Genomic DNA, 72,089 nt, shown 5'->3' with positions numbered 1-72,089 from the left:
CTCACCGCTGATGCATTGAGTCGCAAGGTGCGACTATCCGCACTCCAGACTTGTTCGATGTCTAGTGCGATCAGTGACTGTTGTACTTCAGGATATACTTTCAAGCATAAGAAAGGTATGCAGGGTATCTAGATGTTTGCGATATTATCTGAGCCAGCTTTGTATTCGCGGATTCGAGATGCTCAGATGTCTGATTCGAAGACACAACGTTTAGCTCGTCTAGCTAACGAGGGTAGCTCGTCTGGATTTCATTATCAGTCAGATGGATTTCTGTGTTTGTCTGGTAGGCTTGTGATTCCGCAAGATGTAGAGTTGCGAGAGGAGATTTTGTCTCAGGCGCATCGCACTAAGTTGAGTATTCATCCTGGGAGAAACAAGATGTACAAGGATCTACGTACTCGTTTCTGGTGGAAGAGAATGAAATGCAGTGTTTATCAGTTTGTTTCGAGATGTTTGGTGTGTCAACAGGTCAAGGCAGAGCACCGACGACCTGGAGGATTGCTTCACAGTCTGCCTATTCCTGAATGGAAATGGGAGTTTATCACAATGGACTTTGTGACCCATTTGCCGGTATCCCCGAGGAACTGTGATGCTATCTGGGTTGTGGTGGACCGACTCACTAAGTCAGCGTATTTCATTGCCTATATCCGGGAATACAATGTGGATCGTATGGCTCGGTTGTACATTCAGGAGATTGTTCGACTTCATGGAGTGGTTGTGAGCATTGTCATCGATCGGGATCCCAGGTTTACTTCTAGATTCTAGGGGAGTGTTCAGCGTGCAATGGGTACTACTCTCAGTTTGAGTACTGCCATTCATCCGGAGACTGATGGTCAGTCAGAGCGCACTATCCGTACTTTGGAGGATATGCTTAGAGCGTGCGTCATGGATTTTGGTTCAACCTGGCAGGAACATTTGTCATTGATCGAGTTCGCGTACAACAACAGCTATCATACTAGCATTGGGATGACACCTTTTGAGGCGTTGTACGGGCTACGTTGTCGTACTCCACTCTTCTGGGAAGAAGTGGGGGAAAGACAGGCTGAGGGACCGGAGTTTATCCAGCAGGCGGTAGACATTGTTGATCAGATCAAGAAACAGATTAAGACTGCACAGGATCGTCAGGCCAGCTATGCTAACACCAAGTTTAGGCCTTTGCAGTTCGATGTCGGGGAGAAAGTGTTTCTGAGAGTGTGACCTATTCGCAAAATTCTCAGATTTGGCCTTAATGGCAAGTTGTCTCCTAGGTTTATCGGTCCGTTTGAGATCTTGGAGAGCATTGGCGATTTGGCTTATCGACTAGCTTTGCCACCGCATCTTTCCAGTATTCACGACGTGTTCCACATATCTCTGTTGCGACGATATGTGGCGGATGAGTCTCATATTCTGCAACGGTCTGAGGTTCAGGTGAGAAAAGATTTGACCTATGTTGAGAAACCTATTCGTATCCTGGATTATAAGGATAAGATTTTGCGGAACAAAGTCATTTCTCTGGTTTTAGTTCATTGGCAGCGCTGAGGCACTGAGGAAGCTACTTGGGAGCTTAAGGACAGGATGCGTGAAGACCATCCTGAGTTGTTTTGATTTCATTCTTAAGTTGTATTCAGTTGCAAACTCTGTAAACGTTTGATTTCAATAAAGAATGTTTTCTGATTTTTGTATTACATTCGGTACTTAAGATCTGATTTCGAGGACGAAATATCTTAAGTGGGGGAGAATGTAGTAGCCCGTAACCAAAATCAGTGATTAAGGAATTAATCATAATTACTTGGGAAGGGTTCGGAAGCTCCGAAGGCAGGATTGGAAGCTCCGAACAAGATCGGAAGCTCCGAAGGTGAGTTCGGAAGCTCCGAACATGATCGGAAGCTCCGATCGAATTACGTCAGGCATTACGTGTGGCAGGATCGGAAGCTCCGATCAGGCTCGAAAGTTCCGATCACCCCTATCCGAAGTCAACCAGTGAGATTTTGACACGGGGCAGATAAGCGAGATCGTAAGCTCCGATGTTGGGATCGGACGTTCCGATCGTGATCGGACGTTCTGATCGAGGAACGGAGGTTCCAATCGTCGTCTATAAATAGGGGGTGCCGAGCTCACATTTGAGCGCACCAATTCCTCTCTTCTCTCTCAATTCCTTAGCCTTCTAACTCAAATCTAGGGAATTCTAGGCGTCCCGTGGGGAATCCGGAAGTGGCATAGCGATCCAGGAATCGTAGCGGAGCTGTGGCCTAGTTTTGAGGCACTCGACATCAAAGGGATAACGACGGACGAAGGTATAGCTTTTGATTCCTATAAATATTTAGCTTAGTTAAGGCTTTTAGAGCACTATAATGATAGTAGTATCATTTGGCAGTGTAGAGCAGACTATAGGCGTGAACCTAGAGTTGGTAGAGCTTGCACTGATTTGAGGTACAAAAGTACTGTTCGAGATATCCTAACTGAGTATGCATGTATTATGTGACTGCATGTTTATATGTCATTGATTTATGCTGTATTCATTTGCATACTGAGCTATCTCCTTCGAGATGTCTGTTAGTAGGGTTTTCCCTATCTTGTTAGTGGTTGGACTTCCATCGATTTGGGTCCGGCATATCCACTGGTATTATGGTATGGGAGCCACCTCCTGAAGCGACGACACAGTGTGCTACATACCAGGGCCCGGTCTGTCTCTGTTATCTGATCCTTTACCTCGAGTTTATAGGGAGTTCACTTTGCATGCATGTATACTCATACTCTCGTACTGAGCATTTTATGCTCACGTCTCGTACTCTGCGTTTCTGGACACCCTATTCCATGGGGCAAGTTTGCGATTGGACGAGGCGGGTGGATCCAAGAGGGGCTAGGCAGTTGTTGGTCGGCTGGAGCTTTGCCTAGGTTTTATTTCTGTTGTTAATTGGATTGATACAGCTATTCGATATGGTTGTATAATATTTAGGTATTTACAGATTCCTTTACTTGGGATTGTATAATGTCTTTGGTTTCCGCAGTTTTATTCTGATATCCGTTTAATTAAGTTAGTTGCATGCCTACGTTCTGTATTAGTAGGTGATCCAGGTAAGGGTCACTACAGATGGTGCTTAAATTTCTTTAAAGAATTAGTAGCTCAAATTTTTTTTTTTTAGTTAATCATTCTTGAAATTCTTGGATTCAGTAGCTTCCAGTTCCTGTTGTCGGCGATGGTGGACTTCTGCAGTTTATTCCCAAAATTTTATTTCAAGAGCTAATTTTAGTAAGAATTGAGGAAATTAGATGAAAGGTGATTTTAGAATTTTCTAGGTGTCAAAAATCACTTTCTCTGGTTTCTAGAGCTTATTTTTAAACTTTTTCAAAAATTAGCATTTTTAAATCCGGGCGAGTTAAACCAATTTAATATTTTAATTTGGGAATTTTTGAACTTGTGTATTTTAAAAGCGCAATTAATTTATGAACCTAAGTTGCTAGGTGGACTAGCACTTTTTTTTTTAAAAAAAGAATAGCACTTTTTTTAAAAAAAACACATACACACACCTATGTATGCTTACACCTATACACATACCCACATACACACTTAAAACACAATTTATCACAAAAATAAAGACAACTTTAAACCCTAGCCCCCAACCTCATGTTTTCTTCCCCTTTCTCTCTAAAATGGATCGGCTTCTTCTTCCCTTGAGGTTCCAGCAGCCGCCGCCATCGAATCTAGTTGCTGCCAGCCATCGTCTCCAACAAAGCTTCCTAGCTAGCTGTTCGAACCTTGCTGTTCAAACTCTTGGCCGATTTCAGCTCCCTTGAGCTTCCTTCTCTCGGGTTCTCTTCAAGTTAGGCAAAGATATGGTTTTCTTTGGCCACCAAGTAGATTATTATGTCGTGTGATTGTCCCATTGTGTGTATTTCAAATTTTTCATAGATTTTTGGACATATTTCGAAATTTAGATTCATATTAGCCTTGTTCATGCTTATGTTGATTGAATGTGATTTTTTATATTGATGAAAATAAGTTGAGTAGGGAGTTTGAAAATGTTTATCTTGTTGCCCTTAATTTTCAAAAATTTCAGAAATATATGGTGCTTTGCTTGGTTCAAATTGTTGTATGTTGTTTGTGTTGCTTGGATGGTGGGTTAGGAGTTACCATGGGTGAGAATGTAGCTCACATGATAGTTCTTAGGATGAGTCAAGGTTAGCTTGTGAAGGGATTAAGAGTTCGGCTCGATTTTTTGCTTGTGCTAAGGACTGAATTTTTACGAATCAAGTTAAGCTTGTGAGGGATGATTCTTTGGTGTTTGAGATGTGTCTAAGTATTGGTCATGGTCCTAGTTTATTGGTTTGGAACATTGGGAGTTAAATGGCTAAGTTTTGGAGAAAGGTGATGAGTTAAGACTAGAGAAGAATTTTGACGATGTGTGAGCTGTCCGGAAACGTATGTTTAAAGCAGGGTTAAAATCATGATTTGGTTAAGGGCTCGGGTCTGGAATTAGTCTAAGGTGTTAGGAATATGTCGGTTCAAGCGGGAATTAATTAGGTTAAGTCTTGATTGCGTTCTAGGAATTTGAATAGATAGGTGCGGAATTTTAGAGTTCTATGCTTGCTGTCCGGAAATGAAATTTTAAAACAGGGTTAAACTTATGTTTTGGTTAAGGTCTCGGGTTTGGAAATTGTTTAGGATGTTAGGAATATGTCGGTTCAAGCGGAAATGAATTCGGTTAAGTGTTGGTCGAGTTCTAGGCTATTCATTAGATAGGTGAAGAATTTTTGATTGAATGAGGGGCTGTCCGGAAATAAATTTTCATAAAATGATTGGATATGAATAATACCCTGAGTATGACTTCTTTATTTATTTCTAAGTGTGTGGGAGTCGTGGTTTCAAGCAGAACTCTTTTTGAATAAGAACTGAGTGAGTTGTAAGCTTTACGGGTGTACCGCTCAAATTGTCCTAAGCACATGTTTATGGTTTAGGTCCCTATCCTTGGTTTGCTCCCTACATCACCATCCCGGATATCCATATTTGAGTATTTTTCATGATGATCGAGTAAATATTTACAAGTACATTACATCTACATATGCATGCTAAGTTTCTAAATCAAGGCAATAAAGTATGAAAGAAAATATTTTACGAACGAAGTGAGATGATTGTGACTATATTTATTATGGGTTTGGACGAGTTGGAAGACGTTCTGACTTCCCTTAACAAATTTATGGGTTTGGACGAGTTGGGAAAAATCCTGATTTCCCTTGCCAAGTATGGGTTTGGACGAGTTGGGAGAAATCCTGATTTCGCTTCCCAAGTATGGGTTTGGACGAGTTGGGAGAAATCCTAGTTTCCCTTACCAAGTATGGGCAAGAAGAGTTGGGGGTTATCTGACTTCCTTGCAGCCTAGTGCACTGCAACCATGATCATGATCGAAAGTACAGAGTCACAATTCAAGAATCTAAGTTCACAGTTACAGTTCAAAACATTTATGATTATGTTTCAGTACAGTTTATGCAGTTACATTGATTATGTTCGACTTAGACATGCATATGTTTCATTTATGTTCACTTTTTTATTTTAGAAAACTTTTGTTTAATTTAAGGGCACAAAGTATTTTTAGTACAAGCTATTTTTAATCTTGTGTGTGCATGTATGTATATATTACTCGTTATTTCTCCCATATTTTTGTTGGGCCTCTAGGCACACTACATCTACTTGGTGAAGGTTTAGGTTATCATTGAGATTGAGGGGCAGGACTATCGAGCGGACTGCGATGCAGGTACGACACATCCCTCTGACCATGCCAGTCTTCCACAAAAGTTTATTTTAGCACTTTAAAGTCTTTTATTTTGTTGTTCGATTTATTGTAAATTAGTGACTTGAAGAATGGATTGCTGCCATGTAAACAGTAATTGTTGAATATTTTGAACGTTTAAATTGTCGAATCATTTTCTTAAGTTCCCGTTCTTTTCTCAGTCTTTCTTATTTATCGGAGTTATTGGTTGTGTTTTTTAATTTGATGTCTGAGACATGCGGGTTTTAATCAAAACAGTTAGGTCATGCCGAAAATTTTTGAAAATCCGTATTTTATTTAATTATTAATTTGAAGTAGAGGTTAGGGTCGTTTCAAGACCTGACCATGGATAGCTTTCATCATGCAACCACTGTTGATGGAAGGCAGAAATCATTAAACAATTTAATTTTTCCTTTAACAGTCTTGATATAAATTTTGAATCATATTCAAAATAAGGGATTTTAATTTTGAAATTTATCTCATCTTTTGAACATTTCAAAAACGTGCCATGTTTGTAAAATGTTTGTCGGATTCATGCAACAGCGATCACTCAGCAATGAACACTAACTGAAAGCTTTCCTATCAGGAGAGCGAAGTAGAGGATTAAGCCCAACATATTTTGTTATCGTATAACACACATACTGATTTATTATATATATCGCATATATATCATAAATATTTAGGGTGATCGATCACCGAGAGCTATGTCGATCCTTGTTTTACCGAGACAAGGTTCTAGGTCGTATCTTAGGTAATGCAGGTATGCAATGCAATCCTATTACACTGTATCATTTATTTTACACATCTTCGGTCTTCAAACTTGATCATCAACTCCAGCCTTTGAGCTCCCACTAATTCTAATGTCGTACATTAAAATTCCATGACACATAAAGAGATACATCACAAGGAGTGGGAATTGAGCTATAGAACAAGCTCATTATGCAATTATAATTCATTATTACAAAACCGAATGATAAATAAATCCTAGCATTCACCTAGCACATTGGTCATGACTCTCGATTATCCACTGAATAATAATATCATATATTATATAATCCACCAAGTCATGTATCTTATAATTTTATTACTAACCGCCACAACTATTAAATGAATTAATAAATTAAATTAACTCCTTTATTTAATTTATAATTAATTCAATAATAATTGATTTCTTGTAAAACTCTTTTACTATAAATAATTAGAATCACATTTCAATTATTTATTTCATAAGAAAATATTCATAATTTTAAAATCGCATCGGGTCCGAAACCTTTTCGAACCTACTACTAGCACTGCCCAAAACACTTTCGGGCAGCCTGATATTTGGACTACCCGAACCATTCGGGCATCAATTAATATGGGCAGGTGAAGTATGGCCCAGTATTAATAACGAATTCCAAATTGCAATTCCAAATTTCAATTCACGTAAATGGTTGTGCCCACCATATATTTTAATATTATTATTATTAATTTAAACATATATATAATAATAATTATTATAATTCCTTATATATGTACATATATCGCATACACCTATATATATATGTGTTTAAATTTAAACACATATTTAATAATAATAATTATATATCCTTATAATATATATGTATAGCATACATATATATATATACGTTTAAATTCTGAAGAATAATAATAATAATATTAAGGCGTTGCGGTTTTTTTGAATTTTTTTATGCGGTTAGAAATAAAAAATACTCAACATGAAGTTAACCATACGATATAGAGAACCCGGCTCCGATACCACTGTTGAGATACCGGATCTATCGTGCCCAAGACGTAGCGGAAGTTTTAAAATTTTTTATTTTGACATTCAAAATATGCTTGGACACTCGTATGGTTTAAATAACCTTTGTAGGGAGTTTATGAAATTATATCTTCGGTGAACAAATTCATTGAACTCCAACTATTTCAAAAATTGAAATAGCTCTTGTAGTATATCCCTACGAACAATCAGCTGGATTTTCTCCTTTCTTTAATCTCCGAATAAAGTCCACGATCGGATTTCCTGTTCCTCTTCTAAATCGCACTTAAGAAGAAGAAGAAATTTGCGTTGAAATGAAAAATTGATCGTATCAATTCTTCAATTAATATTCTACTTGACTGGAAGAATTATTTGAGAGCGAAGAGGGAGAGATCTGATAAGCAACGAAGAACCAGAGCAGACAATGATTATGATGAAGAAGCAGCTCCTCTCCCTTTTATCAATTCAATCAATTGATTGAATCAATTAAATGTGGTGTTGGCCAAATTGGCAGAAACACATTTAATTCCCCCTTTTTTTTAATATTATAATATATTATATATATATATAACAATTATATATATATATATATATATGCATTTATATATATATATTATTGGTCCTTTAAATCCAAGTCCAACTCGAAAAATTTAATTAAACTCTTTTAATTAATTTTGCTCTCAAAATTTCTATAAGCTATTATAAACCATTTATAAGCTTATCTATCGATCTAGTCAAATTTGTTTATCATAAATTCAACTCTTTGAATTTATTATCTCAACGGGAACAGGGAAACCAGTACTTGTGTGACCCTCAATGGTTCAAGGATATAGCTAGCCGTGGGTTCACAACTCTTTGTGATTCAGGACATTTTTATTTATGTGGGCTCACCCTTATTAGACCCATTCCATACATCAACTCTTTGATCATAAGAATGTCAGAAATCATATCTGATTTGACCCATCGAATCATGATAAAAGCGTTAAGTAGCACCGCCCTATGATTCCCTAGGTATCACTGATAGTGCCTGCAAGAACCAGTTGATTATGGTTAACGTACAGTACAATCCCTTCATCTCATATATCCTGATCCAGTCAGCAGCCATTGATATATCGAGAGTTGTCTTTGATTCGATAACTATATTATATCTTCTTGGATAATGCATAGTGATATCGTATATGCAACTAGAGAAACCATTTCCCTAAAACATATATCATGTTCTGGCCAGAGACTGAATACACTATCATTTTCTCAGATCATATAGAATATCCACATTTCATAAATGTGCGGTGAATTTCTGACTACAACCACTGACTCCCATGTATGTCATAGCTACACCCAACCATGCCACTGTGGTGCTCTCCTGGAGCCAGTAAACCGATCAAAGTGCAGTATTAGTATACAGAGCCTAGTGTTGTCTCGGGTCATAAGGACTAATTGTGTACAACCATAATCAGGACTTCATCCACTCGAAAACTGATAACCACTTGGAAAGTCCTATGAGGGTAGTTCAGTGAACACATCCAATGTGTCACCACCTGTATGCTTCGAACATCTAATGTCCGTTACCAATGAAACATGATACTCCACATCACAGATGATAGTCTCAATCTCAAGCGACCCTTATCCTTCTTTTGAGCGGCTTAATCGACTATGAACTATGTTTAGAATATACAATGGAATAAAGATGTGTTTCATGACTATCATCCAATGATTTCTCATCTTTCATGCACTACAGTATATTTGTAGTAGCCCGTACCCTAATTGAGTAATTAAAGGATTAATGCTAATTAATTAAATTGGGTATCGGACGGATCGGAAGCTCCGAAGGCACGATCGGAAGCTCCGAACAGGATCGGAAGCTCCGATGAGCGATCGGAGGCACCGATGATATTACGTCAGGCATGACGTGTGGTTGGATCGGAAGCTCCGATCAGGACCGGAAGCTCCGATCACCCCTATCCGGAGTCAACAAGTTCTATTTTGACACGTGGCAGATCAGGATCTTCGGAAGCTCCGATGGCAGGATCGTACATTCCGATCGAGGTTCGGACGTTCCGATCAAGGATCGGAAGTTCCGATCGTTGCCTATAAATAGAAGGCCGAGGCTTCACTTTCATTTGCCAATTCCGAGTTCTCCTTTCCTTTCTAGTCCTTTTGGAGCTGTTCTAGTCTTCTTAGGCTTGGTCCGGAGGTCGGCGAGGCGTTCAGTAGTCGTAGCGGAGTTGTGCCCAAGTTCTGGAGGCATCGACATCAAAGGGCTAACGACGGACGAAGGTATAGCTTTTGCTTCCTATAAATATTTAGGAGTATGCAATAGCTTAGTTAAGGCTTTTAGAGCACTTTAATGATAGTAGTATCATTTGACAGTGTAGAGCAGACTATAGGCGTGGACCTAGAGTTGGTAGAGCTTGCACTGTTTTGAGGTACGAAAGTACTGTTTGAGATATCCTGACTGAGTATGCATGTATTATGTGACTGCATGATTTATATGCCATGATATTATGCTGAATTCATTTGCATCTTGCTGTATCTCTTTCGAGATGTCTGTTAGTAGGGTTGTACCCTATCCTGTTAGTGGATGGACTTCCATCGATTTGGGTCCGGCGTATCCACGGTTATCTCGGTATGGGAGCCACCTCCTGAAGCGACGGCACAGCGTGCTACATACCAGGGCCCGGTCTATCTCTGTTATCTGATCCTTGACCTCAAGTCTATAGGGAGTTCACTTTGCATGCATGTATACTCATACTCTCGCACTGAGCGTTTTATGCTCACGTCTCGTACTCTGTATTTTTTGGACACCCTATTCCATGGGGCAGGTTTGCGATTGGACGAGGAGGGTGGATCCAGGAGGGGCTAGTCAGTGGTTGGCCGGCTGGAGCTTCGCTTAGGTTTTATTACTGTTGTTTGGGTTTATACAGCTATTCGATTTGGTTGTATATTATTGGATAATTACAGATTCTTTTACTTGGGATTGTATAATTTTTATGGTTTCCGCAGTTTTATTCTGATATCTGTTTAATTAAGTTAATTGCATGCCTAAGTTCTGTTTAGTAGGTGATCCGGGTAAGGGTCACTACATTTATGGTATCAGAGCATGCAAAAGAATTCTTGGGATTTAGTCTCATCTGAGGTATTTTTGTAGATGTCAAATTGTGATGACCGGAGTTCTCATGGCAGTGTTGGTGGGCGTTGGGGTGATGCCGACCGGGAGCCTCGTCGAGAACGGCGTCATCGTCACCATGACGACGAGCATTTCACTGTGCGTCGATTCTTAGCTATGGGTCCTAAGCCCTTAGTTGGAGGTGAGTCTCCGGAGGATGCGGAGAACTGGTTAGACCGCATGTAGACGACTTTTCAGACTTTCCAATGCACCGAGGAGCAGAAGGTGGAGACCCTTGGCTATCTTCTGGATGGGCGTGCGCGCAGGTGGTGGAGGTTTACTTCTGCACCTTTTGTTGCGGCGAGAGGAGTGGCCACCTGGGCCGAGTTCCGCACAGCTTTCCTAAAGCGGTATTTTCCTCCTGCACTCCGTCAGTCGAAGGTGGGCGAGCTACTGAGTCTGCGACAGGGAGCCATGTCTATCGATGAGTATCAGCAGAGGTTCTTTGATCTGCTATCCTATTGCCCCGAGATTGCTGATAGCTCAGAGATGAAGTATAATCTGTTCCTTCAGGACCTTAACCCTGAGATCCATGACCGTGTGGCGGTTGGCGACGACATGTCCTACGAGGGTTTGGTGAGCCGTTGTCACCAGGCGGAGGACAGCATTCGGCGGAACAAGTCTTTCCCTCAGTCGAGGCCTGCTAGTTCTTTGGGTACCCGTGCCCAAACTTTCAGGAAGTCTGGATCTTCTTCTTCCTCTGGTTCTGGAGGTGTTGTCCGTTACGGTAAGAATGACAAGTGCGATCACTGTGGGAAGAACCATCCATCCGACAAGTGCCGCAGAGCTTCTGGAGCTTGTTTTCGTTGTGGAGAGACTGGTCATATCCGGAGAGATTGTCCACTGTCTGGGGGAGGCGGTTCTGGTTCTGGTTCAGGATCGGGTTCTCAGGCCACCGTTCAGCAGAGGTCGCAGGGACAGTCTGCTGGGAGTTCTCATTTGAGGCCACGAGCTTCTGGCCAGGTGTTTGCCCTGAGACATGATCAGGCTGTGGAGGAGAATGAGAAAGTCATCGCAGGTACATTTTTGCTTGATGGTATACCTGCTCTTGTACTTATTGACACTGGTGCATCTCATTCCTTCATTTCTGCACGTTTTGTTAAGAGGCATAAGTTACCATGCATTGCACTAGACGTAGTGATGTCTGTTTCTACTCCGACGGGCCAATCTGCTTTGGCTAAGCGTCTAGTGATGGGTTGCCCTTTAGAGTTCGAAGGGAACATTCTGTTAGCGAATCTCATGGTCCTGGCGATGGACGACTTTGATTGCATTCTGGGAATAGATATGTTGACTACCTATCGAGCTTCAGTGGACTGCTATCAGAGATTAGTACGCTTTCATCCGGAGGAGAGTGAGAGCTGGTTTTTCTATGGTGAGGGAGCGCGACCCCCGATGCCTTTGGTATCAGCTTTGAGAGCCTGTCGAGCTCTAGAGTCTTGTGGGGAAGGCTACCTTATCTATGCAGTTGATTTATCCGCTGAGAGTTTTGGGATAGAGAGAATTCCTGTTGTGGATGAATTTCCAGATGTATTTCCTGATGAGATTCCGGGTTTTCCTCCTGCTAGGGAAGTCGAGTTTGGCATAGAGTTGATGCCGGGTACTTCGCCTATTTCTAGAGCACCGTATCGTCTGGCTCCGTCAGAGATGCGTGAGTTGAAGAATCAGCTACAGGATCTTTTGGACAAGGGGTACATTCGTCCTAGTGTGTCTCCTTGGGGGGTTCCTGTTCTCTTCGTAAAGAAGAAGGATGGGTCGATGCGGCTGTGCATTGACTATCGGCAGCTGAATCGAGTCACTGTGAAGAACAAGTATCCGTTGCCTCATATTGATGACTTGTTCGATCAACTGCAGGGCACATCAGTTTACTCCAAGATTGACTTGAGATCTGGGTATCATCAGTTGAGAGTCCGTGATCAGGACGTAGCCAAGACTGCATTCCGTATTCGCTATGGGCATTACGAGTTCCTAGTGATGCCATTTGGTTTGACTAATGTGCCGGCTATATTCATGGATTTGATGAACCGTGTCTTCAGGGAGTACTTGGACAAGTTTGTCGTGGTCTTCATTGACGACATCTTGGTGTATTCGCGTAATACAGAAGAGCATGTTTCTCACTTGCGGTTGGTACTGCAGACTCTTCGAGATGAGCAGTTGTACGCCAAGCTGAGCAAGTGTGAGTTTTGGATGGATAGAGTGGTCTTTCTTGGCCATATCATATCCAAGGAAGGGATTTCTGTTGATCCAAGCAAGATTGAAGCGGTACTTAATTGGTCGCGTCCGACGACAGTTGCTGAGATCCATAGTTTTCTGGGTCTAGCAGGGTATTATCGTCGCTTCATTCTGAACTTCTCTCAGTTAGCTCGACCGTTGACGCAGCTTACCCACAAGGGTGTGGATTTTGAGTGGTCCTCCGAGTGTGAGGAGAATTTCTGTGAGCTTCGACGACGGTTGACTTCTGCGCCGGTGTTGGCATTACCGTCAGGATCTGGAGGGTATGTAGTTTACACGGATGCTTCTCTTCAGGGTTTAGGTTGTGTCCTGACTCAGAATGGGCATGTGATCGCATACGCTTCTAGACAGCTGAAGCTTCACGAGGACAACTACCCAGTCCATGATTTGGAATTGGCAGCCATTGTGTTCGCTTTGAAGATCTGGCGTCATTATCTCTATGACGAGAAATTTGAGATCTTCACCGACCATAAGAGTCTCAAGTATTTGTTCACACAGGCGGAGTTGAACATGAGGCAGAGACGTTGGATGGACTTGCTTAAGGACTATGATTGCGAGATTAAGTACCATCCGGGAGCTGCTAATCTCACCGCTGATGCTTTGAGTCGCAAGGTGCGACTATCCGCACTTCAGACTTGTTCGATGTCTAGTGCGATCAGTGACTGTTGTACTTCAGGTTATACCTTCAAGCATAAGAAAGGTATGCAGAGTATCCAGATGTTTGCGATATTATCTGAGTCAGCCTTGTATTCACGGATCCGAGATGCTCAGATGTCTGATTCGAAGACCCAGCGTTTAGCTCGTCTAGCTAACGAGGGTAGCTCGTCTGGATTTCATTATCAGTCAGATGGCTTTCTGTGTTTGTCTGGTAGGCTTGTGATTCCTCAGGATGAAGAGTTGCGAGAGGAGATTTTGTCTCAGGCACATCGCACTAAGTTGAGTATTATGTACAAGGATCTCCGTACTCGTTTCTGGTGGAAGGGAATGAAACGCAGTGTTTATCAGTTTGTTTTGAGATGTTTGGTGTGTCAACAGGTCAAGGCAGAGCACCGACGACCTGGAGTATTGTTTCACAGTCTGCCTATTTCTGAATGGAAATGGGAGTTTATCACAATGGACTTTGTGACCCATTTGCCGGTATCCCCGAGGAACTGTGATGCTATCTGGGTTGTGGTGGACCGACTCACCAAGTCAGCGCATTTCATTCCCTATAGCTGAGAGTACTCTGTGGATCGCATGGCACGGATGTACATTCAGGAGATCGTTCGACTTCATGGAGTGCCTGTGAGCATTGTCAGCGATCGGGACCCCATGTTTACTTCTAGATTCTGGGGGAGTGTTCAGCGTGCGATGGGTACTACTCTCAGTTTGAGTACAGCCTATCATCCGGAGACTGATGGTCAGTCAGAGCGCACTATTCGTACGTTAGAGGATATGCTTAGAGCGTGTGTCATGGATTTTGGTTCAGCCTGGCAGGATCATTTGCCGTTGATTGAGTTCGCTTACAACAACAGCTATCACACTAGTATTGGGATGGAACCTTTTGAGGCGTTGTATGGGCGACGTTGTCGTACTCCACTCTTCTGGGAAGAAGTGGGGGAGAGACAGGCTGAGGGACCGGAGTTTATCCAGCAGGCGATAGATATTGTTGATCAAATCAAGAAACGGATTAAGACTGCACAGGATCGTCAGGCCAGCTATGCTAATATCAAGCGTAGGCCTTTGCAGTTCGAGGTCGGGGAGAAAGTGTTTCTGAGAGTGTCACCTTTCCGCAAGATTCTCAGATTTGGCCTTAAGGGCAAGTTGTCTCCCAGATTTATCGGTCCGTTTGAGATCTTGGAGAGCATTGGCGATTTGGCTTATCGACTAGCTTTGCCACCGCATCTATCCAGTATTCACGATGTGTTCCACGTATCTCTGTTGCGACGGTATGTGGCAGATGAATCTCATATTCTGCAGCGGTCTGAGGTTCAGGTAGACAAGGATTTGACTTATGTGGAGAAACCTCTTCGTATCCTGGATTATAAGGATAAGGTTTTACGGAACAAAGTCATTCCTTTGGTTTTAGTTCAGTGGCAGCGCCGAGGCACTGAGGAAGCTACTTGGGAGCTTGAGGACAGGATGCGTAAAGACCATCCTGAGTTGTTTTGATTTCATTCTTTAAGTTGTATTCAGTTGCAAACTCTGTAAACGTTTGATTTGAATAAAGAATGTTTCTGATTTCTGTATTTTCATTCGGTACTTAAGATTTGATTTTGAGGACGAAATATCTTAAGTGGGGGAGAATGTAGTAGCCCGTACCCTAATTGAGTAATTAAAGGATTAATGCTAATTAATTAAATTGGGTATCGGACGGATCGGAAGCTCCGAAGGCACGATCGGAAGCTCCGAACAGGATCGTAAGCTCCGATGAGCGATCGGAGGCACCGATGATATTACGTCAGGCATGACGTGTGGTTGGATCGGAAGCTCCGATCACCCCTATCCGGAGTCAACAAGTGATATTTTGACACGTGGCAGATCAGGATCTTCGAAAGCTCCGATGGCAGGATCGAACGTTCCGATCGAGGTTCGGACGTTCCGATCAAGGATCGGAAGTTCCGATCGTTGCCTATAAATAGAAGGCCGAGGCTTCACTTTCATTTGCCAATTCCGAGTTCTCCTTTCCTTTCTAGTCCTTTTGGAGCTGTTCTAGTCTTCTTAGGCTTGTTCCGGAGGTCGGCGAGGCATTCAGTAGTCGTAGCGGAGTTGTGCCCAAGTTCTGGAGGCATCGACATCAAAGGGCTAACGACGGACGAAGGTATAGCTTTTGCTTCCTATAAATATTTAGGAGTATGCAATAGCTTAGTTAAGGCTTTTAGAGCACTTTAATGATAGTAGTATCATTTGACAGTGTAGAGCAGACTATAGGCGTGGACCTAGAGTTGGTAGAGCTTGCACTGTTTTGAGGTACGAAAGTACTGTTCGAGATATCCTGACTGAGTATGCATGTATTATGTGACTGCATGATTTATATGCCATGATATTACGCTGCATTCATTTGCATCTTGCTGTATCTCTTTTGAGATGTCTGTTAGTAGGGTTGTACCCTATCCTGTTAGTGGATGGACTTCCATCGATTTGGGTCCGGCGTATCCACGGTTATCTCGGTATGGGAGCCACCTCCTGAAGCGACGGCACAGCGTGCTACATACCAGGGCCCGGTCTGTCTCTGTTATCTGATCCTTGACCTCAAGTCTATAGGGAGTTCACTTTGCATGCATGTATACTCATACTCTCGCACTGAGCGTTTTATGCTCACGTCTCGTACTCTGTATTTTCTGGACACCCTATTCCATGGGGCAGGTTTGCGATTGGACGAGGAGGGTGGATCCAGGAGGGGCTAGTCAGTGGTTGGCCGGCTGGAGCTTCGCTTAGGTTTTATTACTGTTGTTTGGGTTTATACAGCTATTCGATTTGGTTGTATATTATTGGATAATTACAGATTCCTTTACTTGGGATTGTATAATTTTTATGGTTTCCGCAGTTTTATTCTGATATCTGTTTAATTAAGTTAATTGCATGCCTAAGTTCTGTTTAGTAGGTGATCCGGGTAAGGGTCACTACAATATTCAAGGTCTTTATCAATGCAGCTTGCATGGGTACAAAGATAAAAATTTCCATATACAGAAGATAAATTGTATTAGATAAAGATTGTTTGTACATAGAGTCAATAATGTCCTGCCAACAGTTGGCCTTATGGGCACCTACTCTAACAAGTGTCGCTAGACCCGTCGGTCTTCGGGGCCCTTGACACCAAACGTCCAAACAGGGCTAGACGACACTACTGGCTCATCTCAAAAGATGTACATGCACAATATGATATGCAAATTCCGCATAAATAATCCAGGAAATAACATGCAAAACATGGCACATATATGCAACATATAAGAATGCATACTTGCTGGCAATCTCAGTCAGTACTTACATACCTTACTAAGGCAGTCCTAGAAGTCCCGACTAGTTTCCAAGCCTACTGACCATGCTACTGCTTCTAAAATGCAAAATACTCATGCATCACTATTTAAGCTCTAAAATCCTTAACTAAGCTATATCATACTCCCGAATATTTTTAGAAAGCCAAAGCTATACATACGTCCGTCGTCTGCCCGCTGATGGTGATAGCTCCCAAAACTTAAGCACAACTCCACTACTATCCCCGTAGCGCCTTGCCACTTATGGACCTTCAGTAAGACGCCTAGAATGGCCCTAAAAGCTAAAAGACTAACTTAAAGAGGAGAAGAGAGGAAATGGTGAAATTTGGAAATGAGCTCGGCACCCCCTTAAATAGACGGAGACATTAGATCGGAGCCTTCGATCCCTAACGTCACAGGTTACGCATTATTTCAAAAATCTGGCCCTACATCTGATAAGAGCCTCCGATTTGAATTCAAAGCTTCTGAACTCAGCGGAGCTTCCAAACTTGAGGCATTGGCTCCGATCATGTTCGGACCTTCCGAACCCTGTTCGGAGCGTCCGATCTGCTCGATGATCAATCTCTTACCAACCCAATTTTGATTGTTCTGAGTTCGTTTGTCAACTACATAAAGTCATACTAAAATCCCTTAATCATGTTTTACCTTTCTTAAACACGTTTACTCGATTAATTATTATTTAATCATTAATTCTGGATATGAGTTACTACATTCCCCCTCCCCCCCCCCCCTCTTAAAAGATTTCGTCCTCTAAATCTAGGGTAAACTGAAAACGTAATAAAAGTCAAACTATTTATCTACATTGATAGATCTGATTCAAACATCTGGTCGAAGAACTTTTGAAAATTCAGAACTCGCTAAAACCTGCAATGTTCTAACCCTCGCTGAATCACATTAAGACTTTCAAAGTTGGTTTAGAACTCAATTTCTTGTTATAACTCACATGAATTTTAAATAATCTAGGCTAACAGTGAATCCTACCTCATGACAATTGTCTTACCCTTCGCAATTTCCGCTAGACTGCAAAACACCACAACTCCAAAAATCGCTGTCTCATGTCAGATTCGTCTCCCAAGTCACTTCCTCGACACCATGACAGCTCCACTGCACTTTTACAAAGGAATAAACTTGGTTCTGAGCTGCTTCTCCTTCCGATCAAGGATCTGAATCGGTCGCTCAAAGTAGCTCAGAATCTCGTCTAACTCGGCTTTGTCAGGCTGAAGAATATGAGAAGGATTTGGATGATACTTCCACAACATAGAGACGTGAAAAACGTCGTGAATACCAGATAAAGATGGAGGAAGTGCAAGTCTATAGGCAAGATCTCCTAACTTCTCGAGAATCTCGTATGGTCCGATGAATCTCGGAGATAACTTCCCTTTTTTCCCAAATATAACAGTGCCTCTGAAAGGAGAAATCTTAAGGAAGACTCGGTCTCCCTGCTCAAAACTCAGAGGTCTACGCCTTATATTCGCATAATTTGCCTGTCTATCCTGAGCTAACTTCTTTCTTGTTTGAATGATCTTTACTTGTTCTGCCATATCTCGAAGCATATCCGGTCCCAAATTAGGTGACTCGAACAAATAATCCCAAAACAACGGAGATCGGCGCTTATTACTATACAAAGCCACAAAAGGCGCAATACCGATACTCTCTTGGAAACTGTTGTTGTAAGAGAACTCGACAAGAGGCAAAGAATCCTGCCAACTAGTTCCAAAGTCTAGCACTACTGCTCGAAGCATATCCTCTAACGTCTAGATAGTCCGCTCGGGCTGTCCGTCGGTATGAGGATGATAAGCTGTACTCAGATGTAAACGAGTACCAAGTGCCTCCTGAGGACTGTGCCAAAAGTGCGAAGTGAACCTAGGGTTTCGGTCTGAAACGGTCGACTTTGGCACACCATGCAATCTCACAATGTTGCTAACATACAACTCAGCCATCTGATCAGGACGATACGTCATCCTATACGGAATAAAACATGCAGACTTCGTCAATCTGTCGATAACTACCCAAATAGCATCGCATCCTCGAACAGATTGCGGTAGCTTCGTGATGAAATCCATCAAAATGTGATCCCACTTCCATTCAGGAACAGATAAACTGTGCAATAGACCATCCGGTCGCTTCCTTTCTGCTTTCACTTGCTGATAGTTCAAACATCGCGATAAAAACCTCGCAACATTGCTCTTCATCTTCTTCCACCAAAACTTATTCTTCAGATCGTTATACATCTTCCGACCTCCAGGATGAATACTGAGCCGACTGCAATGAGCCTCTCGAAGAATACGCTGCCTTAACTCCGATATATCTGGCACAACAATACGGTTATTCACAAAAAAAACATCATCTCTAACCTAAAATTCAGACTGATGCCCAGATCTAATTTTCTCTACTGAAATCTGAGTGTTCGGATCAGACTTCTGTGCTTCTTTGATTGCAATAAACAACTCTGGCTCGGCTTGAATAAAAAACACTCTAATAGTCCTCCTATATGTTTCAAACTCCAAACCAGAAGTGCAACAATCATCGATCAACTGAGAAACACCGATAGTAGAAAGTGATAAAGAACAAAGCTTTCGGCTCAAGGCATCTGCAACTGCATTCGACTTTCTCGGGTAATACTTGATTTCACAATCGAAATCCTTCAACAGATCTAACCATCTTCTCTGTCTCATATTCATCTATGCCTGTGAGAACAAATACTTAAGGCTTTTATGATCAGAAAAGATCTCGAAAGACTCACCATACAGATAGTGACGCCAGATCTTCAAGGAAAAAACAATCGCAACGAGTTCAAGATCATGAACCAGATAACGAGTCTCATGCGGCTTCAGCTGTCTCGATTCATACACTATCACATGCTTATGTTGCATAAAAACACATTCCAAGACTCAGTTAAAAGCATCACAGTACATGGTGAAACTTCCAGTACCTTTTGGAATGGAAAGAATCAGAGCACTGGTCAGTCTCCTCTTCAGATCAACGAAACTAGACTCACATTCTGTAGTCCAGATAAAGGCGCATTCTTTTGTGTTAGCTGGGTAATCATCTTGGCAATAGATGAGAATCCCTCGATGAATCGGCGATAATAACCAGCTAGACCCATAAAGCTTCGGATCTCAGGTACTGATGTCGGTCTAGACCAATTCATAACCGCTTCAATCTTGTTGGGATCGACAGAAATCCCATCTCCTGAAATGATGTGACCGAGAAAGACAACTCGATCTAACCAGAACTCACACTTAGATAGCTTGACAAACAACTGTTCAACTCGCAAAATCTGCAAGACGATCCTCAAATGCTCTGCATGGTCAGTACGGTTCTTCGAGTAGATAAGAATATCATCGATGAAGATAATAAAAAACTCATCTAAATAGCGCTGAAATATACGGTTCATCAAACCCATAAAAACCGCTGGAGCATTAGTCAAACCGAACGGCATGACTATAAACTCAAAATGACCATACCTCGTTCTTAATGCGGTATTAGGAACATCTTCCTCACGCACTCTCAGCTAATGATAACCTGACCTCAGATCAATCTTTGAATAGACAGAAGAACCCTGCAGATGATCAAAAAGGTCATCTATTTGGGGTAAAGGATACATGTTCTTTACTGTAGCCTGATTCAGTTGACGGTAATCAATACAAAGCCGCAAAGAACAATCCTTCTTCCGGACAAACAAAACAGGAGCACCCTAAGGCGACACACTAGGTCTGATGTATCCCTTGGCAATCAAATCCTCAAGTTGCTCCTTCAATTCTCTCAATTCGACTGGTGCCATACGATACGGAGCTTTGGAAATAGGTTGAGTACCTAACACTAAATCGATGTTAAATTTGATCTCTCGAATAGGCGGCAATCCAGGAATTTCTTCCGGACACACATCATCAAATTCTCTAACCACGGGTATATCCACCAATTCAGAGCTAGATTTCAGTACATCAACTGCATAAACCAAAAATCCCTCTGCACCTCTCTGCAACAAACTAGTCATAGCTAACACTGAAATCAAAGGAATTCTAGATCGAGAACCCTTACCAAAGAATTTCCACTCGTCTGCCATTTTAGGTCTAAATCTGACAACCTTCAGAAAACAATCGATGGTTGCCCTGTACTTGGTTAAAGCATCTATACCAATAATACAGTCAAAATCTGATAGCCCAAGTACAATACAGTCGAACTCTAACAAATTTCCCTCAAAAAAAAGTTCACAGTTCCTGACTAATCTGACAGAAACAATTCCTACACCCAAAGGTAATGTAACTGCTACTATAGTAAGCAGCAACTCAGTAGACAAAGCATGCATCAATACAAATTTTTCAGAGATAAAGGAATGAGAAGCACCTGTATCTATCAATACATGAGCAGAATAACTAATATTCGAATAGTTACCTGCTATAACATCGTCAGGTGCTTCTTGAGCCTGATCCTCTGTCAGAGCAAAGACTCATGTTTGCTGTCTCGGAGGCTGGTTTGCAATCGGGTTACCTCTCTATCTGTTCTGCTGTTGAGGCTGGAAGGAGTGAACCGCAGAAGACTGCCTCTCAGGCTGGGCTGTAGGTCTAGATGAACTCCCACTCTGAGCTCGATCTCTACCTTGCTGAGGGCACACCTTAGCAAAGTGTCCCGGTTGCTGATAGACATTGCAGTTCCCAAAGACTCCTACACACTGATCCGGAGAGTGTCTACCTCCACACTTGTTGCAGAACAAAGTTGAAGATCCAAAACTCTGTCCTGAACCAAACTGCTTGGAACCACTGCAACTAGAAGATTTGTTACCCTGCTTCTTTAACTGTTTTCCTCTTGCTTTGTAATGATCCTTTCTGCTGTCGCTACTGTTTCCTCCTTCAGACCTCTGTGATTGGTTCTGATACTGCGGTGGCTGATTCTAATACAGAGACGGTTGTGCCTGAAACTATCTCTGCTGTTGCTGAGGTGCAAACTGATTCCCTCTCTGCCTCATCAGTCCTGCTTCAGCACCCTTGTCCTGATCCATAGCATCCGCAAAATTATTGGGCCTACCAATATTTACCAACGTGAAGATGTCGGGGTTCAGAACATTAATGAACTAATCGGCTTTTGCTTCTTCATTGTCGGCGATATGCGGTGCAAAACTCAACAGACTATCGAATTTTGCAACATACTCTTCAATGTTCAAGTTTCCTTGTCTCAGATTAGCAAACTCGACACCTTTGTCCTTACGGTATGAAATAGGGAAAAACCGCTTATAAAACTCAAATTTGAAAAGAGTCCAAGTAATGATTGTACCTCGATTCTCCATGGCTCTCTTCATCGTGATCCACCAGTTCTTAGTATCACCACGAAGCTGATGAATGACTAACCTAGTTCGGCGGTCGTCAGAGTAATCAAGGGAGTCGAAAAATTGATCAATGTCGTCCAACCAGCTCTCACAGTCAACGGGATTCTCTATACCCAACAACAAAGGCGGATTAAATGACTGAAACCTCTTCGACAAGGTTTCCATAGGCATCGCTGTAGCATCCATCTGAATAGTTTCTGTACTAGCTTGCTCATTCGGAGGAGTAACTGGCGGTGGGTTTTTGTTAATAACTCGACGAGGACTCATCTGATAATCAAAGGTTAGGACACAAGATATCTCAATCGCTACAACTCGGTGCCCTTTCAACCTCTCAGAATATCGGATACCATTCAATAACAAAAACAGTTATATCTCAAGTAGTTCATGTTTTATAAATTAAATCACATAATCATGTAATTCAATTACTTCTCAAATAATAAGGCATGCTCGCATGGAATTAATTAAACGATAAATAACTCATACACATGCGAGGAGCCAATACATGCGGACTCGAATTACCCCGCTCACTCTAGTTCAACCAAGAATCTTATCGCTCTGATACCACTTAATGTGAGACCTCGGTTCTAAACATCTAATCTCGGATTAAACAATAATTTAGCATACAAGATCCAAGAATAAAAGCAACAAAGGAATTTTTTTTTTTAAATAGTGCCTCGCTCGATTGGTAGAATTCAACCGATCGAGCGAGCCAAAAGTTACAAACCTTCTGCCCGAAAACACCAGCACCGCTCGATCGGTAAGAATCAACCGATCGAGCGGGCACCCTTTTTCAAAACAGAGAACAACCACATATTCCACCGCTCGATCGGTCAAATCTTACCGATCGAGTGATGACAGCACTGGGCAAAGAAAAACATCAGAATTCATGCCAACGCTCAAGTCCATTACATTCAATGCATAACAAGGTACATATTACATGAAACGACAACCTTCAATCCATAATATTTGAATAGTAGAAGCTACAAACAACAACATGTTCGAGTTCTAACATGCTTCAAATCATAAACTAGATTGACATGCTGATTCGACTTCTAAAACGAGTCCCACTTCTATCTCTCACTCTTGACGCTAACCAGGTATTCGCTGACTTGATCCTGCCCCACCTGTTGCCATGTACATATACAAAATAAAGCTACAGCCGGATAACTCCGGTGATAAAGATATTCCTAGTAAAAGCAACATAACAAGCAAAATAACAACAACATGCTTTCAATACAACAACATATTCAATATCAATGTAAATGAAATGCATGTCTTTAAAATCGGGATATCAATTCTGATAAATAAGGGATTACAACTATGCTTTTGGGATCACGAGGATGAGATCACGTAACGACTCACCGACTCTCCCAATCAAGGTGGTGCCACGTATCCCAATCCCCTATACTTCGGTGCGACTATGAGGAGTATGCTGACAATAGGTGAACTTGTACAACCCAAGACACTCACAACATAGCCCCCAAAACGTATAAATAAAAAGGGCCGTTCTGCCCGCTTAAATCAAAGGTTTGGCTCAAGATGAATGCATAAGAAAACATAAAACATTAAGCCATATAACAAAAGCTCAATCAACAACAAAATACAAGTTCCACATGCTAGAACAAGTATTGATGCATGTATGTGATTTTAAGGGAAAACTCAAGAACCAACTGTCTCGAGTATGTTATCCCGCTAAACGATGAATGCTTGTACCTTTCGATATGAATAGCTCGAACTCTATATAAGCTACAATAAAAGGTTATATCAAAAACTATACAACCTAACAACAACAACGGCTCAAGGTAATCGCTTTACCGTTCTTCGTCCAACACTTCGACGATCAATTCTTTTAACTCTGGGCTCGAAAAACTCCAAACAAATCTATACGGAAACAAAAGATGATCAACAACAACGATCAAACTCAATAGCAAAAGTTCAACGATTCAAACGGTTCAAAATCTCAAAACTCAAATCGAGGGCATAACGACAATAAACTGATCAAACCGGAAACGCAGACATCAGTACAACATTTTAAACAACTCAAATCAATGCTAATACAACAATAACAACTCAAATACTTCAAATCTCAAAACTCAATTTTTGAAATAATCTTCCAAAAATCATAACAATTCCGAACGTCGCTCTATTTCAAAACCGAATGAGAATAAACGATAAGAACTCGTTTAAGAACAACATAACCGAAACTCAATCGATTCTAACAATATCCGAAAATAGAAGTCTAGCTGATCGAAGAAAAACTTATGATAGAACGAAGTTGTCGCTGCAGTGATCGCTAAACTGCCTTCAGAAATAAATTCCAACGGACGGATCACGCTTGGACTGAAATCTGAAAGCTTGAAATGGTTGGAGGTGTTAAAAATGGAGGGAACCATTGGAGAAGAAGGAGAAGAAGGAATGGGGACTAAGTCAAACCTTTTCCCAAGTGTAGATAATATATTAAACTCCAAATTTGCACTTTAGTCCCCGAAACATCTAAAATTTGCAAAATAGACCTTGATCAAAACCAAGTCGGCTCTTGAACTCTGTAATATCTGATTATCTCAAATAAACTCAATTAAGATAAATTTGGGGCATTACAATCAATTTGAGCCTTATTCACTTTCTCAAAAATTAGGTATAGGAGCTATTGAACTCACTACAATCTCTCTTAAACTTGCGGACCGCTCAATCAAATACCATAGAGGGATAGTGGAAAATGTCTTAGTTAAAGTGGACAAGCTCATATTCCCAGTTGATTTTGTTATTCTTGACATACATGAGGATTGTGAGGTTCCTTTGATTTTAGGGCGTCCTTTTCTTGCTACAAGTAGGGCACTAATTGATGTAGAAAAAGGAGAATTGGTTTTAAGGATGAATGATGAAAAAGTTGTTTTTGATATGCTTCAGCCGGTCAGAGATAGCTCCATTGTGAAATCTTTCTTTGCGGTTGATAATGTTTATTCGTGTGTGACTAATTGTATGCAGGTCAAAGACGGTATTAATGTGGCTCCACAACCAAAAGTTCCAAAGAGTTTTGTCAAGCTGTCTGCGGGATTTGGAACCATAATAATGCTAGATGGAAGCATAACAGGTGGGACGCGAGGCATTGACAGGCATCCATCCCAGATAGTGGATGATCCACCTTGAGCTTAAAAGGGGAACACAATCACGCTATCGACTATAAATTTAGCGCTGCTTGGGAGGCAACCCAGTGTTTTTATTTCCATATATTTTGTTTATTTTTCTTTTTATTTATTTTATCTTATGCTGCTACACCATTGTACCCATCGCCTTTTCATGTCCAGTATGCTGCCCCGCCAAGAGAATTTGATGCTGATTCTCCCCCACTTGAGGAGGATGAAGAAAAATGATCAAGAAAGATTTTTTTATAATTTCTTTTTATTCTTCATGCATTTAGTGTCATTCATCATTGAATTTTCTAATTTTGAGGTTGTTTTGTTTGTTGTCTGTGTTTGAGGCACTGGGGGCAATGCTTTGAATAAGTATGGGGGGATTTCGTTTATTTTCCATTTTAGTGTTGCATGGTTGCATGTTTGTGGCATAGTTTGCATTATTGTGTCTAGTTTTTAGTTAATTTGCATGAGGAAATGATGGCCTATGATGATTGTGAGGATTTTTTGTGACATGTTTGGCCCTAGACTTGAATCGAGAAACCTTTGATTGAACCATGAATATTTCTCTGCACACTTGTTAAACCAGGGAATCGTACCGAAAATGATAAAGTTTTGGTTGCATGGTTATTCCACGGCACTAGGTGTTTAGTGAACTCAATTGTGATCTTGTGAATTTTACGTACACTCTGGTAGCACATTTATGATCTCGGTTTTTGCATCCAGCTCCTTGAAATCCAAAAACGAGTGATTTGTATGCGCATTGAGAAAAAAAAAAGAAATCAAAAGAAAATAAAATTCATCCGGGCCATGGACAAGGGGATTGAAATCCTAATCCAACCAAGTCCAAGGTTAAGTTTGCGAGTAATATATGGGGTTGATGTAAGCCAGGAGTAAAATCCGTTGGTGCGTTAAAAATATGGATCACCCTTCTTCAAAATGCTAAGTCCGAGGGAGGTGTGAATGCTAGGTGTAATTAGAAGGAATGAATACATGAGAGGGATACTTGCATTGATGTGTTAATTAGGTCACTTTGCAGTCGTAGTAGCGGATTCTATTGGAAGTATATGACACTGGAATAACGTCACACACACACACATGTTCATGCTCAATCTAGAGGTGAATTGTGCAAAGTTTAAGAGAAATTTTAATTTTTTGATGTGTTTTGATTTCACTGAGGCCTGACTTTTTTTCATGGAATCCTTCGTAATTTGATTTTGCTTCATTCTTTGTTTTCTTTCATTTTTTGATTTGTTCTTGCTCGAGGGCGAGCAAGACTTAAGTATGGGGGAGTTGATAAGTGTGTTTTTATTCATTATTTTGTGATATTTTTAAGTCCATTTTGCATGGTTTTTACATCATTAGGTTCATTCATGTTTGATTATTTTGTTATTCATGCATTTGGATTACTCCTCACTATATTTGGTTAAATTTTACGAATTATGAGGCAATTCTCGGAGTTGGGACATAAAATTTTGCGATCAAGCCGTCAAAAATGGCCGCTCGAGCGTGCAAACGTGAATTGTGGGAGCTGAGGCAGAAAGTTTTGCGCTCGAGCGGGTACTTCTTGTGCTCGAGCGCGCTTGACGAGATTCTAAAGTTCAAAAATAGAAAATTTCACGCTCGAGTGTGCATGTATGGACCCGTGTCTGGACCAGGCATGGATGTGGTCCAGACCTATGCACGGATGTGGCACAGGGTCCGGACACTTCGCAGAAAATTCCATACCCAGACATATAATTTTGGATTTTTTGGAAATCTTGCATTGCATGCGTTTTTATTCCTTTTTGGGCTCGAATTAGAGAATTCTTTGAAGGCTTTTGAGTAAAGATATAAAAGAAAATTGCGGCCCAACTTAAGGGACATTTTTTGGATGCAGAAAATTAAGAGAAATGCATCTGGCGGCTAGGGTAGTGCAAGGGAGAAGCTTTCTGAAGAACACCGAGTTTTCTTTTCATCTTCTATTCTTGAATTATTTCTTGGATGTTTAAAACAACTTCTTTAGTTATGTTTATGTTTATGGAATAGTTTTTCTTCAACTAAAAACACGAGATTTATTCGAGACTAATTTATGTTTGACACGTGGTTTCATGTTTGAAATATTTTGAATATTTTCAATTATTGATTAATGTTAGTTTAATATTTTTTGTGAATAGCCTAATCACCTATTCACGTGTTTGTTGATTAATCATGAATCGAAAGAGGGTTGATTAAAGATAGCTTCAAAGATGTCAATGAACATATGGTTATACTGACTGAAAATAGTATTCGATTTCAGTATTCGGTTTTAGGTGAAAACTAAATTTTCATAAATATTCAATGCGTTTGAGTTTTATTAGAATTAATAATAAATAGTTAATCCGTCCAACTTGACTAGATTTAGCAATTATAGAAATAGTTTGTTGAATAATATAGGAAAATTCATCGTGATAGGAATAAACATAATTTTTAGTCTGTACCATGTGGATGCATAAATTAGCTCGGTACCTTCGTGTGTCTTGGTTGTCTCATTTTAATTGAATTTATTCTTGAGCTCTAGTTGTTAGATAGTTTTATAATTATTTTTTATTTTAATTCTTATTTTTCATATAGTAATTGAATTTTTATTCAAATCATCACAACTCTTTTTATTATTTAGTCTAGATTAAGTAAAATAATTAAATCTTGAGAATTAACTACAGTGTTTATGGGATCGATACTTGGACTCGTCGTCCATTTACTATTACTTGACCTAGTCCGCTTTCTAGATTTATTCATAACCAAAATCGTCGGTCACATTATCATGCTAAGCCTATACCTTGATATTACCTGTAGAGGGGTTTCTCAGCCCCGATGTTTTGTGGATGGATTCCATGGATTTAGGTCCGGATATTTCACTTATTTATTATGGTATGAGAGTACCTCTTGATGCGACGATCCAGTGTGCTACATACTATGGCGCCATTAGTTGAGCAAGAGTTTATACCGTGATAGGTTTTCGGTACCCGTTTATTTGCATTTATAATTCATAGAATGTGTACTGAGCGTTGTTACCCCACGTCCTCGATTTTGGTTTTGGACACCCCATTATATAGTACATGACTTAGGTTAGATGTACCAGGAGGTAGCGATCGTTGAGAAGCAACAGGGTGGATTGTACTGTACAAGGTTTCTATTTTTGGAGTTTAATGTTATCTTCGATTGGGTTGTATAACATTTATCAAATTGAAGAAAAAACTTGGGAGGTAGAACAGGATATGAGGCAGTGCTATCCAGAAATATTTCATTGATGTGAGTTCTTATTCAGTATCTGTATAATTTCTTTATCTTATGTGTTTACAGATTACATGTGATTTCGAGGACAAAATCAATTCTTAGAAGGGAATAATTGTAAGGCCCGAAATTATTTAATTTTAATCCGATAATATTTAATTTGAGAATTTTGGAGTTTAAATTTAAATTCTAATAATCTTAAATTATTTAGGATTGAAATTGAATTAAATCTCTTGTCTGAGGACTGAATTGCAATTATGCAAAAGTTTAGGGACTAATCTGCAATTTGGCTTGAATATATCTTAATACCACATGCATCATCATCATTCTCACGTGAATATCATATTAGGAAAAGGGGGGGGGGGAATCTGAACCTTTGTACACGCCATTTTCATCATCTTTAAAGCTCCGATTTTGCGCAATCCGGCATTCAGAATTTCGAGTTGAATATATATTTGCGATCATCTCGTCGAGAGCTACGTTCTGGTATAAATTTTCTTAAGTTCTATCATACTTGAGTTTAAATTTGAAGATGTAATTTCATTATTCTTGATTATATATGTATGTGAGCTGGCATGTGATATATCTTTGAAGACGGATCAGAAAAAGAACGTCGTTCGGATTTGTTGTGATTTTTCTTGTGAAATTCAAAACCCTTCATTTTTTATGTTGTGGATTTTGAACGTGTATATAATGGTTTATGATGTTTATGAATGTGATGGGATTCATATATTGAATTGGTTATTGTTTCGGTTGTCGGTTTTTAGTCGTTACGCCGCCGATTTCAGAATTGCTACACTTTTGAACTTGTTGGTTGAGCTGAGAAATTCTTGAGTTGTAAGTTGATATTATTTTCCTATAAACACTTCATTTTCAGATTGAGTTGAAGATTGACGCACTTGAGACCTCCGATTTTGAACTGGTATAAGTTTGATCAAGCTTGCGGATTGAGCTAGCTTATTATCCGTATTTTGGTATGATTCAATGATGATCGAATTGGGGATAAACGTCAAGATGAGTGTCCTCTCGACCCCGTCAAAAATCACACATTACTTTGCATTACATGTTGATATGTTTGGTTATGCATTGCTTGATTATTATAGCATGCTTAATAGGCTTTGCAAGATGATTGTGTCTTGTGTCATCTTATGGTGGATGTTGAGCCTAATATTATTTCTAGCCTTGCCATGATATCATTGATGGGTTATTAGCTTCGATATCAAGTATCAGTGATTTAGGACCGAGTCAAATGATGCCATGAGCTTTGGAAGAAGTTTAGATATGGAGACTTCGGGTTTGAGTCGTAGAAGTTGCTGTCAAAACATGTATAAATCTAGTTGTTGCAAACTTAGAACTAAGTTTGAATACATGTAGTATTTTGTGGGTTTGATGGTTGATTAAATTTTAACTTTTATGTATATCTTGTTCTTGCATGTTTAGCATTGTTCACATAGAATTTTATGTTGAAAAATAGCAAGAACACAACAAAAGACAGCACAAGAGGAAGTGCACTTTTTGGAGCAGCACCATGCTCGCTCGAGCTGCTCTTTTGTGCGCTCGAGCGAGGCTAGTGTTGTGCTCGCGCGAGAAGGTCGTGCTAGAGCGGCACAAATGGCTGCTCTAGTGAGACCCTAGTTTAAAAAAAATTAAAAAAAAATTCATTATGGCTTGACTACTTCAGTGCTCGGTCATAGTTAAAAATAATGGTCCAATAAGAATTAAGATGAGCACCCGAGGTCCCCACATTGTTAAATGCATTTTTGAGTTGTTTTTGAGTTAGAATGGAAGAAGTATCAGATTTTGTTATGTCTTTTATTTTGCTGGTGTAGTTGGGCACGGTCCCCGTGCCACTTCCGTGCCAGGGTTCGTGTAACTTTGCATCTAGTAAAGTCTTGAATTTGTATATACATGGACCCCGGGCATGCATCTGTGCATGGGTCCGGGTGATCTTGGTTTGAGGCAGTAACTTGAAGTTTTTGAAATGTTGGGCACGGACCCGGGCACGGAGGATGCAAGTGGTTCGTGCCGAAAACAGAGAGTTGGCTTTTTAGTGCATTTGATTAGCATGGACCCGAACACGGAGGTGTGCACGGGGACCGTGCATGCTTTTTGAAAAAAAATTATTACCTTTTTGTCTTGACTCTCTATCGTTGATTGCATGATTTAATATTGATTAGATGATTAGTACCGAGGTCCTCATACAATGTCTATCATTTTTAATTCTTCTTTTACAGTTGGCTTTCTCTTTGGTGGTTTACCCTTCACTGATCCTCTCATACGCTGGCGAAACTGCATACTTAGTTAAAAACCCTGAGAAAATAACTGATGCATACACGCCGCCACTCCGATGTTATGAAAAGAAGCATTGATACATATCCGGTGAAGTTGTCACAGAAAAATGGTGCAAAATCAGATCAGTTTAAGGGCGTAACAAGTCCAGGGAACGCACCGAAGACTCGTCAATCTTGGGTAGACCTTAATTTCTGCATTCTTTCACATTTATTTTCTTGCTTTCTTGATTTAGCAAACAAAGGTACTCCAATCTGTCCACGTTTGCGCCAGGGGCGGATTTACTATAGGGCCCCCCCGAAAATTTAAAAAACATATATTACTATATATGATATATATTTTGTATTTAATATATATATTATTTGGTTCCCTAAAAATTGGAAGTTATGTATATAAGTTAATGGCTAAAGACCCTAACTTTCAACACATTGCCCGAGTTCGATTCCCCCACTCCACGACACTTTGTTGAAAAAATCTTCTCTCTGTCTTTTTCCTTTCCTTTTTGTTTTTCAAAATTGGGCCTTTACAAAAGGCCAATTTGAAGATATAAAATTTTTTTTAAAAAAACTTAAAACATGATATTAATTAAAATTTAAAAAATAGCAATCATCATCGCTTTGGCCAAAAAACTGGAGGAGAAGAAAATTGGGGGAGAACTTGCTCGTTTTTTCTTTCTTCTAATTTCATATCACAAAATTCGAGCTTATAAGGTAAGAATAGTTAATCAATAATCAAGTTTCATGATTAAATTTATTGAAATTTGGTTGGATTGTTCTTCTTTTAGGTGGCTTTTGAATTTTGTGTTTGCTTTTATTTTTATTTGTTGACATCTATATATCGGATTTAGTTTTGTATTTACTCGGTGGAGTTGTGATGTTCAACATCTCCAACGTATAATAATTATTTTTTTGACTTTGTGTGTTTGGACGGATCGGACCCCCAAACTTCTAATCCTCGATCCGCCTCTGGTTTGCGCTGCATCCCCAAGCATTGTATTCGTTGTAGGTATTGCTATTTCATGCATTTTGTGGCTGCGTAAGTGTTGTTCGATTGGAACATGGTTGTTTTGAACATTGTATGGCCTGATACGTTTGAGTTGCAATGTTCCTATCAAATATGTTTTTTCATATAGTGTTGGTGATCCATCCTACATTTGTATTAAACTCAAGGAAAGGTATTAAATTCTTAAGAAGTGTAAGCCGAAGTAATTGTTGGAATGGATTTATGGAGGAACAAGAATAGGCTCAAAGTTTTGTATCATTGCTTTTGTGGCACATCAATACAAAACTTGGTTTTTTGTCTGCTATTCAGTTTAAAAATTTTAAATTGCACTAGACTATCCATTATTGGTTTTGTTAAAAGCATAAAAGGCAAATGCTCCATCGTATGGTGTTTGTTTGTTTTAAAATTTTAATTTATTAGTTTGGACCCCATGAGAAGTTCTTAATTTTGATATATAATCTTATATCTATCCCCTTGATGGTGCAGAAAACTTTTTGATGGATATTCAAATTACATTAGGTAGATTTATACTTCTTGCAACACCACAAGGGTTAACCGGTTTCTTGTCTTTCTGTCACCTTTTGTATTTGACTATTTCATTTTTTATTCTCTATTGGGTAAAACCACATGTTAGATTTTTAATTCATCACATGTTGTTTTAGGGGACTTTTTCAGATATCTTGAGGAATAATTTCGTATCTGGGAGGCTTGCGGTTGTACCTTTGCGGGAGCTTCACAATCAAAACTGAAGAGATTGCGGGAGGAATTGGCGGTTAGATACCTTTTCAGACCAAAAACTACTTCCAAATACATAGCATCCATGAGAATATATATTTATTTGTTTTAATAGTTTTTTAATATATTTGTTAAACATCATGGTAGACTAAAAACATACCCTTCATTTGTACTAAAAAAGTATCGACCTTATGTTCCAAAATAAGTCCAATGATCTCTGAGGTCGAATAATTTCACTGTCCCCTTTGGAGAGCAAGAATCGAAATTTGAATACTAACCTTTATGCAAGTTCGTAGTGTTCAGTCTAATTATTTTGAGGGGTGTGTAAAAAGTGAAGTATACAAAATCTCTGGATATCATTTTTATTATCTAAACCAGGGGAGGACAAACCTAAAAGGCTAGGTATAAAATACAATTACGATTTGGATTTGGGTTTCAAGGTTTCGTTCTTGGGGATTTGGTGTTTGATTTCTTCGATTTAGGATTTCGAATATGGGTTCTTCAAAATTTAATCGAATACGGGTTCTCATGCACAATAAGGTATTCCTTGTTGTTTAACTGTACAAAGTTTAAACTATAGATTTGAAAAAACATAGATTAGTTGGATTTTATTTTTTTTATCAGAGTTGTGCTTGGTTTGTGATAATGGGAGTTTCTAGGTATAAATTTTGAGCCATCAGATTTTGTTCGCCTAAAAGGAGGAGTGAATATATATTATAATACTTAATATATATTATATAAATTGACTCGTAATGAAATGATAGCAAGAGATATTGATCGAGATACCATTTTATATTCATATTTTTCTTTTAAAGAAGTTCCATATTTGACTTGTTTGATGTGATATTGCTTTCTTAGCTCTGGAACAACCGAGGGAGGACAGAAACTTGTTCCCTTCACTCAGTATAGTTCCAAGACTACTCTTCAGATTTTCAAATTTGGAGCAGCTTACAGATCAAGATATACTTGAAAAAAAATAAAAATTCTCTATAATCAAGTGCATGTTATCTCTTGAAATGGATGAATTTTCAACGCTTATCCAATAAGGGAAGGGGTAAGGATTCTTGAATTCATATACAACAGCAAAGGTTTCTCGAGAGCAAGAGCAGGGATCTAAGTAGGAACTGCCAAAAAATTTGATGCAAATTAAGTTAAATCGAATGAAAACACTAAGGTTATGCTGCCTTTTTTAAAAAAAATTAAAGTCATGTTCTGTCGGAAAACTTGGTAAAGTCATGTAAAATTAATTTTTTCAGTTCTAAAAAATATACGATGTTAAACTTTTGCATCATGATTTCAATTTCAGACTGTGTCTTCATGGGACACTTACAATGTTTGTTTTTCCAAATTCACTTTCCATGTGTTGGAACATTTTACTTTTGAGTCTATAAGGACAGGAATGTTGTGGCTCAACTGGTGCGACGAGTAGAAAGGGTAGGCTTTAAGGCCATAGCACTTACGGTGGATACTCCATGATTGGGTCGCAGAGAAGCTGATATCTAGAACATGTTGGGGTCCAGATCTTGTACGGAGATATACTAGTGCTCGGTTTGGTGCATATGCAAAGTGGATATGTGTTGATTGACGATGAGTACATATTATTTTCTAGAGTTCATTGAATTATAATTCGATTATTTTTATTTTTGAACGATTTATAATGTTGAAAAATTGTATATTAATTTTATTTTTGAAATTTTAAATTTCGAGTGATTATAATATTAAAATTAGTGTTTTTAATTTTTTTTTTTTGTTTCACATACCGTTGTCTTTACCCAAATATAACTGTTGTAAAAAATACGGTTATTAAAAATCACGCTCAAAGACAACGGTTTAATTCTGTTGTCTTTGAAAAACAACAACGAATTTAAAATGTTGCAAAACCGTTTTCGTAAGCATCAAAAGACAAGAGATTTAAATTGTTGAGAAACCGTTGTCGTATGTCTACAAAGACAACGGATATAAACTGTTGTCATATGGTGTACTTTCGACAACACCGAAATGTACAACGGTTTTTGGACCCAAACGACAATGGATTATATCTGTTGTCGTATGCCTTTTTTCTTGTAGTGAAATATTATTCGAGATATACATATTGAGTATACATGTATTATGTGTTTGCATGTATTATGTGATTGCATGATTTATATGATACAGCATGTCACGACTGTATGTTTCATACATGAGCATATTGATCAAGTTTCTTTGAGATATCCTGTAGTAGTAGGGAGCTCACCCTACGAGTTGTGGATGGTTGGATACGTAAGTCCTATGTCAGGTCACCATTATGGTTGGACACTTGTACTAGTATCAGGTCACCATTATCCACTGGGTATAGATGCCACCTCCTGAGGCAACGGCGCTGCGTGTTATATACCCTGGGTCCGGTCTATGAGCAAGTTCTTGACCAGAATGTCTTAGTACCCAGTTCATTTGCATGCATGCGCATATAATAGTGTATACTCATACTCTCGTACTGAGCGTGTTAGGCTCAATTCCACGCTAGGCTCAATTCCGGTTATTTTCTGTTATCTGGGTACCCCATTCAATGAGGCAGATGCAGGTAGTTCTCTTTTTGGCAGGGAGATTAGGTGGTGACCAAGGTTGGATGACAGGGTTGACCACTAGGTTTTGCTTTTCTGGTATTGATTTATTTAAGTTCCACAATTTACTCTGATTATATATTAAGATTAGCTTCTGATTAGTTGGTGATCACGGTGCGGGTCACTGCAGATGACCTGAAGGATTGCTTCACAGTTTGCCTATTCCTGAGTGGAAATGGGAGTTGATCACGATGGACATTGTGACCCATTTGCCAGTATCCTGGAGTAATTGTGATGCTATCTGGGTTGTGGTGGATTGACTCACCAAGTTAGCACATTTCATTCCGTATAACCGAGATTATACTTTCTATTGTGCATTCATGAGATTGTGAGTATCCATGGTGTACCTTTGAATATTGTCAGTGATTGAGACCCCATGTTTACTTTTAGATTCTGGGGAAATTTCCAGCGTGCATTTGGGTAATACACTTAGTATGAGTACTGATTATCACCCAAAGACTGACGGTCAGTCAGATCGCACTATCCGTATTCTTGAGGATATGTTGCGAGCTTGTGCTATGGATTTTGGTCCAGCTTTACAAGATCAGTTGTCATTGATTGAATTCGCGTACTACAACAGTTATCATCGCAGTATTGGTATGGAACCATTTGAAGCGTTGTAAGAACGGCGTCTTACTCAACTGTTCTGGGAAGAAGTGGATGAGCGACAGGTTGAGGGACCAGAATTAGTTCAACGGGCCGCTTATTTCGTTGAAAAGATTAAGAAACAGATTAAAATTTCACAGGATTGATAGGCTAGCTATGCTAATGTTAAGCGAAGACCTTTGCAGTTTGAGGTTGGTGAAAAAGTATTCCAGAAAGTTTCACCTTTCAATAGGATTTTGAGTTGGGTCTCAAGGGTAAGCTATCTCCTAGATTCATTTGTCCCTTTAAGATTTTGGAAAGTGTGGGAGATTTGGCTAACAAACTAGCTTTACCACCGTATTTGTCTAGTATCCACGATGTGTTCCATGTATCGCTGTTGGGATGGTATGTGGCTAATGAGTCCCACATTTTGCAGCCATCTGAAGCTCAGTTGGATACAGATTTGACATATGTGCAGAGACCATTACATATCATGGGTCATAAGGACAAGGTGTTACGCTTAAGATTATTCATCTTGTTCTAGTCCAGTGGCAGCGCCGAGGCATAGAGGAAGCCACTTGGGAACTAGAGAGTCGCATGCGTTTAGAGCATCCTGAACTATTATGATAATATTTTCTTGATGTATCTTGTAAATGCTCAATGTTAATAAAGAATGCTTTACTTGGTGTTGAGTTTGCATACTTAAGATGTATTTCGAGGACGAAATTATCTTAAGTGGGGGAGAATGTAATAGCCCAGTTCTATTTTATGAGATTAAGTGGTTAATCATGTTTATATTTAAGTAAAACATGATTAAAAAACTTTAATATGATCAATCGGACGAAGGAATTGAATCCAAAACATCCAAAAATAGTGGGCTTAATTGGGCTCGGAGATTTTGGATGGTCCGAACTTAAGCCCATGATATATCAGATAATTCGATGGAGATCGGATGCTTCGATTAGAAGATCGGATGGTCCGAACTCAAGTGGACAGATTTCCAAATCCAGTCAGATGGGTGATGTCATGTCTGAAATCACTGAGCCAATCGAAAGATCCAAAAAGGGATCAAAACGTCCGAACTTTGCTTGCAGACGACGTGGCCCTCATGCAGGATCGAATGCTCCGATCAGGAGATCGGACTGTCCGATCTCCGCCTATAAATAGGAGGTCCTAAATTCAGATTTTCAAACCAATTTGATATCAATTATCTCGTCTTTTAGGATATCTTAGGAGTTTCTAGCCATACGGGCGTGGTCCGGGCCTTGGCGATGCGTCTCAGAGGTCATAACGGAGTGGTGCCCATGTTCTGGGGCAGTCGTCATCAGCGGGCTGACGACGGAAGAAGGTATAGCTCTAGATCCTTATAGAAAATGGGGAGTATGTTATAGCTTAGTTAAGAATTTTAGAATAAGATTATGATGCATTACTATTTTGCATTGTAGTGCGGACAATAGGCTTGGACATGGAGCTGGTGTAGCTTGCCTAGTAGAATTAAGGTACAAAGTACTATTCGAGATATCCTGACTGAGTATGCATGCATTATGTATTGCATTATTTATATGACATAATTTTATCTGCATATATTATGACATGTTATTATGTTGCATTTCATGAGCATCTTGAGCTATATCCTTGTGATATCCAGTACTTATTATGGTTGTATAACTTAAGTATTTACAGATTCCTTTCCTAGGAAATTGTATCTGGTGATTTTTTCTGCAGTTATTGCTGATTACTGTTTATTTAAGTTAAATGCATACATAAGCTCTGGATTAATAGGTGATCACGGTGCGGGTCACTACACAAACAATTGTACGCGACCAAAACTGAATCAGTCTCTCAAAGATAAACCGATGCCCAATCCAACTGAACAAATGATTGGGCAAGCTAAACTGAATCAACGAAGGTCTTTTGGATAGACTTGTCCGTGCAAGATAACACGTCGCGTTTACAGAGCTCTTTAGTGTACGATTTTGTCAGGAAATGTCTACGGATGGGACAAGCTAACAGTATTAATTCAAATTCTAAGAGTTGTTGCCCGCCAAGTATAAATACCCACCTAGAGCATCAGAAATTGCATCCGACTCAATAAGAAATCTCGCATATACACTCTAGCTATCATAGGTAAATTGAACTCTTTCAGTTTACCCACTCAATTGAGAAAACCAGCAGAGAGCATCTTGAAGAATATCATCTGAGAGTCGAAGAACACTAGCAAGAGCATCCAAGAATAGCCGATTGGTAACACTAAGTTGTATTGTGTCCAAATTACCCAACTCAACTCGGATAATGAAAATGTAGTATTGAGAGTAGGGATCGTTCCTACGAGGAAAGTGAAATTTATTGTGTTCCTAAATACTGAAAATAAATAAATTAGGGATTTTGGGGTTGAAATTAACTACTGAAAACTTAAAGAAATTTAAAATAAAATTTATCTCTAGCATGCAAGAATTAAAATTATGAGGAAAAACCAATTAAGTAACAAATCTTAGTATCGGTCGACTACACCCTTGAAATTATTCATTCGATCATTGATTATCTAAATATAATTAATTTTCATTGAATATTCATCATTGGAAACTTAATTCATATTTTACCTTAATTTTAGTTAACTAGACACAAGCGTTCTAAATTAACCCTTACTAATGAATTAACCCAATTACAAGCGATTAAGGTATATATTCAAAGTAGCATGCAGACTAATAAAATTGATAAACCTAGACAATACATACTCATGCGGATGTATTTAATCTATTCAATTGTTATTCATACGAATTAATACATTCACAAGCGGAAAATATCAATCGTAGTTGCTTCATGACCGCTTAATTCGGTATCAACTAGCAAGTGCACTAAGTCAAGTAATAGTAAAGTGGGCAAAAAGTCCAAGTATCGATCCCACAGGGACTGTTGTCAATTCTCAAGAATTAATTATTTTACTTAATCTAGACAAAATCATAAAGAGAAATTTGATTTAAATAAAATAAGAATTTAAAAATAAAAACTGCTTAAGAAATAAAAATTAAAATAACTGAAGATAAAATTAATTAAAACGAGACAACCAAGACACGCGTAGGTACCAAACAAATCATGTAACATGTAGTTGATTCAGGATTAAAATTTAATCTTAATTCACGGGAATTCTCCTAATTTGTTCAAAGGATTATTTCTAGAACAATCAAACCTATTCAAATATTGATGAACTAATCTTTCGTAATTCTAATCAAATTTGAATACATTAAATATTTAGGAAAATTTAGTTTACACCCAAACCGCAAAATGAAATCGAATTCTATTTCTAGTTGGTTTTACAATATGTTGATTATCAAAGTGATCAAAATCGAAACCTCCTCTGTCGACTTGGAATCGATTAACTTGCAAGCAAACAGTTGATCAGACTATTCATAAGGAAAATTTAAATCTGACAATCAATAAAACAAAATCAACTCTGAAAAATCCCAAACAAACATCCAAGTTTTCTACATGAATTTTTTCGGCCCAATCACGCCGTCTTGGTTGAAAATAAATGCTACAACTTAAATTGTAATTCACCCAAGTGTAGGTTGTCTGCAAGTAATATACTCGTGAGTACGAGATCGATCCACGGAGAGGATGTTGTAAGTTTAATTTTAGCAATAATATATTATAGATGAAAATATTATTATAAAACTTCAAATACACAAATTATAAAATTGTCAAGGTTTCAAAGGTTCATTGTTGGTTTAATTAAGATTGCTAAATAAAAATAAATAAAAGAAACTAAAATAAAAATAAACATAAAAGAACAATGAAATATTTAAACAAGTATATCATATAATATAGTTCCCACTATATTAATATCAGATTAACCGATATTTAATACATGGTACCCATAATATATATATAGATGAATAAATATAAACATAAAAAGAACAATTAAATATTTAAACAAGTATATCATATAATATAGTTCCCACTATATTAATATCCACCGATATTTAATACATGGTACCCATAATATATATAAAATGCATAAATATAAATTGACATAAAAGTAAATGTTAGATCAAATCACAATATTTTATTTAGAACAACCGGCAGAGCCACGCTATCGTCTAAATAAAATATATGACTTTATGTTAGATGCGATAAAGTAAATGTTAGTTGCGGAAAAGTAAAAGTTAGATGCGAGAAAGTAAATGTTAGTTGCGGAAAAGTAAATGTTAGTTGCGATAAAGTAAAAGTTAGATGCGATAAAGTAAATGTTAGTTCAAATCACAATATATTATTTAGAACAACCGACAGTGTCACGCTATCGTCTAAATAATATATATGACTTTATTATAAATAGATACATATATTTATAGTATATAATTATTGTAGTAATTATTGTATCATATTTGACAACAAATCAAGGTAACCACATTCAAGGTACCAAGCATTTGATGTAAATAGATAACAACAAATCATCCAAAATTATACCTACAAATAAAGATCAATTAGTAAAAATAAAAATAGAAAAGAAAAGAATATACAAAATATAGACAATCTTATTTGACCAACAATGAAACCTTTTCACCTTGACATAAAAAGATTTAGCTTTCCATGAACATGAAACTCAAGAATAAAGATAAAAGAAATTTCATACTTGAACTTGAGAAACTTGCACACTCAAACTTTTATTCTCACACACACAATATTTATTTTACAAATGAAGAATTCTCTACACTCTTGCACACTACAAAGCTTATACAACACATCTATTTATAGGCCAAATGAGAGGAAGAGTCCAAGGCTCATTAAATGTGAAATAGTAAAGTTGGTGGGTGCTTGTCTCCTTGAATGTCAATACCATGACCCAACTTTAATTGGCATGTTTGATGCCTTAGACCACCGATTCAGCCTTTCTTTTCAACATAGAACACGTAGGATATTTTGTGTAGATGTGTTTGGACAACTCATTCACCCCTTTTGGATAAAATATGAAATACTTATGATATTTTTACTCCAAGCTGGTCATAGTAAAAGTAAATCTATCTCCATTTTGATGTTTTATTATTTTGATCATCTTAATGAAGTTTTTGGAATTTCTTGTCTTCTACAAAGTTGAAGATGCCTCTTTTGTGATTCTACAGGTTTTGAGATTACTCCATTATGACCACTGTAGCTTGAGTAATTTTATTTTTACCAAACCTGCGCAAACCGTAAAATACAACATTTTAGTAAAACATTTAAATATAAACACATAACACTAAAATAATACAACTTCATAATTTTAATTAAACTTAAATTTTAAAACACACTTTTTAACATATAAATAATTACAAATTTTAAGTTTCATCACACCCCCAAACCGGCTAATTACTAGTCCCTTAGTAATAAAATATCATAAAATATCATAAAATATCATAAAATCACAAGTTAGATTTTTATTCCTTAATATATATATTCAAATTTGCAAACTTTAAAATTTTAAAAAAACACACTTGTGAGGAGATCATATGTTTATTTATAAATCTCATTATCAACCAATATATTAATATGTAATTGGATGGGCTATACATATATATTTCACACAATATCAAAATAGTAAATATATATAATTTTTTTTTTTTTTTTTACATAAATATTTTCTAAAAACTTTGAGAATAATATAATTAAAAGGATAATAGAAATCATTTTCATAACATGTATATCATCAGGAATATTAATGTAAAAGTCTCACTCCATATTCTCTCGGGTTAAAGTATTTCATATATAGCTGTTTTTCACTCGTGGAGTTGGAAGAAAATTATACACTCTTTGAAAATGGCTAGTAAAGCAGACAATCAAATAACCTAATATTGAAAATAAGATAGGATGATTTACAAAGAATAAACCCATTTTTTTTGTTTTTTTGTTTTTTTGTTTTTTTGTTTTTTTTTTTTTTGCTTGGCTGCAAAATTGTTTTTACATAATCAAATACCTCCAATAAACTTTGAAAATGTAACATTTTTTTTTCAAAGTTTATTTATTTTTTTATTTTTTATGAGGTAAATCTATTACATTAATAATTATAGTAGAGATATTAATACTCTACATCTTTACAATCAAACTTCAAACAACTTTGCAGCCAATTTTCAATTTTTTTTTTCTTTTTTTTTTTTTAAAATGGGTTTAATCTAGTAATCAACCATTTCTTAATAATCAATAAAAGCTTATAAGTTGTTTTCTCAATTCTTACCCCTCACTCACAAAATTTATGTGAGTAACTATTGCACTTTTACAAATTAATTCCCTCAATTATACATGTTATTATTTATTCAATCAATATCACTTTAATTATATACTCATAAAAGTTTTAAAAAATATGTATTTGAAAACACACAATTATATATTATTTATAACTTATATCCCATCAATTATATATTTTTTATTAAATTGATAAAAAGAATAATAAATAAACATCTATACAAAAAGACTTCATTTTCTTAGTAGTTTGCAATTTAAATATATACGGAATATTAAAATCTAATCTATTGTGATAAAATGATAAATAAAAACTAATGCGTGTCAGGAGTTTTTGACTCCTTACTCTGCCATTGAAAAAGAAAAATAATATAATTATAGAAATATATTTTTTTTAAATTTTAAATTTTTTTTTTTTTTTTTTTTTTTTTTAGAGATAAACCCTCCCTCAAACCTGAATATGACATTGTTTTTAATTTTTTTTTTTTTTAAGAAAAATAAAGAGTACATGATGAAAGAGATATCACCTGGAATTATTGAAGATGAGGAACAAACACAAACCATTTCATGACATGTTGAATCAATGATCCAGTTTTCTTTTCTTACTGGTTGGTTGAGACCAATTGATCTTTGTTATAGCTGAATCAGGTTGATGAACAAAAGCTTGGAGATCATCAATTAATTGGTCTTCATTCGAAGCAGAGATGAGCATCCTTCGTGAATTTTCTGAAATAAAATTTTGTTCCACGGCTACATCGAGAAAAGTCAACAAACCATCATAATAGTTATTGATATTCAACAAGCCAACAGGTTTATTATGGATATTAAGTTGTGCCCAAGAAACAACATGAAAAATTTCTTCTAAAGTACCAAAACCACCAGGTAAGGCAATAAAAGCATCAGAATTTTCTATCATTTTAGTTATTCTCTCGTACATTGATGAAACTTTCAACTCTTCCCCAACCGTAACACCTGTAATATTTCCTTCAGCTAAAGCTGTAGGAATAATACCCAAAACCTGACTACCTCCAAGATGAGCTGCTGTTGAAATAGATCCCATTAACCCTATATTTCCTCCTCCGTAAACCAAGTGAATTTTTCTCTCTGCTAACTTTTTTCCAAGATTAATTGCTGCATCAACAAATTTTTCATTCTTTCCAGTATTAGAACCACAAAAGACACAAATATTTTTCAATTTTTGTGAAGAAGATCCTGTCATGTTTTTTTCTTTTCTTTTAAAAAATATAGAGAGAGTTGAGTGATTTTATAAGGAAAACAAGGAATAAGACAGAAATAGGAATACAGATGTGAACAAAATGATAAAAATAGTAAAAAAAATAATAATATATAATAATAACATGCATGCGTATAAACAGTGATGTGATTGTGGCTCACAGTGTTCCTTCAATATTTATGAGTCGAGGGTTGGCTTACCATCCAATTTTCTTATAAATTGGCAAATAGGGTCTTTTTTAGTCAGATTCCCAAGACCATCACCATGACGCTGCGCTTGGAATAGTTTCCATAAACGGAGAAGTTGACCTTTTACATCTCCACTAGAATGCGTCTCAAGAGTCAATGAGATATCATCCAATGACTCTTTACTCAGCCCATTCTTAATGAAATCAATTTTATCTTCTCTATTTGTGGAAACATATCCCAAAGATCTGCATTGTCTATTACAAGTCCATCTGGCACAATTATGACAAACATCTAACCTTTTAGCCCTTCTTTTCTTCGCATAGGTACTTTTTCCTAGTCCAGACATATTTCGAACAAGTAAGAATTTTGGAACTTCACCACCTAATCGAACCTTGGCTTCAATTATAAGACGAATATCCTCCGGGATTCCTTTTTGCATAAGCATTCTCAATCTTTCACATCTGCCTTCATAAATCATTCTCAGAACTTTTTTAGAAACAGATGGAAAATATTTACCAAGTTTTTTGATATCTTCATCCATAATATATATTTATATATATATATATTCAATTATTTTGGGAAATTGAAATAAAACCGACTGAAAGTAGTCACGGAGTACCGTTATCCGCCACTTAACCGGGAAGTGAACTCAATTCTGCAAAAATAAAATAAAAATATAAGTAACAATTAAGTTGGATCATATAAAGGCATAAACTCTTCATTAAGAACTTCATTTTCTATAAACGGTTTAAGTCTTTGCCCATTAACTTTAAATACATTATTATTTTTAGGATTTTCAACATCAACAGCACCATGAGGATAGACAAATTTAACAATAAATGGTCCAGACCATCGCGATCTAAGTTTTCCTGGAAACAAATGCAAGCGAGAATTATAAAGTAAAACTTTTTTTCCGATTTCAAAAGATTTTCTCATAATATTTTTATCATGAAATGCTTTTGTTTTATCTTTATAAATCTTTGCATTTTCATATGCATCATTTCTTAATTCTTCTAGTTCATTTAATTGCAATTTTCTTGATTTAGATGCATCATCTAAATTAGTATTAAATGCTTTAATTGCCCAATAAGCTTTATGTTCAATTTCAACAGGTAAATGACAATGCTTTCCAAAAACTAATCTATATGGTGACATCCCCAATGATGTTTTAAATGCAGTTCTATATGCCCATAATGCATCACTTAATCTTAAAGACCAATCTTTTCGATTTGGATTGACTGTTTTTTCCAAAATTTGTTTTATTTCTTTATTTGCAAGTTCAACCTGACCATTCGTTTGAGGGTGATATGGAGTAGAAACTTTATGTGTAATACCATATTTTCTTAACAACGAAGAAAATGATTTATTTATAAAATGACTTCCCCCATCACTTATTATAGCTCTAGGTATTCCAAATCGACTAAAAATATTTTCTTTCAAAAATTTTATCACAACTTTATGATCATTAGTTCTACATGCAATTGCTTCAATCCATTTTGAAACATAATCGACAGCTACTAAAATATAAGTGAATCCAAAAGATAATGGAAATGGACCCATAAAATCTATTCCCCAACTGTCAAATATTTCAATAATCATGATTGGATTTAAAGGCATCATGTTTCGTTTTGAAATTGAACCCATTTTCTGACAATTTTCACAAGATTTGCAAAATGAATGTGTATCTTTGAATAAAGAAGGCCAATAAAATCCACATTGAAAGATTTTTGCAGCTGTTTTCTTTGACGAAAAATGACCTCCACATGCCTCAGAATGACAAAATTTAATGACACTACTTACCTCATTGTCGGGTATGCATCGTCGAAAAATTTGATCAGGACAATACTTAAACAAATAAGGATCATCCCAATAAAATTTTTTGACCTCTTTCAAAAATTTATTTTTATCTTGTGAACTCCAATGAGAAGGCATTTTATTTGTCACAAGAAAATTTACAATATTAGCAAACCAAGGCATAGTAGTAGCATAAAATAGTTGATCATCCGGAAAATTTTCATTTATTGGTATTTCATTTTGAGATGATTCAAAAATTATTCTTGATAAATGATCGGCTACTACATTTTCTTTTCCTTTTTTATCTTTTATTACAAGATCAAATTCTTGTAACAACAAAATCCATCTTATTAATCTTGGCTTAGCATCTTGTTTATTTGATAAATATTTTATGGCAGAATGATCAGTGTAAACAATAGTAGTAGAACCAATTAAATAGGATCGAAATTTATCTAATGCAAACACTACTGAAAGTAATTCTTTTTCAGTTGTTGAATAATTGATTTGAGCACTATTTAATGTTCTACTTGCATAATAGATCACATAAGGTTTACCTTCTTTTCTTTGTCCTAACACGGCTCCTACAGCATAATCACTTGCATCACACATTAATTCAAATGGTAAAGACCAATCAGGAGATTGTAAAATAGGTGATGTAGTTAAAAGATTAATTATTTTTTTAAAAGCAGTTTCACATTCTTGAGTCCATTCAAATTGTGCATCTTTTGTTAAAAGATTTGAAATTGGTTTCGATATTATGCTAAAATTTTTTATAAATCTTCTATAAAATCCCGCATGACCCAAAAATGATCGAATTTCTTTTATCGTGTTTGGTGATGGTAAATTAGCAATAACATCAACCTTAGCTTTATCAACTTCAATTCCTTTTTCAGATATGACATGCCCTAACACAATTCCGGATTTAACCATGTAGTGACATTTTTCCCAATTTAAAACAAGATTTTTTTCTTCACATCTTTTTAAAACTTCTTCCAAATTTTTAAGACAGTTTTCAAATGAGTTTCCAAAAACAGTTATATCATCCATAAAAACTTCCACAAATTCTTCAATCATGTCACTAAAAATACTTAGCATGCATCTTTGAAAAGTAGCCGGGGCATTACATAAACCAAATGGCATTCTTTTAAAAGCAAAAGTTCCGAACGGACAAGTGAAAGTAGTTTTTTCTTGATCTTCTAATGATATTGGTATTTGATAATACCCCGAATACCCATCAAGAAAACAATAATAAGGATTACCTGCCACTTTCTCTAAAATTTGATCTAAAAATGGTAACGGAAAGTGATCTTTTCTAGTTGCATCATTTAATTTTCTATAATCAATGCACATACGCCAACTAGATGGAATCCTAGCTTGTAATAATTCTCCCTTTTCATTTTTTATAACAGTGATGCCTGATTTTTTTGGTACTACTTGTGTTGGACTTACCCATTTACTATCCGAGATTGGATAAATAATTCCGGCATCTAATAGTTTTAAAACTTCATTTTTAACAACTTCTTTCATGTGTGGATTTAATCTTCTTTGTGGTTGTTGATATGTTTTAGCATTTTCTTCCAAATGAATTCTATGTGTGCAGATTAAAGGATTTATACCTTTTATATCTTGCAAAGTCCATCCAATTGCATTTTTGTGTTTTTTAAGTAGTGTTATTAAATCTTCTTCTTGTTTTGGTAAGAGGGTAGAAGATATTACAATAGGATATGTTTGATTTTCACCAAGAAAAGCATATTTTAGTTCTATTGGCAAGGGTTTTAATTCAAGTTTTGGATGATCATTTTCTTTTACTTCTTCAAGTTCATTAATTTCTTCAAATAAATTTGATTTAAAAACATTTTTTGAATCAAAACTTTCCACTAAACAAACTTCAGATTGTTGATTTAAGTTTTCTTGGTGTATATTTTCTTCCACAATTGTTTCTATTGCATTATCATCTTCATCTTCATTAATACTTGGTTGTTTACATAAATTGAACACATTAAGTTCTAAAGTCATATTTCCAAAAGACAATTTCATTATTCCATTTCGACAATTAATTAAAGCATTTGAAGTTGCTAGAAATGGACGTCCCAATATTACTGGAATTTCGTTATGTACTTCTATTGGTTGTGTATCCAAGACAATAAAATCCACAGGATATATGAATTTATCGACTTGAACTAACACATCTTCTACGATACCTCTAGGTATTTTGATTGACCTATCGGCTAGTAAAAGAGTAACAGATGTAGGTTTTAAATCTCCCAACTTAAGCTTTTCATAAACTGAATAAGGAATTAAATTCACACTTGCTCCCAAATCTAACAAAGCTTTTTTAATTTTATTTTTTCCAATAATACATGAAATTGTTGGACAACCGGGATCTTTATATTTCAAGGTAGAATTATTTTGAATAATAGAGCTTACTTGCTCCGTTAAGAATGCTTTCTTCTTTACATGCAATTGTCTTTTTACAGTACATAAATCTTTTAAAAACTTTGCATAAGAAGGAACTTGTTTAATAGCATCTAATAATGGAATATTTATTTTTACTTGTTTAAAAACTTCATAAATATCAGAATCATTTTTTTGTTTTTTATTATTTACTAATGCATGAGGAAAAGGAACATGTTTATTTATTTTATCATCAATTTTCTTAATCTTAGGACTCAAAGTATCATCTTTCTCGAAAGTATCAAGATTTTCATCCTTACTCTTTGAGTTTGACTGATCTTTGTTTTCATCACTATATGGATCATTAACTATTTTACCACTTCTAAGAGTAATAACAGATTTTACTTGATCAAATTTTTCTTGATTTTGATTTTTAGGATTAGGTTGTGGTTGAGATGGAAATTTTCCTTTTTCATGAATATTAAGTGCAGATGCAAATTTTGCAAGAGTTTCTTTCAAATCATTCATAGATTGAATGTTTTGAATATTGATAGACTCTTGCTTTTGAATGTATGCATGAATTTCATCTTCAAAATTTTTTCTTGGAGGTGGGATATAAGGAGCATAACCTTGATGATTTTGGTTATTTTGAAAAGGTTGTTGTGAAGGTTGTGCATTATTATCGTTCCTCCAACTAAAATTGGGATGATTTCTCCAACCAGGATTGTATGTTTGTGAAAAAGGATCTAATGTTGGTTTTTTAAAATTGTTAACATAATTGGCTTGTTCATGGAGACATTCTTTAAATGAAGGCAAAGTAGGACAATTTTTTGTAAGATGATCATGTGTGTCACATATATGACAAACAATTTCTTGAACACTTTTTAATTGATCACTCTTTTTCATTTCTAATGACTCGATTTTTCTTGCTAAAGATGCAAGTTTAGCTTGAACATCTACATCATCTTTAAGATGATAAATACCACCCCCATTTGTTGAATTATTGGTTTTACTTGGTGGTTCAATTGAGCCTATATTATCCCAATTTTGAGCATTTTCTGCTAATGACTCCAAATATTCCATAGCTTCATTTGGGTTTTTATCTTCAAAAGTTCCATTACACATGAATTCTATCATTTGCCTATCTTTAGGTATTAAACCTTCATAAAAGTGAGAAACTATTCTCCATATTTCAAAACCATGATGTGGGCATGTATTAAGTAACTCTTTATATCTATCCCAACATTGATAAAATGTTTCCCCTTGTTTTTGAGAAAAAGTTGTAATTTGTCTTTTAAAAGAGTTTGTTCTATGGGAAGGAAAAAACTTTTTTAGAAATTGTTGTTGCATTTCTTCCCATGATCTTATTGAACTTGATCTCAAATTTTGCAACCATGTTTTAGCTTTATCTTTTAAGGAAAAAGGGAAAAGCTTTAATCGAACAGTATCCATGCTACAATTTTGATCATTATAAGTGTTGCAAACCTCCTCAAATTCTCTTAAATGCAAATATGGATTTTCAGAATCTAAGCCATGAAAATTTGGTAAAAGTTGAATGACTTGTGGCTTAAAATTGAAATTAGATGCATCAGGAGGAAAAACTAAACAAGATGGTGTACTAGTTCTTATTGGATTCATATGGTGCCTAAGTGTTCTTGGTTGTTCATAATCTTGATGATGATTATTATTATTATTATCATCTTGATTATTAGAATTATCGTCCATGTTTAAAATATTTTCAGTTACTCGAACAAGTCTACCACTTTGTTTACGACTCCAAACAATCATACAATTAAAAACAACATACTATTTAAATAATAACAAAATTAAACTTAATTTATACCTCCCCGGCAACGGCGCCAAAAACTTGCTACAACTTAAATTGTAATTCACCCAAGTGTAGGTTGTCTGCAAGTAATATACTCGTGAGTACGAGATCGATCCACGGAGAGGATGTTGTAAGTTTAATTTTAGCAATAATATATTATAGATGAAAATATTATTATAAAACTTCAAATACACAAATTATAAAATTGTCAAGGTTTCAAAGGTTCATTGTTGGTTTAATTAAGATTGCTAAATAAAAATAAATAAAAGAAACTAAAATAAAAATAAACATAAAAGAACAATGAAATATTTAAACAAGTATATCATATAATATAGTTCCCACTATATTAATATCAGATTAACCGATATTTAATACATGGTACCCATAATATATATATAGATGAATAAATATAAACATAAAAAGAACAATTAAATATTTAAACAAGTATATCATATAATATAGTTCCCACTATATTAATATCCACCGATATTTAATACATGGTACCCATAATATATATAAATGCATAAATATAAATTGACATAAAAGTAAATGTTAGATCAAATCACAATATTTTATTTAGAACAACCGGCAGAGCCACGCTATCGTCTAAATAAAATATATGACTTTATGTTAGATGCGATAAAGTAAATGTTAGTTGCGGAAAAGTAAAAGTTAGATGCGAGAAAGTAAATGTTAGTTGCGGAAAAGTAAATGTTAGTTGCGATAAAGTAAAAGTTAGATGCGATAAAGTAAATGTTAGTTCAAATCACAATATATTATTTAGAACAACCGACAGTGTCACGCTATCGTCTAAATAATATATATGACTTTATTATAAATAGATACATATATTTATAGTATATAATTATTGTAGTAATTATTGTATCATATTTGACAACAAATCAAGGTAACCACATTCAAGGTACCAAGCATTTGATGTAAATAGATAACAACAAATCATCCAAAATTATACCTACAAATAAAGATCAATTAGTAAAAATAAAAATAGAAAAGAAAAGAATATACAAAATATAGACAATCTTACTTGACCAACAATGAAACCTTTTCACCTTGACATAAAAAGATTTAGCTTTCCATGAACATGAAACTCAAGAATAAAGATAAAAGAAATTTCATACTTGAACTTGAGAAACTTGCACACTCAAACTTTTATTCTCACACACACAATATTTATTTTACAAATGAAGAATTCTCTACACTCTTGCACACTACAAAGCTTATACAACACATCTATTTATAGGCCAAATGAGAGGAAGAGTCCAAGGCTCATTAAATGTGAAATAGTAAAGTTGGTGGGTGCTTGTCTCCTTGAATGTCAATACCATGACCCAACTTTAATTGGCATGTTTGATGCCTTAGACCACCGATTCAGCCTTTCTTTTCAACATAGAACACGTAGGATATTTTGTGTAGATGTGTTTGGACAACTCATTCACCCCTTTTGGATAAAATATGAAATACTTATGATATTTTTACTCCAAGCTGGTCATAGTAAAAGTAAATCTATCTCCATTTTGATGTTTTATTATTTTGATCATCTTAATGAAGTTTTTGGAATTTCTTGTCTTCTACAAAGTTGAAGATGCCTCTTTTGTGATTCTACAGGTTTTGAGATTACTCCATTATGACCACTGTAGCTTGAGTAATTTTATTTTTACCAAACCTGCGCAAACCGTAAAATACAACATTTTAGTAAAACATTTAAATATAAACACATAACACTAAAATAATACAACTTCATAATTTTAATTAAACTTAAATTTTAAAACACACTTTTTAACATATAAATAATTACAAATTTTAAGTTTCATCAATAAACTACTCAATAATTGAAACTATAATTCAATAAATAAAAATAAAGAAGAACAGAAGAAGAAAAATTGTAGAAATCTTCTCCCAAGCTTTGAAGCCGCCTCCCTTGTGTTTTCTGTGTTCGGAACCCCTCTTTCTGATGCAAAAATCGGTATTTAAGTGTCCAAGGATCTCTAAAAGATAGCCTCCTTTTTGACCAAGAGTTTCCAAATATATGGAATCTGCACGCCACTCTCGCTCGAGCATGAACAGGTCTCGCTCGAGCGAGCAACTCTCTGTCCCGGAAGATTTTTGGCAAGTCTGGCTCGCTCGAGTGAGTATCGACTCTCGCTCGAGCGAGTGGATTTTTCTGCTCCGTGCGATAATTTTGAAAAATTCATATCTTAAGTTCTAGTCGTCGGATCAAACTGAAATTTTGACAGCGGCTTTAAAACATCTTAAACTTTATTGTGAACAGTGAAGATCGGAGTTTAGTCTCTCTAAAATTAAATATGATTTTTCTATCAAGGCTGCTCCGTAATTCACTATTCAAAAATTTTTCCTACAAAATTAATCCGGAGAGTATAATACACACGCAAGAACTAAAACACAAAAAAACACATAAAAGCAATATGAATGGACATAAAATAGACATAAAAATAACATGAATAATGCAAACAAAATGCACTTATTACTTCACAAATTAGATGAATCAAACAATTACGGATTTGATTTCTAATTAGCAATAGATTGTAAAATGAAATTCTAGGGTGATCAATCCGAAAATCTCACATACAAGCATAAAATCAAATTTGAATAACTCTTCATATCCAACAAAAATCAAACACTGAATATTAAAATTTCACAAATAAATAGATTCAAGGGTTTGTATTCCTTAACCAAGAACTAAAACTTAGCCATAAAGATTCATGGAATTCTTAAGAAAAATCAAAAGAAAAGAAAAAATCTAAGAAAATTTAGAATAAAACCTAGCCGCCAAAGAGTTCTTCCAGTCCAAAACCTTCAAGTCTGATACAAAGTAGGTAAAATTTGGAATAAAAGTCTTAAATATGTACTAGAGTCCTCAAAAGACAAGTTTCCTTTTCCTGAAATAATTTTCGAGAATTACGTCTCGATCGATCGGTAGAAATATACCGATCGATCGAACAAACCTCTGCCTCAATTCTTCTATTTTTGCTCCTCTTTCCAGCTCGATCGGTAAAAACCAATGGATCGAGCGGACAAAACTCTGCCTCACATTCAATACTCCTCTCGCTCGATCGGTAGATATTGGCAGATTGAGCGAGCAAACATCTGATTCAATGTTCCAGCCAAAATGCTACATCCTACACAATAAACCCAGAAGCATGTTATGAAGACAAGATGCATGAAATATAAACAAAATACTTTATTAAAACATATAAATGCATGCAAAACAACAATAGAATGATATTAAAATATGCAACAAAAGCACCACTATCAAATTTCCCCATACTTAAACCTTGCTCTCCCTCGAGCAAGATATGCAAAACTATATGTGAACACACAAAAACATAAGCAAGGACGGATCACAAATAATATAGCCTCAGAGAATTCCTACAAACAAAAACAAGCTTGCAAATACTCTCGATTTTCTATTATACACCTCCAGTTAAGTGTGAACATTTGTGTGTGACATGTTACCCCAGCTACATGCAACTTCAAAAGACATAGTTTTAAAACTGCTCGTCGACCTATGACATTTCAGTGTAAGTTTCACCATCAGGAGCCCTCCTCCCAACAATCCTTTAACACAAAACTACTATCTTGAGATATAATTACGCACCGTCGGATTTTGCACCCGACATTTATTAAAGCCCCAATAATTACCCGCAGACTTAGCTATAACTTGTATAGGATTAGAATTTCAATCCCTTCATCTATAACCCGGATGGAGCTAAAATCCCATTAGGTCCGCAAACTTAGCTACAGATTAGTGATTAGAATTTCAATCACTTTTCAAACTCGGATGTAATTGTTATTTTAAAAGAGGCGGGATCAAGGCCAAGACGTGTAGACATGCCCCAAACGATAGAGTCCAAGGCCTGAAGATTGGCAGTCGTAGCAGCCATGAATTCATTCTAATGGTGGGAAAAAGCAGTGAGCTCCCTGATTGCATCATCATTGGAGCGGAGAGACGGCTGCAATGGACGTGTGGGAACCTGACTAGAGAAGGATCGACCACCTGGTGGAAAATGCTTGGCCCGATATGCTTTCTTTGCGTCAACAGCGGCCGTATCGACAGGGCGCATCGGCTGTAACCACTCTTCATCATCTCGGATTTGAACACCCTCTTGCACGCACAGTTCGGAGATGATCGTCGAAAAATAAAGGCACAAAGAAGTAGAATAAATCGACCTCCTGATTTCGCTGTGAATAACTCGCCCCACATTAATGGGCCAATCCATGTCGATAGCATATAGGAGAAGGGCTCGATCAGTTGTGACATCGCTGGTGTGAAAATTGGCATCAGTCTCTTGGTTAGAAAGATATACCAAGTCGTCGGATCCACCTGCAGAAAATGCTATGGAAAAGATTTCAAATTCACAGGATGGTGCCAAGTAGCTCCATCATAACACAACTGAGCTATAACCTCGTCAAAATCCGGATCGTGTTTGAGGCTCTGGTACACGCTAGCGTCAACCGCTGGAGTAGCAAACAATTCATTAATCATGTTTTCATCAAAAGACACTAGTTTCCCCCTGACAAAAGCTTTACCATCCTCCCTCTCGGCCGCGTTAGCGTAAAATTCATGCACAAGCGGAACTATCGCCGCTTTCGGTTGTTGGAAAAATACACGCCAATTTCGACGCCCAATATCGATTGCAACTCCACCATCTCAAAAAGTAAGTTCAAATCTTCTTTCGGGGATTGGGGAAAGATTGAGTTTATCCAAGTCATAACTTTCACGAGCCGCTGGATTGATGAAGTGGTCGGAAATTTGCGTGGAGGAGGCAGAGGCTGCAGCGTGAGATGACTCACCGGAGGTACGAGAGCGCTTGGCCGACATATTAAGATATGAGTATAGAGAACCGCGGTGGAGATGGAGTCGGCGGCGGCGTGATTCTGAGGGAAGGAATGGAGGAGGCCTGGCGAAACTTGGTCACAGTTGCATAAACAGAGGCGGAGAAGGACGGAGGAACGCGGAGGAGATGATGGTATTCTGCAATAAGGGGCAGCCGAATTTGTAGCAGGGTGAGGAGGTGGCATTTCGGGCTTGGAGGCGAGAAGGAAGATCTCAGCAAGAACGAAGATTAAGATCGGAGGCCGAGTGGTGATTCCTGCAAGTTGATGGAGACAATTGATGAGAAAATTGGGGAAATAGTTTTGGGGATTCAGGGATTTATGTGATAGGGGAAAAAAGAAATGGGAGAAAGAAGAAAGGGCCGCGATATTAATCGACCCCAGGCCAAGTCCCGCTCGATTGGTAGAAAGTGACCGATCGATCGGACTAAAAATTGCAATAAAACAGAAAAATCTCGCTCGATCGGTAGAAAGTGACCAATCGAGCGAGTCAACTAAGAGACTTAAGGCAGAAAAAATCTCGCTTGATTGACATAGATTAACCAATCGAGCGAAATTATGAAATAAAAAAAATAAAAAATCAAGAAAAATAATGGAAATAAAACTAAACAACTAGAGGAGGGAAAAGAGCACTGGGTTGCCTCCCAGTAAGCGCTAAATTGAAAGTCTATAGCTCGACTGTATGCTGCGACTTATTCAATTTTTGGCGGAGCATCGAGTTTTAGATAATATGCGCCCTCTCCGTCGTTCGCTTGAACTCCTTCAAAATATTGTTTCAATCTCTGGCCATTTACCTTGAATATCTTCGAGGTCTCCAAGCTCTGAATCTCAACTGCACCATGGGGAAACACAATAGTAACAACAAAAGGACCAATCCATCTATAACGCAACTTACCTAGGAATAACCAAAGCCGTTAGTGATAGAGAAGGACTTTCTGACCGACTTCAAATTCCCTTTTGGAGATCATCTTGTCATGGAAGGCCTTTATCTTTTCCTTGTAGATCTTGGAACTGACATATGCTTCATTGAGGATCTCTTCCAATTCCTGCAACTGCAGCTTCCTGTGTTCCCCACTATCATCCATATGCATATTAAAATTCTTGATAGCCCAATAGGCTCTGTGCTCCTATTCCACTGGAAGATGGCAAGGTTTTGTAAAAATCAACCGATATGGTGACATTCCAATCGACATCTTATACACAGTTCTGTAGGCCCAGAGAGCATCATCCAGTCTCAAGCTCCAGTCTTTCCTCGTCGGATTCACTGTTTTCTCTAGGAAAGATTTGATCTCTCTATTTGAAACTTCAGCTTGGCCGTTGGATTGCGGATGGTATGCAGTGGAGATCTTGTGAGTGACATGGTACTTTTTCAACAATCTAGCCACAGTCCGGTTGCAAAAATGTGTTCCTCTATCACTTATCATGGCTCGTGGAATCCCGAATCTGGAGAAAATGTTATGCTTGATAAACTCTGCAACCACTTTTTTATCATTAGTACGGGTGGCCTTAGCTTTCACCCATTTCGAAACATAATCCACAAAAAATAATATATAAATAAATCCAAAGGAACTAGGAAACGGCCCCATGAAATCGATGCCCCACACATAAAAAATTTCACAAACTAAAATGGGTTGCTGAGGCATATCCTTTCGCTGGGATATATTACCTGTCTTTTGACATTGAGTGCACGACTTACAGAAAAAGTAAGCGTCTCGAAATATGGATGGCCAGAAAAATCCACAATCTAACACCTTCCTTGCTGTCCTTTTTGCTCCAAAGTGTCCGCCACAAGCATACGAATGGAAAAACATGAGGATAGGAATTACCTCGCTTTTAGGTACACATATTCGTATGACTTGATCAGCGCAGTGTTTTCACAAGTATGGGTCATCCCACACAAAGTACTTAGCATCGCTTCTGACCTTATCTCTTAGCGCTTTTGAAAATTTAGAAGGAAACCTATTAGTAACTTAATAATTTACAATATGTGCATACCAGGGTAATACCGTGCTCGCCGAAAATAGTTGCTCGTCAAGAAATTCTTCTTACAAGTTCAGCTCCTCGTCAATATGCACAAGACGGCTCAAGTGATCAGCCACTCTATTCTCTGTTCCCCTCTTATCCTTGATGTCTGCATCAAATTCGCTCAGGAGCAATATCCATCTTATTAACTTGGGCTTTGCTTCCTTCTACGCCATTAGAAATCGAAGAGCTGCATGATCAGAATAAACAATAACTTTAGAACCAAGTAAATAAGATCTGAATTTTTATAAAGCAAAAACTACAGCTAAAAGCTCATTCTCAGTGGTGGAATAATTCCGTTGGGCATCGTTCAGAATTCGCGAGGCATAGTAGATGGCATGCAATGCTTTCCCAACTTTTTGTCCCAATACTGCTCCTACTGCATAGTCGCTGGCATCACACATGATTTCAAATGGTTTGCTCCAGTCAGGTGGTTGGATGATAGGTGCCGAAGTCAATGAGTCTTTGAGTTTGTCAAAAGAAGTTTTGCATGATTTATCAAACTCAAAAGAGACATCTTTCTGCAACAACTTGCACATGGGGGATGTGATCTTGGAAAAGTCCTGAATATATCTCCTATAAAAACCTTCATGGCCAAGAAAAGATCGCACTTCCCACACACAAGCGGGATAAGGTAAAGACTGAATAATAACAATTTTTGCTTTATCTACCTTAAATCCCTTAGACGAGATGACATGACCTAAAACGATACCTTGACCAACCATCAAATGACATTTTTTAGAATTTAAGACCAGATTGGTTTTGACACATCGCTTAAAGACAAGAGTAAGATTAGACAAGAATTTCTCAAACGTATCACCATAGACGGTAAAATCGTCCATGAATAACTCTAATATTTTCTCAATAAAGTCAGAGAAAATACTAACCATACACCGTTGGAATGTGGCTGGTGCGTTGCAGAGTCCAAACGGCATACGTTGATAAGCAAAGGTACCGAACGGGCAAGTAAATGCCGTCTTCTCCTGATCCTCTGGTGCAATTGCGATCTGAAAATAGCCAGAATATCCATCAATAAAACAATAGTAAAAATGACACGCTAATCGTTCAATCATTTGATCAATAAAAGGAAAAGGGAAATGGTCCTTTTGGGTTCCAGCATTCAATTTTCTATAGTCTATACAAACCTTCCACCCATTTTGAATATGGGTGAGAACCAATTCGTCATCCTTGTTCTTCACCACGGTAATTCCGATTTTCTTGGAAACCACTTGCACAGGGCTAACCCACTGGCTATCAGAGATTAGATAAATCACTCGAACTTCAAGGAGTTTGAGAATTTCTTCCTTCACCACCTCCATCATAGGTGGGTTCAACTTCCTTTATGGCTGACGCGAGGGTCTTGCTCCTTCTTCCATCAGAATTCTATGCATGCATGTCGAATGGATGATTCCCTTGATGTCTGCGATGGTCCATCCTATAGAAGTCTTGTGCTTCTTTAAAACCTTGACGAGTTGCTCCTCTTGTTCGACTTCCAAACTGCTAAAGATGATAACTCGCAATGTTTCTCCTTCTCCAAGGAAAACATATTTGAGGTGTTTGGGTAACGTTTTTAGCTCAATGAGTGGTTCCTACAAAACAGATGGAAGACGCCAAATATTAGGAATTTGTAAAGAGATATATGAAAGATTACCTGATTGAGGTAGCTCAGGGGCACGGTTCAAAATTGTCATACTTTCTTTAACTTCTTCATTGAAACCAATTCCATCATCTTCCTGTTGAATGGGTGTTATAATAGCCACCTCTAGCTCGTCTTTTCCTGCATGCTCAAAACACTCTTGTGGCAAGTAATCCACAATGTCAACAGAATATACACAATCATCACTATTAGGAAATTTCATGGCATCATAGATTTTAAATTTCAGAACCTCACCATCAAATTCCATAGTAAGTGTGATGTGAACATCAATTTTTGTCATCGATGCTTTCAAAAACGGTCTGCCTAACAGAATAGGACTATTGTGGTCACCATTTTCTATGTCAAGTACATAAAAATCAGGAAACACCAAATTATTTACTTGCACCAACACATCCTCTACTACTCCCCTAGGGTATGAATTAGATCTATCAGCTAACTGTATGACAATTCCAGTTTTTTTCAAAGGTCCAAGCTTTAAGGATGCATAAATAGAATATGGCATGACATTGATTGATGCTCTTACATCTAACATGGACTTTTTTAGTCTAACATTCCCTATGGTACATGGGATAGAGAACATACTTGGATCCTTGCATTTTGCAGGCAATTTCCTTTCGATGACAGCAAATACATTTTCTCCCAACTCTATCTTCTTACACCCTTTCAACGTCTGCTTCCTCTTTGCAGTGCACAATTCCTTTAAAAACTTTGCATAGCGAGGTACCTGCTTAATATCATCTAGCAATGGAATGTTTACCTCACATCTACAAAAAGTGTCGTAGAGTTCCTTAATCCCTTCATCTTTCCTAGATTACTTAAGTGCTAAGGGAAAAGGGGCTATAGGTTTATATTCAGAGAGAGGCGGAAACTTACCTTTTTGCGCTTCTCCCTGAGTTGCTTCTTCATCATCCATCTCCAGTTCTTCCCTCTGTTCCTTCTTGGATGAAACATCTACTACCTTCTCCTTGACCTTTAACTCCTTCCCATTTTTGAGAGTGTTCGCACTAGCATTCTCCCTTGGGTTAGGGACCGTTTGAGATGGTAGAGTGTTGGAATGTTGTGCTTCCAGCTTGTTGATTGCAGTGGCGAGCTGTCCCATCTGGGTATTGAGGTTTTGGATACATGCTCGGGTTTTCTGTTGGAAATTCAAAGTATTAGTTGCAATATCCTTAACTATATTTTCAAGAAACTCACCTGGCGTTGGAATTTGATGACGCTGATGTTGTGGAGGATAAGGTGGCCTGTAAGTTTGATTATGCAGTTGTGCCTATGAGACCCCATTTCTAATCTTCTATACTCGGGTTTTAAACAATCAAAGCAAAAGTAAATCATGCAAAATTTTTTTTTTTTTAAAAGCCTCGCACCCGCGCGAGCCATCGTCTCGCGCGCGCGCAGGCAATGCGGTCAGAGGACTCGTGCGAGGTGATGTGCTCGCGCACACGCGGGCAAGATAACCCGAGCCCTCCAAGCATGCTCACGCGCGTGCGAGGTCAAGCCTCTCTCACGCATAGGCCAATCAGGCAGAAAAGTGCAGGATCATGGAAAAATCATTCCAAAGCAACTCCAATTAATTAAAATCCATACACACATACAAATCAACATTTAAACATACAATATTCTAGGTTCTGCCCAAAAGTACAACATATCAAGTTCGACGATAGGGTTCGATCGACTAATTAAAAATAAAACAAGTTCAAAAGAAACAACCCTATGACACGGTGTCTCACTTCTATCATTCTCACCCTGAGCTAACCCAAACGACTCGGTCCAGCTTCTGATCCTCCTGTTGACAAGTACACGTACAAACAAAAACAACAGCTGGATAGCCCAGTTACAAATATAATTTCCAATTAAAAGAGACAGACAAAATAACAATTAAACATCTCATATCGAAATGTAACAATCATCAATAACTCAAAATGAGAGTGGATGTATGCATGACTTCAAAACTCGGGATTATCAAGTCAGATATTCGAAATATCAATCGGTAGTCAGTTGGGATCCCGGAGTCAAGTCATTACGAACAACCCACCGACACTCCCATTCGGGGTGGATGTCGCACAACTCAACCCCTAGACTTCAGAGAAACTATAAAAAGTATTCTAGCACTTGGAAAATCTCGAAATCCAAGGCCACTTCAATATAGCTCCCTAAATCGTCTAATTTCAAAACGAATCGAAGATTCGGCTCAATATGAATGCAAGTGTAAACAAAATAAATCAATTATGTTCACACCAACAAATTAACATGCAGTATGTGATTTTCGGGACTCGAGAATGAATCGAACTCGAGTATTCAACCCCATTCTATTCAATGTCTTCTTTTACCTTTCCAAGTTCGTCGGGAATTCAAATCTGAAAATGACAACAAACTCAATCAATATCGAATCAAATCAAAACAAACCATTTACAAGAAGTTCAATACCATACCGTCTTCAACTCTCGAATCGTTTCAAACTCCCAAGTTCGTTCCAAACCTGAATCTTTCAATCAAACTCTGAAAATGTAGAATATACGGATTCGATATAAATTCATCAACTCAAGCAAAACCCGGAAATCAAACCAAAATAATATAACCGATAATCCAAAACTCAATTTCGACGTCATAATGGCTATAAACGGTCGACCCAAAAATCTCAAACCAATTATCATCATCAATACAACCCATCTTCCAAATCCAACAAACAACCAAATCCACCATAGTTCCAAAACCCATTTTCGAAAATATGCTCCAAAAATCATATAAAATCTAAACTTCGTTCTTTTTCTGAACCGACTTCGAATACACGGTCTATGCTAGCTCAAGAACAACATACTTGAAAATTATCAAATTCTGACAACCCAAAAAAATTCAAAGTTCATAGATCGTAGCAAAACTTACGGCAAAACGACTCCCTCATTGCGGTGATCGTGAATCTCAACTCAACTCGGAAATCTGACGGTCGGATCGTGCAAATCAGAAGAAAGAAAAGCTTGAAGAAACATCCATGGCTTCTCTCGGTTTTAGCATGCAGATGGAGAGGAAATGAAGGAGAGAGGGTGATGTTGATGGTAGATCATAATAATAAATTAAGCTTTATTTGACTAAGTCCAACCCTCTATTGCAATTCGGTCCCTGAAACTCCAAACTCAATTAATTCAATCCCGGCTCAATTAATCTTCTAACAATTCCAAAATAAATAATAATCGACTCTGCTAATCACAAAATAATTAATTTCAGGGCCTTACAATTCTCCCCCTCTAAGATTTGATTTCGTCCTCGAAATCTGACAGATCACACACTGAAATAAAGGAAGAATCATACTGAAGAAGGACTCGCATCAATCAAATAACTCTGGAAATCGCTGCCTCATATCAGATTCGGTCCCCCAAGTCGCTTCTTCAACTCCATGATGACTCCACTGAATCTTCACTAACGGAATCGACTTGTTTTTGTGATGCTTTTCCTTCTTGTCAAGAATCTGAATCGGTCTATAGAAATAGCTCAGAGTCTCATCTAGTTTGGCCTCATCTGGTTGAAGAACATGGGACCGATCACGATGATATTTCAGAAACATCGAAACGTGAAACACATCGTGGATGACTGAAAGAGACGGAGGAAGAGAAATCCTATAGGCAAGATCGCCTATCCTTTCCAAAATCTCATACGGACCAATGAATCTCGGCGAAAACTTCCCTCTTTTCCCGAATCTGACAGTGCCTCTGAACGGAGAAATCTTCAAAAACACTCGGTCTCCCTGATCAAAACACAGTGGTCTGCGTCTGATATTAGCGTACTTGGCCTGTATGTCTTGGGCTGTCTTCATTCTGACTCGAATCAACTTCACCTGCTCTGCCATATCACGAATCATATCTGGACCCAACTCAGGTGATTCTGAAATCTCATCCCAAATTAATGGAGATCTGCACTTCTTCCCGTAAAAAGCTTCAAAATGTGTCATCCCGATACTCGCTTGGAAGCTATTATTGTACAAAAACTCCCCTAGAGGCAAAGAATCCTGCCAACCTGAGCCAAAATGAAGCACTACTTCTCGAAGAATATCCTCCAAAGTCTGGATCGTACGCTCAGACTGACCATCAGTCTAAGGGTGATACGCTGTGCTCAAGTGCAAACGAGTACCCAATGCCTCTTGTAAGCTGTGCCAAAAGTGAGAAGTGAATCTTGGGTCCCTGTCTAATACTATCGACTTCGGCACACCGTGCAATCTCACAACCTCTCTGACATATAACTTTGTCATCTGATCGTGACGGTATGTCATTCTGTATGGAATGAAACAAGCAGATTTCGTCAGCCGGTCAATCACTACCCAAATTGCATTACAACCTCTAACTGAACGCGGTAGCTTCGTGACAAAATCCATAGAGATGTGATCCCACTTCCATTCCGGAACAGGCAAACTGTGCAATAAGCCACCTGGTTTCTTCCTCTCGGCTTTCACCTATTGACAATTCAGACAATGAGAAACAAACCTCGTGACGTCTCCCTTCAATTTCTTCTACCAGAACTGAGTCTTCAGGTCATTATACATCTTCCGGCCTCCGGGATGAACACTGAACCGACTGCAATGCGCCTCTCGAAGAATACGCTATCTCAACTCAGAAAAATCGGGCACCACAATACGGTTATTCATGAATAAAACATCATACCTGACCTGAAACTCTGACTGTTGACCTGATCTGACCCTCTCTATCGAACTCTGACTGCTCGGATCAGATCTCTGTGCCTCTTTGATCAACTGAAACAACTCTGGCTCGGCCTGAATCGCAAAAACTCTGATAGATCTCGTATCGGTCTCAAACTCCAAACCAGAAGTACAACAATCCTTAATCAACTGAGAGACACCAATCGTAGCAAGAGATAAGGAACAAAGTTTCTAACTAAGAGCGTCTGCAGCTGCATTCGACTTTTTGGGGTAATACTTGATCTCACAGTCGAAGTCCTTAAGCAAATCCATCCATCTCATCTGTCTCATGTTCAGCTCGGACTAGGAAAATAAGTATTTCAGGCTCTTGTGGTCAGAAAATATTTCAAAAGACTCACCATAAAGGTAATGGTGCCAGATCTTCAAAACAAAAACGATCGCAACAAGCTCAAGATCATGGATTGGATAACGAGTCTCGTGCGGCTTCAGTTGTCTCGATGCATATGCTATTACGTGCTTCCTCTGCATAAGAATGCATCCAAGACCACAGTGAGAAGAATCGCAGTAAACGGAAAAACCTCCCATACCTGATGTAATAGACAAGATCGGAGTGCTGGTCAATCTCTTCTTCAACTCAATAAAACTGGCCTCGCACTTCTCGGACCAAACAAACGGTGAATTTTTCTGGGTCAACTGGGTAATTGGCTTTGCAATGGAAGAGAAATCCTCGATAAATCGGCGATAATATGCCGCTAAACCCATAAAGCTTCGGATTTCTGGCACTGATGTCGGTCTTGGCCAATTCATGACTCCCTCGATCTTACTGGAGTCCACAGCAATTCCATCTCTCGATATAATGTGGCCTAGAAAAAAAATCGGTCCAACCAGAACTCGCACTTTGATAGCTTAGCATACAACTGTTCGGCTCGCAAAGTCTGAAATACAATCCTCAAATGCTCTGCATGATCTGAACGATTTTTCGAATAGATCAGAATATCTTCAATTAAGATAATGACGAATTCATCTAAATACCGCTGAAAGATACGATTCATCAGATCCATAAAAACTGCTGGAGCATTGGTCAAACTGAACGGCATGACTATAAATTCGAAATGTCCATGTCTGGTTCTAAAAGCTGTCTTAGGCACTTCCTCATCGAGAACTCTCAGCTGATGATACCCTGATCTCAAATCTATCTTTGAATACACTGAAAACCCTACAGTTGATCAAAAAGGTCATCAATTCTAGGTAGAGGATACTTGTTTTTGACCGTCGCTTGATTCAACTGGCGGTAGTCAATACAGAGTCGCATAGAACCGTCTTTTTTCCTCACAAAAAGCACTGGAGCACCCCAAGGCGATACGCTAGGTCGGATGTATCCCTTGACAATCAAATCTTCTAACTGCTCATTCAACTGTTTCAGTTCTAATGGAGCCATTCAATAAGGCTCTTTCGAAATAGGCTGAGTACCTGGTGCAAGTTCAATGTTAAATTCGATCTCTAGAATAGGCGGCAAACCAGGAATCTCGTCTGGGAATACATCAAGAAACTCGCTAACCACCGGTATCTCAGTCAACTCAGGACTAGACCTCTGAACATCCACTGCATAAATAAGAAATCCTTCTGCCCCTTTCTGTAGCAAACAAGACATGGATAACATAGAAATCAAAGGATTTCTGGATCGAGAACCCTTAATGAAAAACTTCCATTTGTCTGCCAACTCAGGTCTGAATCAGACCACTTTCTGAAAGCAATCTACTGTCGCCCTATACTTGGTCAGAGCATCAATCCCGACAATACAGTAAAAATCAGATAGTCCAAGTACAATGCAATTTATCTCAATCGAATTCCCCTCGGACTCCAACACACAATTTCGGACCAATCTCACTGAAATAGTTTCTCCACCCAAAGGCGAAGTAATAGAAACAACATCCGATAAAAGGCTCAGCAATTAAATCATGCATCACGACAAATCTTTCAGAAATAAAATAGTGAGAAGCACCCGTATGAATCAAAACATACGCAAGATAACCAAAAATGGAACAGTTACCTGATATCACATCATTCGGAGCTGCATTGGCCTGGTCCTCTGTCAAAGCAAACACCCTCGCCTGCTGTCGAGGAGGTTGGTTCTGGTTCTGATTACCTCCCTGATGAGACTGCTGCTGGGGTTGAAAATAATGGACTGCAGAAGCTGATCTCTTGGGCTGAGCTGGCGGTCGAGAAGAACTGCCTCTCTGAGCTCTATCGGATCCCCGCTAAGGACAGACTCAAGCAAAGTGACCCGGCTGCTGGCAGATATTACAACTATCAAACACGCCTCGACACTGATCACTTGGGTGACGGCCTCCACACTTACTTCACGATGCTCCTGAAAACCCTGAACTCAGCCCAGAACTGAACTGTCTAGAGCCACTGGAACTCGATGAACTGCTCCCAGCTTCTTAAATTGCTTCCCTTTCGGTCTATAGTGATCTCGCCTGCTTTTGCCACATGTTACCTCCTTCAACCCTCTGAGACTGATTCGACTGCTGAGAAGGTTGGTACTGATACTGGGGCTGCTGAGGCTAAAACTGAACAGGCTGATTCTGAAAAGATCTCTGCTGCTGCCGAGGAGCTAACTGATTTCCTCACTGCATTAATAGTCCAGCTTCGGCTCCCTTTGCCTAATCCATAGCATCTGCGAAGTTTTTGGGTCTCTCGGTATTGACTAAAGTGAAAATCTCAGGATTCAAGTCGTTGATGAAATTATCGGGCTTGGCGTCTTTGTTGTCTGCTATGTGAGGTGCGAAGCTCAAGAGACTGTCAAACTTGCTCACATAATCCTCGATGCTCAAGTTCCCTTGCTTCAAATTCGCAAATTTAACAATTAAACATCTCATATCGAAATGTAACAATCATCAATAAATAAAAATAAGATTGGATGTATGCATGACTTCAAAACTCGGGATTATCAAGTCAGATAATCGAAATATCAATCGGTAGTCAGTTGGGATCCCGGAGTCAAGTCATTACGAACAACCCACCGACACTCCAATTCGGGGTGGATGTCGCACAACTCAACCCCTAGACTTTAGAGCAACTATAAGAAGTATTCTAGCACTTGAAAAAACTCGAAATCCAAGGCCACTTCAATATAGCTCCCTAAATCGTCTAATTTCAAAACGAATCGAACATTCGGCTCAATATGAATTCAAGTGTAAACAAAATAAATCATTTAAGTTCACACCAACAAATTAACATGCAGTATGTGATTTTTGGGACTCGAGAATGAATCAAACTCGAGTATTTCAACCCCATTCCATTCAATGTCGCCTTTTTCCTTTCCAAGTTCTTCGGGGATTCAAATCTGAAAATGACAACGAACTCAATCAATATCGAATCAAATCAAAACAAACCATTTACAAGAAGTTCAATACTATACCGTCTTCAACTCTCGAATCGTTTCAAACTCCCAAGTTCGTTCCAAACCCAAATCTTTCAATCAAAATCTGAAAATGTAGAACATACGGATTCGATATCAATTCATCAACTCAAGAAAAATCCGGAAATCAAACCGAAGTAATATAACCGATAATCCAAAACTCGATTTCGATGGCATAACGGCTATAAAGAGTCAAACCAAAAATCTCAAACCAATTATCATCATCAATACAACTCAAACCCATCTTCCAAATCCAACAAACAACCAAATCCACCATAGTTTCAAAATCCATTTTCGAAAATATGCTCCAAAAATCATATAAAATCCAAACTTCATTTTTTTTCCGAACCGACTTCGAATACACGGTCTATGCTAGCTCAAGAACAACATACTCTAAAATTATCAAATTATGACAACCCAACAAAATTCAAAGTTCATAGATCATAGCAAAACTTACGACAAAACGACGCCCTCGTTGCGGTGATCGTGAATCTCAACTCGACTCGGAAATCTGACGGTCGGATCGTGCGAATCAGAAGAAAGAAAAGCTTGAAGAAACATCCATGGCTTCTCTCGGTTTTAGCGTGAAGATGGAGAGGAAATGAAGGAGAGAGGGTGATTTTGATGGTAGATAATAATAATAAATCAAGCTTGCTTTGACTAAGTCCAACCCTCTATTGCAATTCGGTCCCTGAAACTTCAAACTCAATCAATTCAATCCCGGCTCAATTAATCTTCTAAAAATTCCAAAATAAATAATAATCGACTCTGCTAATCACGAAATAATTAATTTCAGGGCCTTACAGTGCCTGAGGTGCAGGTTGGTTCGCCGGAGGATTTCCGTATCTAAGGTTTGGATGATCCTTCCAGCCTGAATTGTATGTGTTGGAGTACGGATCATACTTCTGTTGGGGTGGTCAAGGAAATCCACATGTAGAATTTACCTGTTCAACCGACTCCTCTTGAAGTGTAGGACACATGTCAGTTGCATGTCCCACTGCCGCACAAATTCCACATGCCTTTGCAGTTTATCCATTTCCTACAGCCATTTGATGCACAAGAGAAATCAATTAGATCAATTGTTGCTCAAGAAAAGAAAAATTTACCTCATTATTATTTCTGGATGCATGATCATTTCTATTGGTGCCAAACTGTTGAGAATTTGCAGCCATATTCTCTATCAAGTTCCTTGCCTTTCGTGGAGTTTTGTCATAAAAAACTCCTCCACTGGCCGCATCTACCATGCTCTTGTCATGAGGCAACAAACCTTCATAGCAATACTTAATTAAAAGGTTTTCACTTATCTGATGTTGCGGACAGCTAGCACAGAACTTTTTGAACCACTCTTTCTATTTATGAAGTGAATCCCCTGTATATTGCTTGATGTCGTATATCTTCTTCCTAATATTCGCTGCTCTAGAAGCTGGGAAATATTTCTCTAGAAAGATTCTCTTCATTTCAGTCCATGTTGTGATGGATCCAGGAAGTAAATAGTACAGCCAATCTTTTGCAGCATTCATCAAAGAAAAAGGAAAGACTCTCAATTGGATATGCTCCTCTGTCACTCCATGGGGTTTCATGCTCGTGCATACCACATGGAATTTCATCAAGTGCTTGTGAGGATCCTCATCTGCGAGACCATGAAAAGAAGGCAATAAGTGAATTAGTGCGGATTTTAACTAAAACATAGCATTACCTTCTACAGTATGAAAAGTAATGCATAAAGGCTGCTGGTTGAGATCAGGAGTATCAAGTTGTCTCAGACTAAGATTCGCGTTTTCAAACACCGCACCTCTAAGATTCTCAACCAAGCGTATGTCCTATTCTAGTCTCCTATGAGCTTCTCTCCTTCGCCTATGTAATGTTATTTCTATCTCCGAATCGTATGAATTTCTTCGTCTGAAGGGTCAACTAAAAGCATGAACGACTATAGAAGTACTAGAAACAAAAAAAAAAAGGAAAATGAGATTAAAAAATATAACTAGAACATAATAAATTAAACACCGTCCCCGGCAACGGCGCCAAAATTTGGTAACACTAAGTCGTATCGTGTCCAAATTACCCAACTCAACTCGGATAATGAAAATGTAGTATTGAGAGTAGGGATCGTTCCCACGAGGAAAGTGAAATTTATTGTGTTCCTAAATATTGAAAATAAATAAATTAGGGATTTTGGAGTTGAAATTAACTACTGAAAATTTAAATCAATTTAAAATAAAATTTATCTCTAGCATGCAAGAATTAAAATTATGAGGAAAAACCAATTAAGTAACAAATCTTATTATCGGTCGACTACACCCTTAAAATTATGCATTCGATCATAGATTATCTAAATATAATTAATTTTCATTGAATATTCATCATTGGAAACTTAATTCCTATTTTATCTTAATTTTAGTTAACTAGACACGAGCGTTCTAAATTAACCCTTACTAATGAATTAACCCAATTACATGCGATTAAGGTTTAAATTCAAAGTATCATGCAGACTAGTAAAATTGATGAACCTAGATAACACATACACAAGTGGATGTATTTAATCTATTCAATTGTTATTCCTACGAATTAATACATTCACAAGCGAAAAATATCAATCGTAGTTGCTTCACAAATTAGATAAATCAAACAATTACAAATTTGATTTATAATTTAGCAGTAGATTGTAAAATGAAATCCGAGGGTGATCAATCCGAAAATCTCACATACAAACATAAAATCAAACTTGAATAACTCTTGATATCCAACAAAAATCAAACACTGAATATTAAAATCTCATAAATAAATAGATTCAAGGGCATGTCTTCCTTAACCAAGAACTAAAACTTAGCCACAAAGATTCATGGAATTCTTAAGAAAAATCAAAAGAAAAGAAAAAATCTAAGAAAATTTAGAATAAAACCTAGCCGCCAAAGAGTTCTTCCAGTCCAAACCCTTCAAGTCTGATACAAAGTAGGTAAAATTTGGAATAACAGTCTTAAATACATACTAGAGTCCTCAAAAGACAAGTTTCCTTTTCCTGAAATAATTTTCGAGAATTAAGTCTCGATCGAACAGTAGAAATATACCGATCGATTGAACAAACTTCTACCTCAATTCTTCTGTTTTTGCTCCTCTTTCCCGCTCGATCAATAAAAACCAACGGATCAAGCGGACAAAATTCTACCTCACATTCAATACTCCTCTCTCTCGATCGGTAAATATTGGCGGATTGAGAGAGCAAACTTCTGATTCAATGTTCCAGCCAAAATGCTACATCCTACACAATAAACCCAGAAGCATGTTATGAAGACAAGATGCATGAAATATAAACAAAATACATAATTAAAACATATAAATGCATGCAAAACAACAACAGAATGATATTAAAATATGCAACAAAAACACCACTATCAAATTCTCCCATACTTAAACCTTGCTCGCCTCGAGCAAGATATGCAAAACTATATGTGAACACACAAAAACATAAGCAAGGACGGATCACAAATAATATAGCCTCAGAGAAGTCCTATACACAAAAACAAGCTTACAAATACTCTCAATTTTCTACTATACATTCCAGTTAAGTGTGAACGTGCGTGTGTGACATGTTACCCTAACTATATGCAACTTCAAAAGACATTGTTTTAAAACTGTTCGTCGACCTATGACATTTCAGTGTAAGTTTCACCATCAGGAGCCCTCCTCCCAACAATCCTTTAACACAACACAATTCTCTTGAGATATAATTACTCACCATCGGATTTTGCACCCGACATTTACTAAAGCCCCAATAATTACCCGCAGACTTAGCTATAACTTGGATAGGATTAGAATTTCAATCCCTCGTCTATAGCCCGGATGGAGCTACAATCCCATTAGGTCCGCAAACTTAGCTACGGATTAGTGATTAGTATTTCAATCACTTTTCAAAACCCGGATGAAATTGTTATTTTGAAAATTGTTTTTCAAAAGTTTAACCTCATTCAATCCGCATACTTAGTCAAGAGCAAGAAGATTAGGATTTCAATCTCTTACTCATAACCCGGATGGAGTTAATTTCATTCATTTTTTCATTTTCAAAATTTACAAAAAATATTTTAACAGGTGCTCCCAAGATTGTATATGCCATATCAAAAAGATCATTAAGATTCAAGAACTATCAAGTTCCACAAACACCTATTGCCGTGCAATGGTCCAAAAGACACAAACATTATCCAATACATCGCTACATTTCACTGGTCAAACATGTGTGCTTAAAATATTCACTACTCAACCTACGGTTTCTCATATCCAATCAAAAGAAAAAAAATTTCACAAAATTTCACTTTTTCCAACTTCATTATCATAGGCTAACAATCTCCATCCTACTTATGCCACACCAAAAAAACACTAAGACAATGATAAGTGACATGCAATGAACTAAATGCATAGAACTCAACGATAAGAATGCAAAACAAAATAACAAAATAATATAAAGACCCCCCATACTTATCTAAAGCATTGCCCTCAATGATCCAAAAACAAAACACAAACAAAAAAAATAACGAACATAAAAAAAAAAACAATGCAAATGAAAATGTAAAACAAAACTCCTCTAGTTTAAGTGTCGGCGTAGTCCTCTTTCTCAACATCGAGGGGAAGCACCAGAGCGTTGTAGTGAAACTCGAATGTTGGAAAATATGGAACGAAAATCGGAAAAGAGGCGGAATCAAGGCCAAGATGTGTAGACATGCTGTAAGGCCCTGAAATTAATTATTTTGTGATTAGCGGAATATATTAAATTATGAGAATTGAATTAATGGAGATTAATTGAGCCGGGATTGAATCGATTTAAATTGGAAATTCAGGGACCGAGTTGCAATTGAGGGGTGGACCAAGTCAAAGCCTTGACTTAAATTATTATTTCCTACATCACCATCACTCATCATTCTCTCCTTCCTCCCTTCTCTCTCACGCGTGAACCGAGAAAGCCATGGATAATTCTCCAAGCTTTTCTTCCTTCTGATTCGCACGATCCGACCGTCAGATTTTCGAGTCGAGTTGAGATTCATGATAACCGCAATGAGGGTGTCGTTTTGACGCAAGTTTTGCTACGATCTATGAACTTTTATTTTTGTCGGGTTGTCAGAATTTGATAATTTTCAAGTATGTTGTTCTTGAGCTAGCATAGACCGTGTATTCGAAGTCGGTTAGAAAAAAGAACGAGGTTTGGATTTTATATGATTTTTTGGAACTTAATTTCGAAAATGGGTTTTTGGATTTTGGTTGGATTTGGTCGTTTATGTTGGTTTAGTAGATGGTTTGAATTGTGTTGATGACGATTGTAGATTGAAGATTTTTTGTTTGACCGTTTATAGCCGTTATGCCGTCGAAATCGAGTTTTGGATTATCAGTTGTATTGTTTCGGTTTGATTTCCGGGTTTGTTTGAGTTAGTAGATTGATATCGAATCCGTATGTTCTACGTTTTCAGATTTGGGTTGAAGATTCAGGTTTGGAACGAACTTGGGAGTTTGAACCGATTCGAGAGTTGAAGACGGTATAGTATTGAACTTCTTGTAAAGATTCGTTTTGATTCGATTGAATATTGATTGAGTTCTTGTCATTTTCAGATTTGAATCCTCGACGAACTTGAAAATGTAAAAGACGACATTGAATTGAATGAGGTTGAATACTTGAGTTCGATTGATTCTCGAGTCCCGAAAATCACATACTGCATGTTTATTTGTTGGTGTGAACTTGATTGATTTATTTTTTTACACTTGCATTCATATTGAGCTGAATATTCGATTCGTTTTGAAATTAGATAATTTAGGGAGCTATATTAAAGTGGCCTTGGATTTCGAGCTTTTCCAAGTGCTAGAATAATTCTTATTGTTGCTCTGAAGTCTAGGGGTTTGAGTTGTGCGACATCCACCCCAAATGGGAGTGTAGGTGGGTTGTTTGTAATGACTTGACCCTGGGATCCCAACCGAGTACCGATTGATATTTCTATTATCTGACTTGATAATCTCGAGTTTTGAAGTCATGCATACATCCACCCTCATTTGATTTA

The 72,089-nt window shown here is 37.5% G+C and overlaps 2 protein-coding genes, 1 long non-coding RNA gene and 1 other non-coding gene across 4 annotated transcripts in view; 2 read left to right on the top strand and 2 right to left on the bottom strand.

The window, feature by feature from the left end:
* The first annotated feature begins 31,438 nt into the window (after positions 1-31,438).
* Positions 31,439-34,328, top strand: LOC140875197 (uncharacterized). Its single transcript, XR_012148361.1, has 3 exons — positions 31,439-31,577; positions 32,532-32,641; positions 33,463-34,328. It is a non-coding gene; the product is annotated as an uncharacterized lncRNA (long non-coding RNA).
* Positions 34,329-37,944: 3,616 nt separating this feature from the next.
* Positions 37,945-48,746, bottom strand: LOC140874528 (uncharacterized). The gene is made up of 7 exons (XM_073277826.1): positions 48,570-48,746; positions 48,294-48,355; positions 47,960-48,084; positions 47,125-47,344; positions 45,222-45,390; positions 44,706-45,188; positions 37,945-37,986 (listed from the first exon to the last, which is right to left on the bottom strand). The coding sequence occupies exons 1-7, from the start codon at positions 48,744-48,746 to the stop codon at positions 37,945-37,947; spliced, it is 1,278 nt and encodes a 425-aa protein (XP_073133927.1).
* Positions 48,747-48,804: 58 nt separating this feature from the next.
* LOC140876876 (small nucleolar RNA R71) lies at positions 48,805-48,915 on the top strand. The gene has a single exon (XR_012149107.1). It is a non-coding gene; the product is annotated as a small nucleolar RNA R71 (small nucleolar RNA).
* Positions 48,916-67,406: 18,491 nt separating this feature from the next.
* Positions 67,407-72,089, bottom strand: part of LOC140874527 (uncharacterized) — an 18,540-nt gene continuing 13,857 nt past the window's right edge. Inside the window, exon 6 of the mRNA XM_073277825.1 lies at positions 67,407-67,687. Coding sequence (XP_073133926.1) covers positions 67,407-67,687 — 281 coding nt within the window. The remainder of the gene's footprint in view (positions 67,688-72,089) is intronic.

Source organism: Henckelia pumila, chromosome 1 (genome assembly GCF_033568475.1).
Source record: "Henckelia pumila isolate YLH828 chromosome 1, ASM3356847v2, whole genome shotgun sequence".
NCBI classification, from domain to species: domain Eukaryota; kingdom Viridiplantae; phylum Streptophyta; class Magnoliopsida; order Lamiales; family Gesneriaceae; genus Henckelia; species Henckelia pumila.
This window is presented reverse-complemented; position numbering and strand designations above follow the sequence as displayed.

What these genes read in the sequence shown, in the direction of transcription:
- LOC140874528 (XM_073277826.1), bottom strand. Translation starts at nt 48,746, where the DNA reads ATGATAGAATTCATGTGTAATGGAACTTTTGAAGATAAAAACCCAAAT. An exon ending in GATGCATACCCGACAATGAG is followed by an intron (nt 45,189 to 45,221) that starts GTAAGTAGTGTC and finishes TGTCATTCTGAG; the next exon opens with GCATGTGGAGGTCATTTTTC. An exon ending in ACCCTCAAACGAATGGTCAG is followed by an intron (nt 37,987 to 44,705) that starts GTTGAACTTGCA and finishes TTCGACTCTCAG; the next exon opens with ATGATATTCTTCAAGATGCT.